At 41.9% G+C, this 72,089-nt stretch overlaps 1 protein-coding gene across 6 annotated transcripts; it reads right to left on the bottom strand.

The window, feature by feature from the left end:
• Positions 1 to 22,638: 22,638 nt before the first annotated feature.
• Positions 22,639 to 55,191, bottom strand: LOC132406764 (palmitoyltransferase ZDHHC1-like). 6 transcript variants are annotated; one of them, XM_059992724.1, is made up of 11 exons: positions 55,057 to 55,191; positions 50,923 to 51,138; positions 47,974 to 48,149; positions 46,533 to 46,634; positions 44,486 to 44,610; positions 40,662 to 40,817; positions 36,126 to 36,238; positions 31,814 to 31,884; positions 30,534 to 30,636; positions 28,501 to 28,555; positions 22,639 to 23,508 (listed from the first exon to the last, which is right to left on the bottom strand). In XM_059992724.1, exons 2-11 carry the CDS (start codon positions 51,136 to 51,138, stop codon positions 23,357 to 23,359), a joined length of 1,269 nt encoding a protein of 422 aa, XP_059848707.1. In that variant the 5' UTR covers positions 55,057 to 55,191; the 3' UTR covers positions 22,639 to 23,356. The 6 variants fall into 6 exon arrangements, 3 of the variants coding, with proteins under 3 accessions (XP_059848707.1, XP_059848706.1, XP_059848708.1); XM_059992723.1 differs by lacking the exon at positions 55,057 to 55,191 and adding an exon at positions 54,650 to 54,965; XR_009516235.1 differs by lacking the exon at positions 55,057 to 55,191 and adding an exon at positions 54,650 to 54,968 and having other exon boundaries at positions 23,414 to 23,508; positions 28,501 to 28,595.
• Positions 55,192 to 72,089: the final 16,898 nt, after the last annotated feature.

Here is a 72,089-nt window from a genome sequence, read left to right on the forward strand (position 1 = left end):
GTGAAAGGTCTCTGTGGCAGCTCCTGCCATGCATGACTACCCATCCTTTCATGCTGTAGATTTTCTATGTTTCTATGATCCATTCAGGTCTAAGATTATTTTTAATACTGTGACACATCTTAATTACAGTCATACAAAATGCTGGAGGAACTCAGCAGGTCAGGCAGCATCTATAGAAAGGAATAAAAAGTCGATGTTTCAGGCCCATGGTCCACTCTCCTCTGCTTCAAATTCTTTCTTCAGCCCTTTACCTTTTCTACCTATCACCTTCCAGCTTCTCACTCTATCCCCCCTCTCCCATCCACACACTTTCCCCTTCACCTGACATCACCTGTCACTTTCTAATTTATACTCCTTCCCCAAACACCTTAACCTTAATCTGGCTTCTTCCCCCTTCCTTTCCAGTCCTAATGAAGAGCCTTGGCCCGAAATGTCAACTGTTAATTTTTTTCTATAGATGCTCTCCAACCTGCTGAGTTCCTCCAGCATTTTGGATTTGTTGCTCTGTTTTTCCAGCATTTGCAGAATCTCTTGTATCAATTATAGTCAATTGCTTTAGCACTGGAAATCACCTTTTACCAAATACAATCTCATTCTTCAGACTTTAATGATTGCTGTACTTGTAAATTTAAAAAAAACAAATCTCGTGATGACCTTTATTTTTATCTTCCTTATTTCTTCCTTTAATTTTGTCTTTATTTTCCTGTTATTTCTGTCCAAAGGTTTTGTATTAAATAATTAAACGTATGCTTCCCATTCAGAATCTGTATGATTCTTCAGGGTCACTGGGCATGTTGTCACTTTGTTTGTCCATAGGTCACACACCTGTCATGATTGTAAAACCAATCTGATATATACACGGAACATGAAGCTCATAAAGTTGCTGCTGCGTTACATTTAACAGGAATATTTATATTTCTACATGTCTTGACAGCAAGATAGGACATAGATTAGTACAGCATAATATGGACCCTTCAGCCGATAATGTTAAGCTGCCCAATATAAACCTACTCTGCGATCGGTCGAATCCTTCCATCCTAGATAGTCTATATACTGCCATTTTTCTTACATCCATGTGCCTACCTACAAATCTCCTAAATGTCCTTAATATATCAGTCTCTGTCAGCACTCACTGCAATCTATCGCTGGCACACACTGCTCTCTATGTAAAAAACTTACCTCTGACATCTCCTTTAATCTTTCATGCACTCACCTTCAGCAAAAGCACTCTGGTATTGGCCATTGTCACCTGAGGAAAATGTAATGGCTAGATGTACAAAATCTATTTAGAGTTAGTACCTCCTTGAATTCTAGCCATTGACCTGATGTAGGTAATGCACATATATTTATTCATTTACTTAGGGCTACAGCACAGAATAAGCCTTTCCAGCTGTTCAAGCCACACTACCCAGTAACACCCGACAACCCCCTGTTTAGCCATAACCTAATCACAGGACTATTTACAACACCCTTAACCTACTAACTGGTACGTATTTGGACTGTGAGAGGGAACCAGAGCGCCCAGAAGAAACCCATGCACTCCATAGTAAAAACACCCTACAGATGCCGCCAGGACTGAACTCCAAACTTTGACGTCCCGAGCTGCAATAGCATCACGTTAACTGCTTGGCTACAGTGCTGCCCTGATAAACATGGAAAACCCCATTATTTTCTACAGATGCCAAAAGGCAGAGGAAGACAGACCAAAAATCCAGCACTGATTATGGAGATAGAACATGTATACAAAGTTTGAATGGTTAATTTGTTTGGGTTTCATTGGAAGGGATGAGCCAGACATTTACAATAAGGAACAAGAATGTGGCACAATAACCAAGACCAGAGGACACAACCTCAGAATAGAAGGACGTCCATTTAGAACACACATAAGGAGGAATTTCTTTATCCGGAGAGTTGTGAATCTGTGGAATTCATTACCACAGACGGCTGTGGAGGCCAAGTGCTTGGGTATGTTTATGGCAGAGGTTGGTAGGTTCTTGATTGGTTAGGGCATGATGGGATATGGGAAAAGGCAGGAAATTGGAGCTCAGGGGGGAAATGGATCAGCTGTGATGAAATGGTGGAGCAGACTTGATGGGCTTAGCCTAATTCTGCTCCCATACCTGATGGCCTCATGGTCACAGTAAGGAGATATATTAATGAATCCAGCATTTCTGACAGTGGAGGAATCACAGAGCCTGAATATGGTACGGTAGGCGGCACGGTAGTGTAGTGGTTAGCACAACGCTTTATAGTACCAGCAACCCGGGTTCAATTCCTGCTGCTGCCTGTAAGGAGTTTGTTTGTTCTCACTGTGACCATGTGGGTTTCCTCTGGATGCTTCTGTTTCCTCCCACGTTCCAAAGCCATGGTGGGTTAATTGGTGATTGTAAATTGTCCTGTGATTAGGCTAGGGTTAAATTGGGAGTTGCTGGGCAGCACAGCCAGAGAGGCTGTGAGGGCCCACTCCACACCGTATCTCAATAAATAATATGTACCCCAAGCTCTCACCAGCAGCAAAGCAGGGTGTGTTATAGTTTCTCACCAATTTTTCAAGCTCCTTAACTACGTATAATGCCATAGAACTGAGATTTGTTGATGTGGTTCTGTTGTTTACAGAGAAAAAGTAATAAACTGAAACTACAAAATCCTCACCCTAGAGCGATCCCAAACTCTACTCTTGGCCAGAAGGAACATGACTGAATGTCCTCCTGTGTTTTACATTCCACATTTTCATAATTCAGCATATAACTTTCACATAGCAGGTTTCAATAAAGAGCATGGTGAATAACGACAATAGACCTGCATTCACATAGTGACAGACTGTTGATGGTGGAGTAAATACTGTCCGGGAAACCAGTGATGCCTGTCCTAGTCTCCTTTGAAAGATCTTTTAGTCCCAGTTGAGGAACATCGGTAACGCAAGCTTCTTTATTATCATACGCCAAGAAACAGTGACAAAGACAACGCATAGAGAATGCTGGAGGAACTCAGCAGGTCAGAAGGAAATAAACAGCCGCTGTTTCATACAAAGACCCTTCATCAGGTCTGGAAAGGAAAGGTGCAGAAGCCAGAATAAAGTGGAAGGAAATTTTCAGTGAAAAAACTTGTTTGTATTCCATCTAGGCACTGTATGCCCACGGAGTGGTGGGAATGGTAATGTAGAGGGTGGTACAGTACTGTAGTAATTCACAAAGTACTTTACAGTGCCATTGATCCAGGTTCAATTCCCACTGCCATCTTTAAGGAGTCTGTATGTTCTACCCATGACTGTTTGGGTTTCCTCCCACCTTCCAACGATGTACTGGTTAGGTTAGTGAGTTGTGGGCATACTAAGTTGGCACTGGAAGCATGGCGACACCCGTGGGCTAATTCCAGCTCATCCTCAGAATATGTTGGTTGTTGATGTGAAATGATGCATTTCAACGTACTGTAAGCATTTTCCATGTTTCAATGTACATGTGACAGACAAAGCTAATCTCTTTGAACTAATCATGCCGTACACAAATACAGAGGCAGTCAAAAGAAAACAGGATGCAGAAGACAGCATACCATGTAGCACCTTTGGAGAAAGCGTTGTGTGGGTAAATAAATAAAGTGCAAGTTCGACTGGGAGATCAAGAGCAGAGAAGGAAGCAAACAGAGACAGAGAGACTCATTAAAGTATAACCCAAAAAATGCACTTCCAACAGTGCAGCATTCCCATTGCAGTTTACTAAGCAACAGCCCGTATTAGGATGCTCAAATCTCTCGACTGACACAGAAAACCGTGATTAAGCATACTTGGTGTATTGGAACATAGAACATCACTGCGCAGTACAGGCCCTTTGGCCCATGAACTCTTAACCTACTCTAAAGATCAATCTCACCCTTTCCTCCAACATAGTTCTACATTTTTCTATCATCCATGTGCCTATCCAACAGTTTCTGAAATGTCCCTAATGTATCTGCCTCTACCACCACCTTGGCAGGGTGATCCGCGGACTCACCACTCTCTCGCATAAAAAACTGACCTCTGACCCCCCACATACTTTCCTACAACCACCTTAAAGCCACGCTGACTATTCCTAATCATATTATGCCTCTCCAAATATTCATAAATCCTGCCTCTCAGGATCTTCTCCATCAACTTACCAACCACTGAAGTAAGACTCACTGGTCTATAATTTCCTGGGCTATCTCTACTCCCTTTCTTGAATAAGGGAGCAACATCCACAACCCTCCAATCCTCCAGAACCTCTCCTGTCCACATTGATGATGCAAAGATCATCGCCAGAGGCTCAGAAATCTCCTCCCTCGTTTCCCACAGTAGCCGGGGGTACATCCCATCTGATCCCAGTGACTTATCCAACTTGATGCTTTCCAAAAGCTCCTGCACATCCTCTTTCTTAATATCTACATGCACAAGCTTTTCAGTCTGCTCCAAGTCATCCTTAGAATTGCCAAAATCCTTTTCCATAGTGAATACTGAAACAAAGTATTCATTAAGCACCTCTGCCATCTCCTCCAGTTCCATACGCACTTTTCCACTTTCTCACTTGATTTGTCCTATTCTCTTTCTCTTGATAGGCAGGGGAGGAGAAGTGGAGGGTAGGATGGAACCAGAATGGAGAATGGGAAAAGAGAGAAGGGGACGGAGGCAGAAATGAAAGGGAACCAGAGGAATGGATGTTTATGCATCAGGCTACCCAGAGGAAATGTGAGATGTTGCACCTCCAACCTGAGAGAGACCTCATTGTGACAGTAGAGGAGGCCGCGGACTGATATGTTGGGTTGGGAATGGGGATTGGAATTAAAGTGGTTGGCCGCTGGGAAATCCTGCTTGTTGTGGATGGAGCCACAGTGTCCCTCTTACAGCAGCTGGTTGATACTTTTGCAAATGTTTAGCACTTGTAAAAGAGTAAACAATGGGTCTTCCTTTCAGCTGTTTTGACTGAACAAGCACAACCTTATCAAATTTAAAAGTAGTATTTCGTATTGCGGAAGCTTATAAAAAGACTCAGCACTGCCATGTGGGCAATACATCATTATTCAATGCAGGGAGTGGTGTGTTTCTGATTTGTACATTTATCAGCCACTTACTTCACTTTCGAAAAGACAATGTCAACGTCTGTTGAGGTGATGTTTTTGCCATCAACGATTTTGCAGTCTTTGCACAGCTTGGCCCAGTTTTTTCCAGTCATTTCATTGCCGGTGGCTTTGGTGTCTCCGTAGGCCGTGAACTTCTTAAATGACTCATGCAGCATTTGCATGTTCACTGCACCTCCCTCAGCCATCCTCCTGATAAATACAGAAAGAAATGAAACAGTCTACTGCCAAGCGTACTGCCAGAAATGCACAAGGACATCCACTCTGTCAGGTACCTCCTGTACCTAGTGAAGTGGCCATTGAGTGTGTATTCAGGGTCTTCTGCTGCTGCACCCATCCACTTCAAGGTTCAGTGTGTTGTGCATTCAGAGATGCTCTTCGACACACCACTGTTGGAACGTGTGGTTATTTGGGTTACAGTCACCTTCCTATCAGCGTGAACCAGTCTGACATCTCTTATTAGCATGTTTTCACCCACAGAACTGACACTCATTGGCTGTTTTTAAACTGTAGAGACTGTTGTACATGAAAATCCCAAGAGTTCAGTAGTTTCCAAGATACTCAAGCTACCCCATCTGGCACGAATGGTCAAAGTCACTTAAATCACATATCTTCCCTATTCTGACGCATGGTCTGTAGAACAACTGAACCTGTTGACCATGTTTGTATACTTTTATGCAATGAGTTGCTGCCATTTGATTATCCAATTAGATATTTACATTAATGAGCAGGTGTAGAGGTGTATCTGATAAAATGGCCACTGAGTGTAAAAACCTTATTTCACCACCTTTCCAGTGAAAAGTTGAATTTATTCAAGATCCGCAGAGAGTGTGAAGAGTTTGCTGTTCATTTGTCAGCAGGGAAGCATAGATCAGCTCAGTAGAAATGGAGAGAGGGTCAGACCCGGAGGACAGCACTGAAGAGAAGATCTCACCAGAACCCCAGCGGGGCAGTGGAGATCAGTCCTCCAGACTAGCAGGACAATAAGGTTCGGATCAGGAGATCACCAAGTCATTGATCGCTGCACTGGAGGTAAACTGTACCTTCATTATTTCTACCTTTCACCAACTGAGCTATTGAGAATAACCTAATAAATGTGTCTTGGGAGGATAAGAACTAAAGCTTTTCTAAACAGAATGGATTGCAAACTGATGCAAGTTCAAACGTCATGGGGAGAGTAGATTTGAGCCTACTCCTCGTTTTACTGAGACTCTGATTTCATTTATTGGATGAAACTCGATGTGATTCATGTTTGAACATATTTATTGCTCTGCTCAACAACAGCCAGTTTTCTAAGTGCAATCGCTTGCTGGAAATTACTCTAAACTGGTAATCTCTTTTTATTGACACAACAGTGTGATGCTGTGCAGTGTCAGTGACCTGGGTTCATCGCTGCCGCTGTCTGCGAGGAGTTTCTACGTTCTCCCCATGACCGTGTGGCTCTCCTTGGCGTGCTCCAGTGAACTCCCACGTACTAAAGAGGTACCGGTTAGTTAGTCACATGATTGTAATTGGACAGCGCAGGGTCACTGGGCAGAAAGGGCCTGGTACCGTGCCCTTCTCTAAATAAACAAAAATATTTAAAAATAAATAAAACTCGAGGGCCCTCAGTCTGGGCTGCAACTCTTCCATCTGTTTCTAACACGTGCACTGCTTCTCTCTACAAATTGTTGCTGGATCTCCAGAGTATTGCCAGCATTCCATGTCCAAATGGTTGAAGTAGCAGAATGGCCGGTATATATTTAACAACAGTACTCCCTAAGCTAACATGAGTAACATAAGGATAGGACGTTCAGAAAGCATTGGCCATTTTATCTGCATTTAGCCTGCAATCATTTTTGTCCCTCCAAGTATCATTTGCTTTCTGATGTACCAAGTATGTCCATCTCCTAAGTGTGTACAGCACCCAGCAAAAACTACATGGTCACTGCTGCCAGTGAAATCACCCACCATCAACTGCATGTCACTGCTGCCAATGTCTGTCCTAGTTTAAGAAGCAATGAATACACAGCACAGGAAACAGCCCCTTGGCCCAGCAAGGCTACACCAAACACCAAGCACCTGCTCTCACCCCTTTTTATTTCTGCTCTCACCCCTTTTTATTTCATCACATTCCCATCAACCTGCTGCAGCTTCCACCACTCACTCACACACCAGGGGCAACTTGCAGTTGCCCATTGACCTGCTAACTTGCATGTGTTTGGGGAGTAGGAGGACATCCAAATGGTCATGGAGTGACTGTGAACTTCACAATTTAAACCACTTCTTTTAATGCTGTTGATAGTGTAAGTACACAGTGTATTTATGCACACTTCACTTCATATCTCTACTTTAACTTCAGTTCTTTATATAATTCTTTATTCTAATCATTGTTGAATGTTGGTTTTTGCTGCTTGTCATGCCAACACACCACAGTGAATCCCTAACAAATGTGAATGTGAAAGAGGAATAAAACTTGGTCCTTGATCTTAGAGGAGGCAGACATGGTAACTGGAAAAAAGTTTCAAAGTGACCTTAAACACCACCCTGGATTGTTGACCCTGAGTGTCTTGTTCCCAGCTAATTCTCTCTGACAAGTTCAGATCCATTTCATTTACCTGCATCTAAAAACTCCAGCAAGTCTAACATTACTTCCTTTGCTACTGGTGATGTGGTTCAAAAATAATTAATGAGAAAAAAATAACCAAAAAAAAAACAAATCGATTTCCCAGGCTGCAGATACCCCTCTCCCCCACTCTTTCGCCCTCCCTCTCCCCCTCTCTCTCGCCCTCCCTCTCCCCCTCGCCCTCCCTCTCCCCCTCTCTCTCTTGCCCTCCCTCTCACCCTCCATCCCTCCCTCTCTCATCGCTCGTTATCTGAGCAACACCAAGAAGGTGCAGAACTTTTCAAAGGCAGAGCAGCAGAGAGCTGGGTCCGGTTATGGGGAGAGAGGAACAGTATCAATGCTTCTGTTTCAAACCTTTGTGTCAGAACTCTCCTGATAAACGATCAATGATCCAAAACATTAACTCAGTGTCTTTCTTCACAGCTGCTGAGTATTTCCAATATTTTTTATTAATTACTCTTTGTGCAATAAAGAATAAGATGGTATCACATGTTTACATATTACCCTTTCAGATATCTCAAAGCTTTTTTTATTCAGTAAAGTACATTTTAAGTCATAGGGTCAGACAGATTAGAAACAGGCATTTTGGCCCCACGAGATATTCCTATCTCTCATAGCCCCATCTGCTACATTTGGCTCTTCCAAAAGTTTCTTAACCTTGTGATGTAACAATACAAGTGCCTTTCAATATGTGGTTATTGATTTAATTGAGGAAACAGAGTATCTAGTTATCTAAAGACAACCTTCCATAAATTTCAACATGACAATGATCAGCCAGTCTGTTTTTGAAAGATAAACATGGGTCCATGCAGCAGTAAAATAGTGCAGGGGTCTCCAAGGCCATGCTTTACATTCACTGCCAAATACGAGGGGTGATTGATAAGTTTGTGGCCTAAGGCAGAAGGAGTCAATTTTAGAAAACCTAGCACATTTATATTTCAACATAGTTCCCTCCTGCATTTACACACTTAGTCCAGCGGTCATGGAGCATACGGATCTCTTCTTTGTAGAAGTCGGCGTCTTGGACCTCCAGAACGTGGTCCGCAGCAGTGATTGATAAGTTCATGGCCTGTGGTGGAAGGAGATGAGTTATTAACTTCAAACTTCCTGCATAATAACTCAAAGAATTGAGCTGCACGTGCATGTAACGAGATCTGTATAACTCATCTCCTTCTACCTTAGGCACAGCTCCTGGACAGTAATCAGTGACTGCCCCCAGACAGTAATCGGTGCTCGGACAGCACAGCCCCCAGACAATAATCTATTTGCCATTTCTTTGTCCATTCTCCTAATCTGTCCATGTCCTCTGTAGTCTCTCTACTTCCACAAAACTACCTGCCCCTCCACCTATCTTCATATTGTCTGCAAATTTTGCAACAGTCATCAATTCCAACATCCAATCAATGACATACAACATAAACAGAATTGTTCCCAACACAGACCCCTGTGGAACACCTCTAGTCAATGGTAGCCAACCTGAAAAGGCTCCCTTTATTTCCACTCTTTACCTCCAGCCAACCAGCCATTGCTTTATCCATGCTAGAATCTTTCCTGTATTACCATGGGCTAGTAGCTTGTTAGGCAGCCTCATGTGTGGCACCCTGTCAAAGGCCTTCTGAAAATCCAAGCACGCAACATCAGCCAGTTCTCCTTTGTCTATCCTGTTTGTTATTTCTTCAAAGAATTTCAACAGATTTGTCAGGCAAGATTTTCCCTTGAGGGAACCGTGACAACTAGAGCCTGTTTTATCATGTGCCTCCCAGTACCCTGAGACCTCATCCTTAACAATCAACTCCAACATCTTCCCAGCCACTAAGGTCAGACTAAGTAGCCTTTCTTCTGCCTTTCCACATTCTTGAAGAGTTAAGTAACATTTATAATTTTCCGGTATTCTGTAACCATTCCAGAATCTAATGATTCTTGAAAGATCATTACTAATGCCTCCACAATCTCTTCAGCCACCTCCATCAGAACCCTGGCCTGCACACCATCTCGTCCAGGTGACGTATCCACCTTCGGACCTTTCAGTTTCCCAAGAACCTTCTCTCTAGTTCTGGTAACTTCACACTCTTCATGACCCCTGACACTTAGAACTTCCACCATACTGTTAGTGTCTTCCACAGTGAAGACTGATGAAAAATACTTATTCAGTTCATCCGCCATTTTAAAAACAAAGAAGACTGCAGATGCTGTGGTCAAATCAAGACAAACAAAAAAGCTGGATGAACTCAGCAGGTCGGGCAGCATCCATTGAAATGAGCAGTCAACGTTTCGGGCCGAGACCCTTCGTCAGGACTAAAGAAGGAGGGGGCAGGGGCCCTATAAAGGTGGGGGGAGGATGGAAAACCAATCAGAGGAAAGATCAAGGGGTGGGGGAGGGGAAGCAGGGAGGGGATAGGCCGGAGAGGTGAAGGAGGAATCAAAGGGGAAAGCACTATGGGTAGTAGAAGGAGGCAGAATCATAAGAGAGGTGAAAGGCAGCTAGAAGAGGAGACAGAGTGAAGGTGGGATGGGGGAAGGGAGAGGGAGGGAATTACCGGAAGTTGGAGAATTCAATGTTCATACCAAGGGGCTGGAGACTACCCAGACGGTATATGAGATGTTGTTCCTCCAATGGAAGTTTGGCCTCATCATGGCAGTAGAGGAGGCCATGTATGGACATATCTGAATGGGAATGTGAAGCAGAGTTGAAGTGGGTGGCAACCGGGAGATCCTGTCTGTTGTGGCGGATGGAGCGGAGGTGCTCGACGAAGCAATCCCCCAATCTGCATCGGGTCTCGCTGATGTAGAGGAGGCCGCACCGGGAGCACCGGATGCAATAGATGACCCCACCAGACTCACAAGTGAAGCGTTGCCTCACCTGGAAGGACCTCTTCTGACCCCAGCCCCAACCCTTGCCATGTCTTCACCATCACCTCTGACCTTCCCCTCTCTGAGGCAGAGCATTTGTGCTCAGCAAGGGCCTCACTTTTGTCCCCCTCCGTCCACACCTCAGTGAGTTCCGAGCCCGGCTTGATGTTGAACTCTTCTTCCGTCGTTTACGTCTCCGAGCCTACTACTTGAACAAGGATTCCCCTCCCCCTAATGATGACCCCTTCTCCCGTCTTCAACCCACCTCTTCCTCCTGGACACCCCCACTGGGCCTTCTGCCTGCACTCGATCTTTTCATCTCCAACTGTCACCGAGACATCAACCGTCTCAACTTCACCACTCTTCTCTCCTATTCCAACCTCACTCCCTGTGAACGCACTGCCCTCCACTCTCTCCGCACTAATCCTAAACTCACCATCAAATCCACAGACAAAGGTGGTGCCGTAGTGGTCTGACGGACAGACTTCTACCTCAGCAAAGCCAAATGGCAGCTCTCTGACACCCCCTCTTACTTACCCCTGGAACAGGACCCAACCAAAAAGCATCAAACCATTGTCCCCCACACCATCTCCACCCTCATCAACTCCGGAGACCTTCCATCGTCATCCGAAAAACTCATAATTCCCACACCCCGCACTGCTCGGTTTTACCTCCTCCCCAAGATCCATAAGCCTGACTGTCCTGGTAGGCCTATAGTTTCAGTCCCTCCCTACCTACATCCGGGATACATCCCATGCCCTCCACCTCTTCAATAACTTCTGGTTCCCCGGTCCCGACCGCTTCATTTTCACCATGGATGTCCAATCCTTATACACTTCAATTCCCCATCAAGAAGGCCTCAAAGCCCTCCACTACTTTCTGCACAATAGACCTCATCAGTTCCCTGACACCACCACACTCCTCCGGTTGGCGGAACTGGTACTCACACTTAATAACTTCTTGTTCAGCTCTTCCCGCTTTCTTCGACCAAGGGTGTAGCTATGGGCACTGGCATGGGCCCCAGCTATGCCTGCATCTTCGTGGGTCATGTGGAACAGTCTATGCTCCAAATCTATACTTTTTCTTCGATACATTGATGACTACATTGGTGCTGCTTCCTGCACAGTCCATTGACATCTACAAACCCACTGACTCCCATAACTACCTTGATTATACCTCTTCCCACCCTGCCCAATGCAAAAATGCCATTCCCTATTCCCAGTTCCTCCGTCTCCGCCGCAACTGCTCCAAGGATGAGGCTTTCCGTTCCAGACATCCCAAATGTCCTCTTTCTTTAAGGATTGTGGTTTCCCTTCTGCCGTCATCAATGATGCCCTCATCCACATCTCCTCCAGTTGCCGCACTTTGGCCCTCAACCCATCCTCCCGTCACCACAACAGGGACTGTGTCCCCCTTGTCCTCACCTATCACCCCATCAGTCTCCGGATCCAGCATATTATCCTCTGCAACTTCCATCACCTTCAACAGGACCCCACCATTGAGGACATCTTTCCCTCACTACCCCTCTCTGCTTTTTGCAGGGATCGTACCCTCCGCGACTGCCTGGTCCACACGTCCCTCCCCACAGATCTCCCACCTGGTACTTATCCCTGCAAGCGTAAGTGCTACACCTGTCCCCACAACTCCCCTCTTACCACCATTCAGGGCACCAAACAGTCCTTCCAGGTGAGGCAACACTTCATTTGTGAGTCTGGTGGGGTCATCTATTGCATCCGGTGCTCCCGGTGCGGCCTCCTCTACATCAGCGAGACCCGACGCAGATTGGGGGACAGACAGGATCTCCCAGTTGCCACTCACTTCAACTCTCCTTCACATTCCCATTCGGATATGTCCATACATGGCCTCCTCTACTGCCATGATGAGGCCAAACTTCGGTTGAAGGAACAACATCTCAAATACCGTCTGGGTAGTCTCCAGCCCCTTGGTATGAACATCAAATTCTCCAACATCCGGTAATTCCCTCCCTCTCCCTTCCGCCATCCCACCTTCACTCCGTCTCCTCTTCTAGCTGCCTATCACCTCTTATGACTCTGCCTTCTTCTACTACCCATAGAGTTTTCCCCTGATACTCCTTCTTCACCTCTCCTGCCTATCCCCTCCCTGCTTCCCCTCCCCCACCCCTTGATCTTTCCTCCGATTGGTTTTCCACCCTCCCCTCACCTTCTTTATAGGGCCCCTGCCCCCTCCTTCTTTAGTCCTGACGAAGGGTCTCGACCCGAAACGTTGACTGCTCATTTCAATGGATGCTGCCCGACCTGCTGAGTTCATCCAGCTTTTTTGTACGTCGTCATCTACCATTTTGTTGTCCCTCATTACTATTTCTCCAGCATCGTTTTCCGGCAGTCTGATATCCAATCTCACCTCTCTTTTACACTTCACCTATCTGAAGAAACTTTTGGTATCCTCTTCGATATTATTGTTAGCTTACTTTCGTATTTCACCTTTACCTTCTTAATGACGTTTTTAGTGCCTTTTGGTTTTTAAAAGCTTCCCATTCCTCTCGCTTCCCATTAATTTTTGCTCTATCAATTGCCCTCACTTTGGCTCTTACGTTGGCTTTGGCTTCTCTTGTTAGCCACGGTTGTGTCATACTTCTTCCTCTTCGGGACGTATATATCCTCTGCCTTCCAAACTGCTTCCAGAAATTCCAGCCGTTGCTGCTCAGTCGTCATCCCTGACAGTGTTCCCTTCCAATCAACTTTGGCCAACTCCTGTCTCATGCCTCTGTAATTCCCTTTACTCCACTGTAATACTGATACATCTGACTTCAGCTTTTCCTCAAATTTCAGGGTGAGTTCGATCATATTACGATCACTTCCCCTCAGGGTTCTTTTACCTTAAGATCTCTAATCAATTCTGGTTCATGGCACAGCACACTACCCAGAATAACTGATTCCCTAGTGGGCTCCCCCATGAGCTGCTCTGAAACACCATCTCATAGGCTTCCTAGAAATTCCCCCTCTCTGAGTCCAGCACCAGCCTGATTTTCCCAATCTACCTGCATATTCAAATCCCTCATGTCTGTTGTGACATTTCCCTTTTAGCATGCATTTTCTATCTCCCGTTGTAAATTGCAGACCACACCTGACCACTGTTTGGGGGTCTGTATACAACTCCCATCAGGATCGTTTTTTACCCTTGCAGTTCTTTAGCTCTATCCACAATGATTCAACACCCTTCCACCCGATGTCACCTCTTTCTAATGATTTGATTTCATGTTTTACAAACAGCAACGCCACCCCCTCTGTCTTCCTGCTTCTCCTTTTGATACAATGTGTATCCTTGGACATTAAGCTCCCAGTTATAATCGTCTTTCAGCCATAATTCAGTGTTGCCTACAACATCACACATGCCGATCTGTTACTGTGCTGCAAATTCAGCTACCTTATTCTGTGTACTGCAGGCATTCAGATATAACACCTTCAGTTCTGTATTCACCATTTTCTATTTTGTCTGCCTTTTACATTGGAACTCGTCCTATTGACTGCAATTTTACCCTGTCAACAGCCTCTCCTAATGATACATTGCCGCTGTTTCTAAGCCCAGATACCTCATCTTCAGCACTATCATCCGCATTTCCTACGATAGTTCTTGCATTGAAATATATGCAGCTCTGGATACCAGTCACACCAGGCTCAACCTTTTGATTCCTAACTTTGTCTGAGGTCTTATCAACATCTGCCTCCACAACCTCTCCACTAACTTCTGGCACTCTGGTTCCCATCCCCCTGCAACTCTAGTTTAAACCCCGTTGTGCAGCATTAACAAACCTTCCCGCTAGGGTATTAGTCCCCCTTCATTTCAAGTCCAAGTTGTCCCTTCTGTACAGGTCCCACCTTCCCTGGAAGAGAGTCCAATGATCCAAAATTGTGATGCCCTCCCTCCTACACCAAATTAAACTATGTAATCTTCCTAGTTCAGGCCTCACTAGCATGGTCAGGTTAATGGGCTGGTAGTTTAGAGGCCTAAATCACCGATCTATAGACATTCAAATCCCACCACAGGAACTTTAATAATTTTATATTTAAACAAAAGATTTCACCAGTCATGAAACCACCAAATAGCTTCTTTATTCGCAATGTTATTCCTAATGTCTTTCGGGGAAAGAAATCTGCTACGTTCATGCAGTCTGACCCACAGCAGTGTGTACTGCCCACTTAGAGAAGCTAGATGTTGATCAATGAGCGTGGGCGTTAGATGTTGGCCTTGCCCGTGATGTCCAATATCCCAGGAATGAATTAACTGAAAGGGAACGATTGCTTGCTTTGGTTTATTGACACTTTATGACCTCTAGTCTTAGTCTCACCCTACCTCAGAGGTAGAAGCCTGCTTGCATTTACTCTATCTATATCCCTCACAATTGTATCTCTTTTTCAAATCTCCTATGCTCCAGGGAATAAAGTCCTAACTATAAAGTCATAAAGAACATGGTAACCTGCCTCAATGACTCTTTCCAGTAGTATGTACACCCACGGTGACGAGGTGCTTTGAGAGGATGGTGATGAAATATATCAACTCCTGCCTGAGGAGCAACTTGGACCCTCTCCAATTTGCCTACGGCTGCAACAGGTCAACAGCTCTTCACTCAATCCTTGGACTCTGGACAGTGAAGATGCATACATCAGGATGCTCTTCATTGACCACAGCTCTGTATTCAAAACCATCATCCCCTTAAAACTAAACTATACGCTTCATCAGAACGGAGGAACTGAAGCCTCAGGTCCCACCCTTCCAGGTTTCTCAATTCCCCTCAAACATCAGGCTCTCGAGCCAGAGAGGACAACCTCACTCACTCCAATACTGAGCTGATTCCATAACCTATGGAATCACTTCCAAGAACTCTGCAATTCAGGTCCTCAGTATTTATCACATTAATTAAAGATCAAAACAGAAAATGAACTGGTGTTCAGTTCACTTTTCCGTGTCAACCATGTTCGGGAGCAGCTGTTGCCCTGCAGCGAGCGATTCCCAAATGTTTTTATGCCATGGACCCCTACCATTAACCGAGGCATCTAGACCCCAGGTTCGGAACCCAGCCTGCAGCCATCGGACACCTCGACCAGCTTCAATCACCTCAACACTTAACTGACTCCACTCTTGACTATACCTCTTTCCACCATGTCTCCTGTAAAAATGCTATTCCCTTTCCTCAGCTCCTTCATCTGCACCACATCTGTTCCTAGGATGAGGCTTTCCTTTCCAGGACATCAGAGATGTCCTCCTCCTTTGTCTGCCTTTGATGCTGCCATCACCTACATCTCCTCCATTTCCAGAACATCTGCCCTAACTCAATCTTCCCTCCACCGTAACAGTGATAGAGTTCCTCCTGTCTTTACTTACCACCCCATGAGCCTCTGCCCCAACACACCATTCTCTGCAACTTCTGCCGTCTCCAAAAGGATCCTACCAGCAACACATCTTTACCTCTCCACCTCTCTCTGCTTTCCACAGGGATAGCCCCCTCCATGATTCCCTTGTCCATTCGTCCCTCCCCACTAATCTCCCTCCCGGCACTTATTCCTGCAAGCAGACAAAACACTACACTTATCGATTCACCTCCTCACTCACCTGCATTCAGGGCTCCAAACAGTCCTTCCAGGTGAGGCAGCACTTCACCTGCGAACCTGCCCAGGTGGTCTGTTGTGTCCTGCGCTCCCGATGCAGCCTCCTCTGCTCTGGTGAGACCCATCATAAATTGGGGGGAACAGATGCGTCAAGCACCTCTGCCCCATCTGCTGAAAGTGGAAATGCCCAGTGGCCAAACATTCTAATTCTCATTCCCATTCCCGTTCTGACGTGTTGGTCCATGGCCTCCTCTTGTGCCACGATGAGGCCACCCTCAGGATGGAAGAGCAACACTTTATCTTCTGTCTGGGTAGCCTCCAACCTGATGGCATGAATATCAGTTTCTCCTTCCAGTAAAAACAATTCCCTCCTCTCCTCCCTCTATTCCCCACTTCGGCCTCTTACCTCTTCCCTTTCTCCTGCGGTCCACTCTCCTCTCCTATCAGATTCCTTTATCTCCAGCCCTTTACCTCCCCTACCCACCTGACTTCACCTACCACCGTCTAGCTAGCCTCCTTCCCCTTTTAATTCTGGTGTCTTCCCTCTTCCTTTCCAGTCCTGAAGAAGGGTCTCAGCTGAACCGTCGACTGTTCTTCATTTCCATGGATGTTGCTTTAGTTGCTGAGTTTCTCCAGTGAGTTGCTCTGTATTTGTTTACTTATTTTCTTTGCATGATTTGTTCTTTTTTTTTGAACAATCGATGTTTGCCAATCTTAGTTTTATATGGTTTTCCATGGATCCTATCGTGTTTCTTTGTATTGTGGGTGTTTGCAACAAGATTAATCTCAAGGTTGTACTATTTATTTTGAACTTTGAAGTATTCCTTTAGGACTGGGTGAATGCTTGATTGACTTTTTTCAATTCAATAAAGATAAGGACAAATGAGCAGAAGGCAGAGTTATGGCTCATGGTTAAAGCTGTGTAAGTTTGTTAGAAAATGGACATCATAATGACAGTTTGTGGTATTTCATGCTTTTTGTAATGATCATAGCAGACCCTAAGGCTACGTCTTTTTTTGGAATGTGAGGTGAAACCAGAGCAGCTGTTGGAAATGCACATGGTCACAGGGAGAATGTACAAATCTCTTACAGGGAGTGGTAAATCCTGTTCGGTAACGTAAAGAGCTGCACTAACCACTACGCTCTGCACCAAGTACAAGACAAAGGTTCACAGTGAGAAAAACAGAGAAAGATGGAGAAGAGAGCTGGTGGAGGGGAACTGGTTGGCTCTGGTGTCCAAAAAGAAATGGAGGGCTTTGATGCCTTCCTGGTGGGGGGTGGAGGTGTATAGGGACTGGACATCCATAGTGAAAATGAGATGACCAGGGCCAGGGGTCTACTTGTTCCTGCCCCACCAAATGTATACCAGCAGACCTTGACTCGGTTTTATTCCCCCGGTTCAGTCCCTTCCTACCTACATACGTGACACTTCACATGCTCTTTATCTCGTCAATGGAAAAACTGCTTTTTGTAATAAGAAACAGATGAGCCCATGGATTAGAAATAACACTGAGAATACAAGGTCTGGTTCCATTCCGTTGTTTTTGTGCATTCATTCTGTGGGACAATATGCTCTTTTTGAATTCATCCAAGGTTTGAGATAAAGATTACAGTGTGAATTCAGAACTCACCACTACAAAGAGAAAATCCTACATCAGCTGAATGACTTGGCATTTGCAGAACTGAATGGAGGCAATGTGAAATCAGTTGATTGCCAAGAATATTAATCATTCAAACATTAAGTTTCATAAAACAACAAATCTGACATCATACAGGACAGTAATAATAAACCCGATTCTGACTGCAATACTGTGATTTCTGTATAAGATGTAACTGAATTTTCAATAGTTTGCTAAGGCATAATTACTGCTTGGAAAACTCTCTGGTCAAAATACTAATTTTACATGTGTGGAATCCTTCATAATTGCTTCAAAATGTTTAAAGAATTTTGAGAATTCATCATAGTTTTCATACATGAACACAGTTTAACATTTACTTTAGTCATTGCAAAATTATTGTCGTTAAAGTGTATTTTTTTTACTTCCTATTTAGTTGCCTGTGAGAATTATTCATCAGTTGCTCAGCCAAATGGTCAGCAGGACTACTGTGAACATCACATTTTTCTTACAACATGGAGAATACCCCATGTTTCCCCTTAAACTATTATTTCTTTAAATGCTGATCAGCTCGATCCTGATTCCACCTAGCTGCGGAAACCAATCAATGTACCAAGTACCATATCACTAGGAAACCTGAGTGACTGGGAAAACTCATGCTATCACAGAGACAGTGCAAACTCCATGTAGAGTGCTCCTTTCAGCAACTGACGACAGGGATGAAATCAAATGAAAAAGCAAAATCCCTATCACAGATTTGGTCAATCCTTGAGAGCAAACTTCTTCCAAGAGCAATAATAGAACACAGAACAGTGCAGCCCACACTGTGTCGAGCTTTTAAACTACCCTAATATCAATCCAACCCTTCCCTCCCACATAGCTCTCAATTTTCCTTCATCCATGGTCCTATCTAAGAGTCTTTTAAATTTCCCTCCATCATCACACCCAGCAGTGGGTTCCATACACCCACCTCTCTCAGTGTAATAATACCTCCCCTACCCTCCTCTGACATCTTCCCCTTCCCCATCTCTACTTTCCTCTAAGCACCTTACAATTATGCCTCCTCACATTGTCCATTTTTGCATTGGGAAAAGTCTCTGGCCGTCCACCGGATCTCTGCCTCTATCATCTCTTACACCTCTATTAAGTCACCTCTCAACCCCCTTCTCTCCAAAAGGAAACACTCTAGCTGACTCAATCTTTCCTCTTAAAACATGCTGTCTAACCCAGGCAACGTCCTGGTAAATCTCCCCTGCACTCTCTCTAAAGTTTCCACATCCTTCCTAAAATCAGGTAGCCAGACTGAACACGATACTCCGACCAGTGTTTTACAGAACTGCAACATGCGTCACTGCCTGCGACAATCAGGTCATCACACTGAAAATTCCACTTACACTAGTTACGTGGAAATCTCATTGATGCACTGGGGCAGAGCTGTACATCAAAATGAAATTCAGTGGCTCTTCAGTTCATTAGCAATTACTTGAAGCTTCAATAAGTATGCTGGAACTTCATGAGTGCTGAATTAGTTTCTAACAAGCCCTAGAACAAATTTCTTCACATAACTGAAGCAGCTTTAGATTCAAATGCTGAAATAGTTTGAATATTACTGTGAAACTGCTCAACACATGTTGCCATACATGGTTAATTATCAAAGTGATGCAGCAAAAAATTCCAAAGGATCTTATTTGTGGAGGTGTCGCCAACAACACATAAATCATGCAAGGCTTAGAGCTTAAATAATGTCTGAATTCAGCCATCTCCACAGGCATTGCATGTGTTGATCACTGTCAATAGAAGGTCAACAGTTATTGTTACTGAGGCAGAAAGATGACCACAGAAATAACAAGGGCATTATAACCCAACTATTCAACTTTGCAATGATCTTTGGAGACAGCCAGGTCAGGTAGCAAGCGCACCATACAGCATAAAGAGCAGCCGAAATAACACCGATATTGTTACAGGTTTGAAGTGTAGCATGTGATATATCTGCACATATTTGTGATGCCGGAATCACAGCTAATGTCTGCTCGATATATGCAGAGCAGACAGATCATGTGTATTATTGACCACACTGCCATATTGGAACTCAATATCCAACTAATATCCTTTTCTCAATCAATCATGTGACAAGTGGGCGAATTGTGTGAAATTTCTTCACTGGAAGCTGCCACCTACTGTAAACACGATTACACCCACTAGATGGCGCAAGGGCCCTGTTGCTGCAGGATGTACAGGTGACCACTGACTCAGACCATAGGGACCATATTGCTAGTGGGTGTCAAGGTAACGTACACGCAGGCTGGATATTCAGAACATTTGCCATTTGCTTTGACCATTATTATATAACTGGGTCATTGAGGCCTGTTTGCAAAGGAATTTAAATAGATTTCATGCTCTCTTGCCAAAGCAGAGTCAGTACTTGTTGGGAGTATCGCTGACTTCCCACACTGAAGGGTGACTCTAATGATACACAAATACTCGAGTCACAAACATTTACTGTACAAGCGTGCAGTTCAGGGGAAGATCTTTTGTCTGATGTCGCCTGCCGCCCTGTTTCAGCAAAACAATTTATTTCACGTCACTTGTCAGTGATAATCGATCTGATTCTGATCTCCCGACGGTTCAGTGCAAACTACCACTTGCATTTTGAGAAATCAAAGAGTAGATAATAATGTTATGTGCAGAATACATGGTCTATTACTCTGGAAACAAGCATCTCTGGGTATCTGATAGTACATATGCAACAAAAGGCCATGCAGCCCCTTGGTGTAACAGAACTCTGGATTGCTAAAATAACGGCTCCACTATCTGAATGGTTCACAGAAATGTCTGGTCATTTATCCCACTGTAAAAGAGATACCCATCCAAAATTCACTTTTCAGTTCGGCAGCTCTGGCCTGTAGGTTACTTATTCTAAGTCTCAGTCTCCTACCCTCAAACTTTTCTTCTAATACCCTTTAATTCTTTTACCAATTAATTTAGTTCTGTTCATACATAGTTTGGCCTCCAACAGTTATTATTTAAGCTGTTATCTGACATCAACATATGCATTTCCAGCAGGAGTTTGAGCGCACATCAGAAACCCTGTCTGATTTCTCCTACCTTCCTGCTCATTTGATCCTACAGAGGCAAATTTCAGAATATCCACCACCACTTGAGAGCTGTTAACGCAGCACAGATTTCAGCAAGGAAGCCAGATCTCTTCTGATCTGCCCGGTTTAATCCCCTGTGGTATAGCAAGCTAAATCTTCCCTAATTCCTCATCAGGCTAGGCACTATCTGTAGATGTTAAGAGCCATAACTGGATCTCATCTTCTAATCGGAAAGTGATAACATAGATCTGGTTTGCCTAATGCTAGTCATGAGATCTGGGAAAGATCTAGGAAGCCACCTTTGATGATAAAGTCAAAAGTTTGACTTTCTTTGCTACAATCACAATAGGACCATTTGCAAAAAATCTCCTGTTGTTACAAAATTGAAATGAAAACGGAGAACGCTGGAAATACAGAAGGCCAGTCAGCATTATTCTGGGAATGAAGCGGTTAAGCTACCAACTATTGAAAGGACTAGATAGCATGGATGTGAAGCAGATGTTTCCAATGGTCGAGGTATCCAGAGCCAGAGGGCACAGCCTCAAATTGAAGGGTGACCTTTTAGAGCAGGAGGAGGATTTGTTTTGAGCCAGAGAGTGGTGAATCTGTGCAATGCTCTGCCACAGAATGTGGTAAAGGCCAAGACCATGGACATACTCAAAGCAGGAGTTGATAGATTCCTGATCAGTCAGGACATTAAGGGATATGGCCAGAGGGCAGGTGTATGGGGCTGAATGGGATTCAGGATCAGCCATGATGGAATGGCGGAGTGGACTCGATGTGCTGGACGGCCTAATTCTGCTCCTGTGTCTTACGGTCTTATCTGTGGAGAAACAGATTCAATACTTCAGGTACTAAGAAACATTTGAGATCAAGCATTGCTTACGTTGTTAGATTTAGATTTTTTTGAAGATTTAGACATAGCACGGTAACAGCACTTCCAACCGATGAGCCTGCACTGCCCAGTTACACCCATGTGACTAATTAACCTCATAAACTGTATGTCTTTGGAATCTGGGAGGAAACCAGAGCCACTGGAGGAAATCTAAACTGTCCTTACACACAGCACCGTGAATTGAACTCGGGTCTGTGGTGATGCAAAACAACACGCTCACCGTTACGCTACCTTGCCGCTCGGTTGTGAAATGAAAACGAGAATGCTCGTAATAGGAAGGAAACCAAGCCACTGTGTATCACAATGGCTTAGTAGGTCTTCTACCGGGATAAATGAGTTACATCCTCTGTGTATGGTTTGTAACAAATTTAGAGCAGTTTATTTTTTATTTATTATGTTGTTCCAGACAGACCTCCAATAAAATGGACACAAGGGTATATTTTCTCTCACCATCATTGTTTTGATTTGGTCTGTTAATCCTCACACGTTCTCCATTCTACAATGAGACAAGAGTATTTGCAGGAATATGATTAATGCAGCAGAAAACAGATACTTCACTTCTAGAATCTATGTTTGCTACTGTTAAGAGACAGTCAGTGGCTGTTGTATGCACTGCTCTGATCTCAGCAACGTGGCCTTGTTTAGTTCCACAAGTGGAGTCTTGGAGTGCTGGCTGCCTTTCTGTTGAGGTGCACCACCATTTGTGATGGAGCAATACCAATCTCTGCAAACTGAGTTGAGAGGAAAAGGTTTCAGTGTACGGTGAGGAGATGAAGGTGTTAAATTGGTCTTCCAGTGTGGAGGCTTAATAGAAATAACCATAATGATGTGTATACGACATGGCATTTTAGTAATGTTGGTATTCCGCAGTAATATTTAAATAAATTTCACAAGAGTTACGTATATTTTAAAACAATTTATTTTAGTACAGAGATAAAGTTGTAGTCTTAAAAAAATAAAATTAAAGTTATATCTATAATACTTTCAGAGATTAACTATTAAATATCATAGAAATAAAATTTCAATAAAACAAGAGCAATGTCACATTGCCATTAAAAGATTGCCAAGGCCACACAAAATAAATGCTGCGGTTTTAGGAAAAGTGTTTAAAAGAAGCAGTTAAATGGTGTTTTCTCCCCCTCAGATTTGTTAATTGGACTGTAAACAGAATATTAAAAAACAACTGAGGTGACACTTCAAAACCGTCACACTGAACCAGTCCCTGAGAAGCAGTTCCATTTAAGAAATGGCCTCATAATGTATATGGATATATGCTAAGTGATAAATAACATCCGTACAAAAATACCAGAATGAAATCGATTCAATCTCTTTAGGAGTGATGACCAACACTGGGACCAGCTTTAACATGAAACTCATCCAGTTGCTGTGTGTACTTTATCATCCAAGTTATTCTTGACATGGGAAAGAATCTGGACAGTCTCCAGTTCACAGATCCAGGTTTAGGCCCTATCTTTATTTGGGAAGAGGCATTTGGCTGATCCGGTCTTTTGTTACGGCACTTTTCGGAAATCACAATCTGCAGAGAATTTGCTGTGCTGTGGAAGGTTGTGCTGGTCTGCATGGCCACTGCTGCACTGCCGAGTCTTGTCTGGACCACCGGGATTTCATCCAGACTCTGCAGAGTCTGAACGGTATTCAGCTGGAGATCCAGCAGCCTGCACGGAGCGGACAGTGCTCGCTGATAAAGCAGACAGATAATCCATCGATGGGAAGGATTGGAGAGAGAGCACTGAACTCCGAATAGCAGCAGCAAGAGCTGTGAAATGGAACAAACAAGTGGAATTAAAGATTGAAAGTATGTATAAATAATACAAACTTGAGAATTGTCTGCTTGCAGGCTGTCACAATGGAAAAGCACACAACTTCAGCGAGGATGAGACTGGACCTTAGAAACTGTAAATCGGCACCCAACTCGAGGCTGCCTGCTTCGCTTGTTCATTGATCTGGTAGAAAATGAGTGACTGACTTGCCATCATCCACCTGATGCTATAGTCAAGACCAAACAATTGCAGCCCCGATAGTCACAGATTACACTGCTGACAGCCTTGATGTTGATTGCCCGGTTTTCCCCATCTCACTTTCAGGTTCTGCTATGAAAATTAGTTTGCAGTGCAAGAACTGATTTATCCCAATCAACTCTGCCCTTCACTGGTGAACCTATAATAGTACCATAACAGCACTTTAGAGTTTTGTCAGTAAACGGGAACAGAAAATGATTGAACTCAGAGCTCTTGTCTGGAGACAGGACAGACTGCAGATGCTGTAATCCAAAGCAAAAGACAAACTGCTGGAGGAACTCAGCAGTTCCAGCAGTAGCAGTGGAAGGAGCACACCTGACAAACTACCTGCCTCATCAGTGGAAAAGTTCATTGGCCACCTCCAAAGACACAGAAGTGGAGAGGAAGAAACTCATCCTCATAAGGACAATCCTAATTCCATCTGTGAGATCCCTGTCCAATCTCCATTCACTACAGCAGTTCTGCAACATCTTAGTACTGCACCTCCCTCCTGTTCAAACTACTTCTCTCACCCTGGCCTGGCACAGCACTCCTCACCTCATATTGAGGATCCTTAACGGATGAGGTGGAAATGTTTAGCCATTTAGCATCTGATCTGGTTAAACTGGATGCAGAATTATTTCACCCACTGTCTGGTTACTAAAACTTGTCACTACTCCAAAAATCATACTGCAGTGTGAGGATAACCTCAACTGTTTTCATCCTGAGCAAGTTGTCTTATAAATACCCCTCTTAACTATCTCCTTCACCCTCAACTGCAAAAAGAGCTTATAGACTCTCCTGTCACAAGGTATCTTACCCAGTCTCCTAGTTCTGCTGCTTCCCTTCCCTCCTTCACCAAACCAGGCACATTCCAATAACCCTGCACGGTCTTTACTCAAACACTTCTCTCGTTTCTCCTCTCTCCCTTCACACTCCACCAAAGTCAAAGTCAACTTATTACCAAAGAATGTATATGTTAACTCTGCCATGGAAAGTCCCAAGCCCAGCTGCAGGAGGAGGGTTGGGGATCGGACTGGCAACCTCATCCCATAAAAACCCAGTGCTATAGAAATACAGAGTTGTCGAGTCCTTGAAAGGGAGTCAGTAGGTCGTGGAATCAGTTCAGAGTTGAGGTGAGTGAAGTATTCCATGCTGGTTTAGGAGCCTGATGGTCGTAATGTAATAACTGTTCCTGAACCTGGTGATGTGGGACCCCAGTGCACCTCCCACTCTGAACCTGGTGATGTGGGAACCCAGTGCACCTCCCACTCTGAACCTGGTGGTGTGTGACCCCAGCACACCTCCCACTCTGAACCTGGTGGTGTGGGACCCCAACGCACCTCCCACTCTGAACCTGGTGGTGTGGGACCCAGTGCATCTCCCACTCTGAACCTGGTGGTGTGGGAGTCCAGCGCACCTCCCACTCTGAACCTGGTGGTGTGGGAGCCCAGGACACCTCCCACTCTGAACCTGGTGGTGTGGGAGCCCAGCGCACCTCCCACTCTGAACCTGTGGTGTGGGACCCCAGCACACCTCCCACTCTGAACCTGGTGGTGTGGGAGCTCAGCACACCTCCCACTCATTTGCCATAAACTAATGAATCCGCAATCACCCTTCCTGCTTCTAGTGCTGGTCTTCTGTGGATAGTTCTGGTCCCTCAGCTACAACGCTCTTTTATTAAAACATGATACTCATAATTCCAAGTCCCTCACTCTTTCTTTGTCAAACACCTCTGCTCCAGCTGCCCTTTCCTTTCCAAAGTTTCCAAAGGATATCTGGGCTTCCTACATCTCCGTCGATCTCACTTAGTTCTTGTTATCCACCAAATCAAATTCCCACCTGTGCCACACTATTGCTAAAGTTCTGATCACTACTATCATCCGATTTGATTGAAACAAGAACTTGTATCCTTCCTTCTCAACTTGTCTGCAACCTTCAATGTCGATCTCACTTTCCTTTTCCTCTATCTATTCAGTGTTTTCTGGATGAATGGAATCACATTCAACTGTTCTCACTATCAGCAGTAGAATTTTGTGCAGCACTTGCATCATTTGCACCGTTACCTCTGGTGATCACATCTCCCCCTTCTCTCTGTATCTGCATCTCCTTGTCAACATTATTTGAAATGACAGCCTCAGCTTATACACAGATGATACCCACTTTTACCACTTGACAACTTCTCTTGATCCTGAATTTTCTCAAAATTAATGCAATAGCCTTGTGCGTGTCATTAGTAAGATCTCCTGTATTCCCCTCTATTTATGGACATCCCCTCATCCCTGTCAAATCTCTACCACTCAAACCTCTTTCTTGTTATCTGTACACTTGATGAAGCCCAAAGAATTCCTGGCCCGTCTTTCTTCTCCATAAATATAATCATTCGGAATTCTGTTGTCTGTATTTCATACATCCTTTACTCTTACTTCTTGATTTATGGTAAAGCAATATCTCAATTTCATAAATGTTTGTTTTTCATATTCCTTTAGTCATTTCTCTCTTGCAATCTCATGAATAATTTACCATATCTGCACTCTTCTAAGTCTAGCCCCCTGAGGATTTCTGTAGTAAATTCTCCATCACTAATATCAATGCTTTGAGCTGTCTAAGTTTTCTCTCTCTCTCCCCCCCCCCCCCCCACCTTCTTGGCTTGTTGTATAATCAGAGATCAGTTGCTTCACAGGAGTGTGTCTTTCAGCACATTGCCCACTGTTGGTACCCAAAGAGCAACTCATTTGGACCCAAGCTATCTTCTTTCCCCAGAGCTCTGAAAATTATTTTCTCCAAGGCACCTATCCATTTCTGTTATTCCTGACTGGTTCTGGTTCTTGGACTCTTTCAGGCACAGAGTTCCAGATCCACTACTCTCTGTGTAATAGTGTTTCTCCTTATATCTCTCCTTTACTGTATTTTCCTTTCACTTCAACGATATCTCTGTGCTCCAACCAACCCCCCAAAAAACAAGATTCTTGATTCATATTTTAGTGAGAGAGATTTTCTTGGTTTTATCCTAAAATTGGTCAGAGTCTTGTACATCTCCATCAAATGTCTAACTGGTCATTGTCTTATACAGGTCCATCAAATCTCTAACTCATCATAGTCTTATACAGGTCTAACAAATGTCCAGTGGTGATTATCTTGTACATCTCCATCAAACGTCCAGTCAATCTTCACACTATTGTGAGGAAAGTGACTCCAGCTTCTCCGATCTAATTTTGAAGCAAAAATCACTCATTCCTGGAAATTTTCCAGTAATTCTTTTCTTTGCCTTTGAAGGCCTTCACATATTTTCCCAGTACAGTCACCAAAACAGGATACTATACTTCAGATGTGATATTTTGCACAAAGGGGTTATGTTGAACTTTCATGCTGTGATGCCCCTATTTATGAAGGTGTTCTCCCACATGTTGATGGAAAACACTAGTGACAGCCTCTTGACTCAGGAAGTCACTCTGTTAAATGAGATAGGGTTTCCCAAACAAAAGGAGAATAAGGGTATGGCCTAATGAATCTTGCGGAGTGCCTGGGGAAAAGGAACACGGCTGGTCACTTGACACCACTGAATGGGCCTGCAACCCGTGGACGTAACAAAGGAAGCTGTCACTACAGGCTTCATTTGCCAGCAGGTTAAAAAGACAGCTCTCCCTGAAAGACCACTACTCCCACCACACTAAAAGGGAAACTGTTTCAGCCCTAATGTGGCAGATGGATTACATCGAAGCCCTGCCACAGCAATAATGATGTAAATACTTGCTCACCATGGCCGAGACATACTCGAGTCTGATCAGGACCACACACTAAAGGGATTGCAGAAGTCGATCCGTTGTTGTGGGGACCCGCAGGAAATACAATCGGATAATGGGTCTCATTTTGTGGGACAAGGGTGCTCTGGTTTCCTCCCACGTCTAAAGAGGTACCAGTTAGCAGGTTAATTGGTCATTGTAAATTGCCCTGTGATTAAGCTGGTGTTAAATCGGTGGGTTGCTGGTTGGTGCGGCTTGCTGAGCCAGGAGGACCAGTTCCGCGCTGTATCTCTAAATAACAAGAGCCTGAAACAAGGGCCACCAGCAACGGTGTATCACATCCTCCATGACGGCCCATGAGGGCTGATTAAAAGGATGGAAAGAAGAAACAAAACTTCCTCTTAAAACTGACCTACACCTGACAAGGGTGGCTGGCTTTACTAACTGAAGTGTGACAGCACCTGAGAAACAGACCCTTGCCTCAAAGATCACCTACAGTTAGAACGATCAGGAATGCCCCAGAACCCCGAGGAGAAAGTGGTCATGATAGAAAAGCTTCCAGCAGTGGGTGGGAGACTATGGCACATGTACAAGGGAAGGGACTATCTGGAATGTGGGGAGCCAGAGTGATTTCTTATGCCCTGCCCCTTACCTACAATGGATGAAGGTCAATAAAACTACAGTGAAAGAAACTGGTTGAGTAATTCAGCAAAAGATGAAAATCAACATGACTCAAATAGCTGAATATATTTCAGAAGACTGAAATAAAGTGCAGTAAATATGATGCTTTAGCTATCTATTAGCTAAAATCAATAGACTTTTACATTAACTTTGTTGCAATATGTTGATACCATTTAAACAAATGTTTTCTTTTGATAAGTAGATTAGTTCATTTCAAATTATGAAAATTTAGAAAATCAGGCTATTAGGACAGTATAAAATCCACAATCCCTTCAATTTTTTTATAAATACAAATTTTACTTTAGGTAATAACTATTTAATCCTTACCTGGTGGTAGTTGAGAAGGTCGAAATGGTCTTTTAGTGGTCCTGATTGCAGCCTTCTGTTTAAATTGTAGAAAACATTTTACATCTTTGTTTCTGCTTCAACAACAGACAGATTATTATCAGTTATTCAGTGAATGTAAAACTCTGCCAGAAGGATATCTACATTCCATTCAGAAACTGACAGAGCTGTTGACATGCAAAGTACTACTTTAATTACATCCAATAGACACTTTATTAGATACATCTGTACACCAGCACGTAAATACAAATATCTAATCAGTCAATCGTGTGGCAACAACTCAATGTATAAAAACATGCAGACACGGTCAAGAGATTCAGTTGTTATTAAGGCCAAACATCAGAATGGGCAAGAAATGTGATTGAAGTGACCTTGATCATGGAACGATTGTTGGTGACAGATAAGGTGGTTTGAGTATCTCTCAGAAACTGCTAATCTCCTGAGATATCCGTACACAACAGTCCTTAGAATTTACAGAGAATAGTGCAAAACACAATAAGCATACAGTGAGCAGCAGGTCTGCAGGTAAAAACACCTTAATGAGAGAGGTCGGAGGAGAATAGGCAAACTGGTTCAGGCTACAAAGGGATGATAATCACACCAATGTTCAAGAAGAGAAGGGTGAGCTGCCTCAATGACTATCACCCATTGGCACTCACATTTACTGTGATGAAATGCTTTGAGAGCTTGGTCATGGCTAGAACCAACTCCTGCCTCAGCAAGGACCTGGATCCAGTACAACTGGCCTATCACCACAATAGGTCTACAGCAGATGCAATTTCCCTGGCTCTTGGTACAAAAGCAATACCTAGCTCAGGCTGCTGTCTATTGATTATGGCTCAGTGCTCAATGTTATCGATAGCACGCTCTGTTCTAATGAACAAACTCCAAAACTCGGGCCTCAGTACCTCCCCCTGCAACTTCCTCACCAGGAGACCACAGTCTGTGCAGATCAGAAATAACATCTCCACCTCGCTGAAAATCAACAATGGTGTGCTTCAAGGATACGTGCTTACTCTCCCTGCACCCACAACTGTGTGTGACTAAGCACAACTCAAATACCATCTATCAATTTGCTGCAGACGCAACTACTGTCGGCAGAATTTCAGATAGTGACGAGGAGGGTGGATGATTGGTGGTGTGTCAACAACCTTGCACTCAACGTCAGTAAGACCAAGGATTAAATGTGGACTTTAGAAAGGGCAAGTTAGCACAACATAACACCAATCCTTATAGACGGATCAGAAGTGGAGAGAGTGAGCAGTTTCAAGTTCCTGCGTGTCAAGATCTCCGAGGTCCCAACATATCGATGCAGTCATAAAGAAGGCAAAACAGCGACTATACTTCATTAGAAGTTTGAAGAGATTTGGTGTGTCAACAAATACACTCAAAAACTTCTATAGATGTACCATGGAGAGGATTCTGACAGGCTGCATCACTGTCTGGTATGGGGGGGGGGGGGGGGGGTGGCGGTGGCTGCTACTGCACAGGACCTAAAGAACCTGCAGAGGGTTGTAAATTTAGTCAGCTCCATCTTGGGTACTAGCCTACAAAGTACCCAGGACACCTTTAAGGAGCCGTGTTTCAGAAAGGTAGCATCCATTATTAAGGACCTCCAGCAGCCAGAGCATGCCCTTTTCTCAGTTACCATCAGGTAGGAGGCACAGAAGCCCAAAGGCACACACTCAGCAATTCAGGAACAGTTTCTTCCCCTCTGCTATCTGAGTCCTAAATGGACATTGAACCTGTGAACACTACCTCACTTTTTTAATATATCTTATTTGTTATGGTATGATTTTTAATCTATTCAATATACATATACAGTAATTGACTTATTATTGTATTATTTTTTCTTCTTCTGTATTAGACTTTGCATTGAACTGCTGATAAGTTAACAAATTTCACAACACATGCCAGTGATAATAAACCTGATTCTGATCAATATCTCTGAATATCTATCCTGAATTCATTAATTATAAATACTTTGAAATGTTCTGTGCATCAGCCTCCTTTACCTGTGAAATCCTTTTTATCCTGGCTTGACTACGATCAGAAGCAACTGTTGGCAAAGTTTCATCCTCTATCATGACAGCATCCTGATGATACCCTGATGTTGACCTATGAAACAGATGACAGGAAACAGTGGTAAGGTGCAAGATTTTTCACACTAGTAAAGAGGGAAATGACAGATAAATTCACCTTGTTGTCTGATAGTTATATATATAAACATGTAACCTGACACATTCAATCCTGTGTCTGGTCTAACTTTACCGATATGCATACTTCAGTCAAGCGTTCTTTTGCTGCTGACTTTGTTCAATGCCATTAGTATTTCTGAATCTTGATCTCACAAGCTTTATTGTAGAGTCCAACTACTGATGTTAGGCTAACAGGTTGGTGTTCCTGAGTTTTCTCTCTTCCAATCTACAAAAGTCTGTCTTGCCATTTCTATCACTTCCCATTTAGGTATCTCACTGTATTGTTCTTCTGATGTACACAAAATCTCAGGCACTTAGGAAACAGAACAAAATCAGTTCTTCTACACCCTACTATGGTTGCCAGTATATTTTTCATAACTGATTTTGGTTGCAGAAAACAGCTAACACCTCCAAATTTAAAAGAATATCTGCTTCTTGGCCCAGTACCCAGTACTAAGGACTATCATGTATACCTAATCAGGCATTCACTATAAACACGTCCTCAAATTTGAATATTCTTGAATTCCAACATGCCTATTTAAAAGAATACTTTATTGTAAAAAATATACACCCAATTTCAATAATACATGTACTGCAGGGTTATACTTAGATAATGTGAGCAAATTAAGATGTTGCATGCTGGTATAAATAAATATTGTACATGAAGACTCAATTTGGTGGTATATGTTCGATATGGAGGGGCCACTACACTGGGTTGAAAAGAGCTGTCGAATGCTGCAAACCCAGCCAGCTCCATCATGTGGCACTCACCTCCCCAGCATCGAGGACATCTTCAACACGTGATGCCTCAAAGAGGAGGCATCCATCATTAAGGATCCCCATCACCCAGGACAAGCCCTCTTCTCATTGCTACTATCCAGGAGGAGGTACAGAAGCCTAAAGACAAACACTCAATGTTTCAGGAACAGTTCCCTCTCCTCCACCATCAAATGAATTTGAATGGATTTGATTTAATGTTGTAAATCAACATAATGCTATTTTATGGACTTATTCTAAAACTTCTTTTAAAATGATTATCAATTTAACTTTGGATGCTGAGAAAAGTTAGAATGAGTAATTATTCATTTGTTACTGACCCATTTGTTGAGGTGCTCTCAAAGTGAACGTGAGTGTTACCGTTCTGATGAGTTGCCACGTTTTCTGCATTCTGGAAAACAGAAGGGTTACCATACCATTTGAGCTTCTGTGTTTTAAAAAATACAGTCTTCACTGAAGACATGCTTCCTTCAAAGTGGCCCACGTAGAAACACACATTTTTGCCAATAAGCTTTTCATTACAAAGGTTGGTGGTGTTGTAGATAGTGTAGAGGATTGTCGAATAGGATGCAGAAGTGGGCTGAAAAGTGGCAGATGGAGTTCAACCCAGAGAAGTGTGAGGTGGTACACTTTGGAAGGACAAACTGCAAGGCAGAGTACAAAATAAATGGCAGGATACTTGGAAGTGTGGAGGAGCAAAGGGATCTGGGGGTACATGTCCACAGTTTCCTGAAAGTTGCCTCACAGGTAGATAGAGTAGTTAAGAAAGCTTATGGGGTGTTAGCTTTCCTAAGTCGAGGGATAGAGTTTAAGAGACGCGATGTAATGATGCAGCTCTATGAAACTCTAGTTAGGCCACACTCGGAGTACTGTGTCCAGTTCTGGTCGCCTCACTATAGGAAGGATGTGGAAGCATTGGAAAGGGTACAGAGGAGATTTACCAAGATGCTGCCTGGTTTAGAGATTATGGATTATGATCAGAGATTAAGGGAGCTAGGGCTTTACTCTTTGGAGAGGAGGATGAGAGGAGACATGATAGAGGTGTACAAGATATTAAGAGGAATAGACAGACTGGACAGCCAGTGCCTCTTCCCCAGGGCACCACTGCTCAGTACAGGAGGACATGGCTTTAAGGTAAGGGGAAGGAAGTTCAAGGGGGATATTAGAGGAAGGTTTTTCACTCAGAGAGTGGTTGGTGCGTGGAATGCCTGAGTCAGTGGTGGAGGCAGATACACTGGTGAAGTTGAAAAGACTACTAGACAGGTATATGGAGGAATTTAAGGTGGGGGTTATATGGGAGGCAGGGTTTGAGGGTCAACATAACATTGTGGGCTGAAGGGCCTGTAATGTGCTGTACTATTCTATGTTCTATATTACTGGTCCTGGGATGGAAGCAAAACGTTTCATCAGTACAACCAAAGGTTAATGATTATACAATTAAAGGTAAAAATGGCAGAATTTCAGTTTTGTTTGATATTTAATGATAAATATACGCTGGGATTGGTATGAATTTGTAAAGTCATAAACCAAGCCTGCTAACTTCAAAGCTAAACTTTCAATCGTAAGAAGCCCTGCTGGAAGATGCACGTGTGGAGGGCTGACATTGGGTGCAACCTGTCCAGATTAAAGAATATTTTCCCTTGAAACTGAATTCTCACTGTCATTATCTTTAGAAATGGCATAAAGGAGATAAAAGTAATTTGTCCAATTCAAATTGTTATACTGGAACTTAACTCTCAATATTTGAAAATTAAAGATCAAGTTCAGAATCAGTAACTGCTTTATCAATAGCCAAAAACTGAAAATAAAAGTACATCATACAATTTCAGCCAATGATAGTGCTTCCTCAGATAGAGAAAATTACTTTTATTCTGTTTAATTCCCTTTGGCCACTTCCTCCAAGAAGCTTATCCAATTTACTTTTAAACTGAGTTTAAAACTGAGTACAAGAGAAACTTTTTATCTTGCCTTTAAATGCTTGATTTCCAATATTAAAACCTTTTATTCGTGAATTCATAACCGTGAATTCATAACCATTTTTACCTTCATATTCGTGAATTCATTGCTTCTACTTTATTTTCAACTGACGTCTCAAGCAGATTGCCTATTATATTGTATTCAAGAAATACAAGTAAATAGTGATTACAAGAAATTCTGCAGCTGCTGGAAATCCAAAGCAAATGCACACAAAATGCTGTAGGAACTCAGCACATCAGGCAGCATCTACAGAAACGAACAAACAGTTGATATTTCAAGCTGAGGCCCTTCTTCAGGACAAAAAGGAAGTGGGAAGATGCCAGAATGAAAATGTAGGGAAGGGAAAGGTAAAAGGTTAAGACAGGTGGAATTCGAGGTCCTGGGTTTATAGGAACTCAAGTTGGCAATGGAGTTCGAGGTCCAGTGCTGCCTGGGTTCATTGGAGCTGGAGTTGGCAGTGGAGTTTGAGGTTTGGTGCTGCCTGGGTACATTGGAACCGGAGTTGGTGGTGGAATCTGAGGTCTAGTGCCACCTAGGTTTGTTGGAGCTGGAGCTGGCGGTGGTGGACTCCGAGGTCCAGTGCCATCTAGGTTTGTTGGAACCTGAGTTGGGAGTGGTGGAGTCTGAGATCTGGTGCCCCCCGAGTTCGTTAGAACTGGAGTTGGTGGTGGAGTCTGAGGGCTGGTGCTGCCCGGGTTCATTGGAGCTGGAGTTGGCGAGGACTGTATCCCCAGAATGGTTGTGTCCAGGAGTCCACGGGATCTTTGATCTGGAGTACGGAGATCTGATCCTTCCTGGAAGTGAGGAAGGCAAAGGAATGGCAGTTGAAGGCATGGATATGGTGGAGGATGAAATGTTGGACAGGTCCATGGTAGGTGAAGGAGAAAGAGGCCTGCAGCTTTGGCAGAGACTGAGACAGGACCTGCAGGTACCTCTGCAGAGTGGAGAGGGTTTATGTGACAAATCTGAAACAGGTCTATTTTATCTTTTTGTACAATCACCTTTAAATATGTTTGCCAATCTCATCCCCTTAAAACTATATCACTTAGGACATACTCTAATATCTTTTCTTAACATGGCCCTTATATGGCCATTAACAAACTTATATCATCTTCACTTGCACCAATGCTCATATTTTAAAAAGTCTCAGCAATGATACTGTGGGTCACTAATACACATACTAAGCAAATCTAAAAAGCAACAAATTTACCCAGCTATTTTCCCAAAATCAACTACGACTACATCAACTCAGGCCTGGGGGGGGTTCAGCATCTGGCAAAATCAACACTTATCTCTTACATAGCAACTTATCAACTCCCTTTGAATCCTGATAACGACTCCCTGAAGTAAAAAGAGAATTCCTCTAATTGTTCCTCAGTCAACAGCACTTAAATTTATTATTCAACTGCAATCTCAGTGCTGATCTCACCACTGTTCAAGAAACTTGCCATGTAAACTCTTTTGAACTCTCCTCCCCCCACCCCCACTATCACTTAAAGCTACCCCTCTTAGCATTTAACATTTCCCCTCTGAAACAAAGACTGTTGAAGGGTCTTAGCCTGAAACGTTAACTGTTTAATTCCTTCTATAGCTGCCACCTAACCTACAGAGCTCCTCCAGAACTTTGTATTGTTCAGGATTTCCAGCAACTGTAGACTCCCTTATGCTTCTGACTATCTAGATTTCCTATGCGTCACAATTTTACATTGGAAATTGGTTTATTATTGTCCCATGTACTGAGATACAATGCAACACTTTTGCTTCAGTGCCATACCAACACATCATTCCATTCAGACCATATACTTCAGTCAGGTCTTCCCTTCAGCCTCTGACAGTACAAAAAAAGTCCAAGCTTGTTCATCCTCTCCATATAGCTGATCTCTTTAATCCAGACAACATCCTGTGAACTCTTCTGTACCCTGTTCAAAGCCTCCACATCATTCTTGAAATGAGGCAAGCACAACTGCACACAATTCTCCAAATTGTAGCACATCATCTGCAAAATGACTTCACCACTTTTACACTGAACACCACTGCTGATGAAGGCAAATACGTCCTGCCTGCTTTATCACCTTCTTACAATAGGTGCCACTTTCAGGGAGCTATGCACATACTCCAAAATGCCTCTGTATATCAAGGCTGTTAAGAATCCTCCTAAAAACTCTATACCTTCATCTTACATGCAAACTCCCAAAGTGTAGCACCTCACACAGGTCCAGATGAAGGTCCACCCATCATTTCTCTGACAATATTCCTGACTGGTCAAGCTGCTGCTGAATCATTTGTCAACCTTCCTCATTGTTCATAACTGAAGCACAGATGTACTGTACATGTTTTCATGTTTCTTAGCATGATGTCTCAATGTTTAGTGGACCTCCACGTTACTATTTTTTACTTTTACTCAAATCTTCCTAGACTATTTATATCCTAAATTCCAACCCGTGTCATTTTATTAGTTAGAATCTATTAACTTCTATTCATTTCTCTACATACAAAATACTTCCTGTTTCTGCCACTCTCTCATGATTCACAATCCACTGTCAGTATCTTAATCAGCTTAATCCAAGAACATAAAGCAGAGTTTTCTGAACAGGCACAGGACAGGGTAAATTATAAAATGTACATATCATTTATAGAAAACTGACACCCTGCTACCTGATTAGATTTCAATCGTAAAGCTTCTATATCATCACTTTGTGGTGAGACTTTCGACACTCGCCGTTCACGGCTGAAAAGTATATATTCGTAAGTGCTTATTTGTTTCCACACTGTCAGAAAAAGAAAATATCCAAGTTATGTGCCACCTGCAAATTCTACACTGAATCTCTATCAACGTCTTGCAAAATGAGTAATACGATTAAATGCATTTTGCATGTTAATTGTGGGCTTTGGACATAAATGAGAATCAAATTTAGAAGTAAAACTTATTAAGATAACAAACTGAAAAGCATGTGAAATGTTTTAAAAGCATTTGATATTTTAGAAAGAAAATCAAAATGTATTTTTTAATACTGAACACCATCAGAACCGACTTATCGAGAAAACATTGAGAAGTTTATCTGATAAATGCTAAAATGTTCATTTTTGCTACTATGCGATATATCAGTAGTTTTGGATGCATGTACCATTTTTGCAATTATTCTTAAAGCCTGCTTTCTAAATTGCCAAGCATATTGCTTTCATATAAAAATGCAATTAGGTGGAATATTTGCAAGATATTTTCCTGTTATATGCTTATGGATGGAGAATTGGCACACATACATGCGGTATATCTTGATAAACAAAAAGGCAACTCTGGCCATAATTTAATGGACAGAAGAAACACAGACAAAACATGTGAGCCTTCAGTAAAACAGAAACCCAGAAGAGATTGTGCAGGTGCTGAAAATCTACAAACCCCATTTCCAGAAAAGTTGGGATATTTTCCAAAATGCAATAAAAACTAAAGTCTAATATATTAATACACGTGAACCTTTATTTAATTGGACAGAGTTGGGACAGAGTTAAAATAAGATTGAAAAGTGCACAGAATATTCAAGTAACACCGTTTTGGAAGACTCCACATTAAGCAGGCTAATTGGTAGCAGGTGAGGTATCATGACTGGGTATGAAAGTAGCGTCCATCAAAGGCTCAGTCTTTGCAAACAAGGATGGGTCTTGGCTCACTCCTTTGTGCCAAAATTCATGAGATAATTGTTAGTCAGTTCAAAAGGAACATTTCCCATTGCAAGATTGCAGAGAATTTAGGTCTTTCAACATCTACAGTACATAATATTGTGAAAAGATTCAGAGAATTCAGAGACATCTCAGTGCGTAAAGGGCAAGGTGGGAAACCACTGTTGAATGTGCGTGATCTTCCAGCCCTCAGGTGGCACTGCCTAAGAAACCGTCATGCTACTGTGACAATTATAGCCACCTGGGCTCGGGAGTACTTTGGAAAACCATTGTCACTTAACACAGTCCATCGCTGCATCCAGAAATGCAACTTGAAACTGTATTACACAAGGAGGAAGCCATGCATCAACTCTATGCAGAAACGCTGGAGAGTTCTCTGGGCCCCAAGATCATCTCAGATGGACCGACAGACTGTGGAACCGTGTGCTGTGGTCAGATGAATCCACATTTCAGCTAGTTTTCAGAAAAAACGGGTGTCGAGTTCTTCGTGCCAAAGATGAAAATGACCATCCTGATTGTTATCAGCGAAAGGTGCAAAAGCCAGCATCTGTGATGGTATGGGGGTGCATCAGTGCCCATGGCAGGGGTGAGTTGCATGTATGTGAAGGTACCATTGACTCTGAGGCGTGTATTAGGATTTTAGAGAGACATATAGACAGACAGTTGATGTTACCATCAAGGCGATGTGTCTTCCTGGGATGTCCATGCTTATTTCAGCTGGACAATGCCAGACCGCATTCTGCACAGGCTACAACAGCGTGGCTTTGTAGACACAGAGTGCGTGTGCTTGACTGGCCTGCTGCCAGTCCAGATCTATCTCCTATTGAAAATGTATGGCGCATCATGAAGAGGAGAATCAGACAACGGAAACCATGGACTGTTGAGCAGCTGAAGTCTTATATCAAGCAAGAATGGACAAAATTTCCAATTGCAGATCTACTTTAATTAGTATCCTCAGTTCCAAAACGATTAAAAAGTGTTATTAAAGGGAAAGGTGATGTAACACAATGGTAAACATGCCTCTGTCCCAACTTTTGTTAAATGTGTTACAGCCATCAAATTCTAAATCTGTGTATATTTACAAAATACTGTTAAGTTGGCCAGTAAGACTATTGAAAATCTTTTCTTTGTACTTTTGTCAGTTAAATAAAGGTTCACATGAATTAACATATCACAGATTTTTGTTTTTATTGCATTTTGGAAAATATCCCAACTTTTCTGGAAATGGGGTTTGTAGAACAACGAAGACAAATGCTGGAGGAAGTCAGCTGGCCAGGCAGCATCTTGGAATGGAATAGACAGTTGATGTTTCAGGCTGAGACCCTTCATCAGGATTAGATGTGGGGGGGTGGGAAGAAGCCAGAATAAGGTAGCACATGAGGAGAAAAGAAGGGGCAACGGGGAGCCAGATTGCGGAATGGAAGAGGGATGGGAGAGCAGGAGAAATTACCACAGGCTAGAGACATTAATACCCATGTCATCAGGTTGGATCCAACAAACTTTCTGAAATAAAACTTGTATTTCTATAATTACCCCAACTACTGCATTCTAGAATTATTCAATTGTCTTCAAGTTATAACCCAAGGCTGTGAAAGATGGTACAAAAGATCTGCTTTTCCATATCTCCCTAACTTCTGCCCTCTTCAACACGATCTGAGCACTAGGCACATCTTTACCTCTCCCAATTCTCCATTTTCCGCAGGGATCTCTCTCCACATGACTCCCTGGGGCACTTACTCCTCCCTACTCATCTTGCTCCTGGCACTTATCCCTGCAAGTATGACCAGTTCTACACTTGCCCCTACACCTCCTCCCTCACCTCCATTTAGGGTCCCAAACAGTCCTTCCAAGTGAGGCGACATTTCACCTGCAAATCTGTCAGGGTCATCTACTGTATCTGGTGCTCCTGGTGAGAGTCGATGTAGACTGAGTGGCCACTCGATGAGCACTTTTGCTCCGTCTGCCACAAAAAGATGGGATTTCCCCTTGGGCATGCATTTCAATTTCATTTCCCATTCCCATTCCGACATGTCAGACCATGGCCTCACATACTGTCATGAGGCCACTCTCAGACTGGAGAAGCAACAACTCCTATTCCTTCTGGGTAGCCTCTCCAGATGGCTACAGAGGCTAAGGTGATGGACATATTTATAGTGTAGTATGATAGTTCTCGATTAGTCGGGGCATCAAAAGTTATGGGGAAAAAGCAAGAAAATGGAGTTGAGATGGAAAATAAATCAGTGATGATACAAAGGCAAGCAGACTCATTAGCTGAATGGCCTAATTCTGCTTCTCTGTCTTATTGTCTTCAATTACTATATTTTGATTTCTATATTACATCAATTACTTCATTTGAAAAAATTCAATCTCAGAATGTCCACTTTGCTAATAATGAATTGGCTTTGCAATCTGAATACAACCAAGACCTACAGAACTATGAAACGTAAATGATCTGATGGTCAATTGAATGTGTATGAGGACAGCAAAGGCCATTTCTATTTACCTTCATTTCTACATTCTTTGAAACTGTTCCAAAATTTGAACCTGTTCTGTCAGAATCAGGAATGATTAACTGTGTTTGTTCAGGCATCAGACTTTTAGATTAGTTTTGTTTGTTCGCTCCTTTATTCTGTACTGTGTCAAATGACCTGTGGGATCATAATCTTTCTATGACCACAATTGTTCTTGGTAGATTTCTCCACAGATGTGGTTTGCTATTGCCGCCTTCTGGGCAGTTTCTTTACAAGACAGATGACCGTTATCAATATTCTTCAGAAGTTGCCTGGTGTCAGTGGTCGCACAACCAGGACTTATGATATGCACCAGCTGCTCATATGACCTTCCATCACCTGCGCCCATGGCTTCGTGTCACCCTGATCTTGGGGTGGGGGGGCGCTCAAAGCAGTTGCTACACCTTGCCCAAGGATGACCTGTAGACTAGTGGAGGCAAGGATTGCATTACATCTACTTTGGTAGAGGCAATTCTCCACCCTGCCATTCATCTAGATTAGTAATCCAGTTAGATATTACATTTATGATGCCCTCTGGGTGAGATTAACAGAGTATCCATCTTCCTTTCAATTATTTCATGAAAACAAATGTAAAGAAATGCAAGGTTTGAGGTCTGCACCCTTGAAGCAGAACAGAAGTGGTAAAACTAAAACTATGGAGCAGTACCCTGTTGCTGATAGTTACAAAGAACAGTCCAGGACAACCAACTTTCTATTTAAAAAATGGAGTTCTCTGTTGGAAAAGTAGGATTAGTCTGCTCGACTGCGGTAAATACCATATGCTAAGCCTATTTTATTGTCTGTCATATTTTCTATTATCTGTCAAAGTAGATACTTTCCATATTAGAGAACTGATCAAGTTCAACTTTTAAACAATCATTTGCTTGTAATACAATCTTTAAGACATAATTTACAGAGGTCTTAATTTCTTTTTTAAAAAAACAGTATACTAGCGATGAATCTTACTGACTTTAAAACTGGAGCAGACATTTTGTACATTACTTACTAAGGTAGAAGTGGAAGAACAGAAGATCGCACAAAACTATCAGTGCAGTCAGACTTAGTCCAACAGTGACCACAGCGAGAACAAGAATAGTACTGAAGTTTGTACGAACCGAAAAATATGGCAGAAATACATGCCAGGTATCTGCATCATTTATCACTGTTGGAATAAAGAGTACAAGTTTAAACTTGATTGAAGTTCTACCAGTTCTTTCCTAGTCTATACGTTTTTTAAAAAAGGTTTGAAGTATAATTCTGAAGATTCAGAGCAGCAAAACCTCTGTTGACAATCAGACCGCACAATTCCATAAAAGGACTTATAAAGAACTGGGTAAAAGCCCTTATTCTTTTGTGAAATGCACTTGGTGTATAAAACTATCAAACTTAATCTACAATGCACATCCTTTTATCCACATTTCTACAAACATAACTAAAGATTTCAAACTTTTTGAAAGCTCAATGACTTTCTAATTTTTATAAAGTATCTGAAGTGATAAAATAATTCCATCAGAGCAATAAAATCAGTGGGACAAATGTTCAAAGGAAGTAAATACACTAACTTGATATAAGTTTTTTAGTCACTCTGGGGGGGTGTACACTGTAGACACTAATATGTAATAATATTTCAGTCACTGTGGGGGTGTGTACACTGTATACACTGAAATGCAATAATATTTCAGTCACTGTGGGGAGGGTAGACTGTATACACTATGAAATAATATTTCAATTTTCTGTTGAGAGTCAAGGAATTACTATAACTATGAGAAATAACTATAAATAACTCAGTTATTGATAATTGATCATGTTGTGTTCTTGCACACAATTGCATGAAAGCCAGATACCCCTTTACCTTAGATAATACAGATCACCAAGGCACACTTAGATCAAGATCCTAGTGTATTGCTTACCATTAATATTTCAAAATACTTTTGTACAAAACATTAACATAATTAAGAATTTCAATTCAGGATTTTAAATATTTCTTTACAGTATGTATTCAAATTATAAAGTCATTTCAATTAAGTGATAAAAAACCTTCAAGTGGTATTGATTTTTGAATGTTTAATCCTAAGGCAAAGTAGAACTGTTGCATCTAGCAAATACAAGCAAACTGGAGTTTATCAAGATGAGAGCCTGTTCAAAACCTCATTTATTGTGGGATAAAGTCGGAAAATTATAAATATGCATTAGAATCGACAATAAAATTATCTTTTTTCTAAATCTGTAGCTGGTGAATACAGGCAAACCTATGTTATTTGGTGGGGACGTGGTGGAGTTAGGGTTTTGCTCCTAGAAAACAGTCTATCCTACATAATAAACATATGTCTATCCTACATAATACAAAGCCACATTATCTAAACATGCATAAAGAACTGAGAGACGAATATAATTGCTTATGTTTGCCATCCCTGCCATACATGAATTTCTTAAGAGCAAATTCTTAGCCCACATTGGATTTTAGGGTGATGCTTATGAATTCTGCAAGGGAGAGTTTCCATTACCCAAACCGACCTAACAAGTGTTGCCTACGTGGGACTGCAATACACTCATTCCCTTTGTCAACATAATGGTCTGAATTTAAAGTCACCAACCACAGAACTCACTGCTCCTCTCCAAGAAATATTTCCATAAGAATCAAAATCAGGTTTAATATCACTGGAGTACATTGCAATACATCATTATACAATTATAATTGACATGAGATATATATATACAGGACTGCACAAAAGGCTTTGTATTTAGAACTATGTAAATAGGGTGTCTAACACTGTTGGACAGGGCTGTACCTGTCAACGTGGAGTGCTGAGCAAACTTGTAAATCTGCAGAGCAAAGGATGCTGGAAATGGTGAGCGGGGAGCACTGCAGGCGGGGTGTGGGACAGGTGGCAATGCAGGAGTGCTAGGGCAGGGGCTGACATGGCTGCAGACATACCCAGCCCTGAGACACCAGACAAGGTCACTTGATTCCAAACAATTGGTTTATTGATCATTACAGATTCTCTCCCTCATGCTTCCTGCACTCTTTTCTCTCCCCTCCCCTTTTCCCAAACATGATTCCCATCATCCTGTCCCCTTCCCACTCTCAGTCCACAATAGGGACTCATGTCACAATCAGGTTTATCACCACTTACATGTGTCATGAAATTTGTTATTTTTGTGGCAGCAGTACAGTGCAATAGATAAGCTTACTACAGTACAGACACCCCAGCTATACACATGTGCCTAAGACTTTTGCACTGTACTGTAGTAAGTATATCTCTCTGTCTCGTTACCTATATAATTAAATTACATAAGTAGTGTAAAAAGTGAGGGAGGGCTCTTGGATTCATTGTTCATTCAGAAATATTATAACGAAGGGGAAAAAGCTGAAACGTTGGGTTTGTATCTTCAGGATCCTGTACCTCCTTCTTGATGGTAAAAATGAGAAGAGGGCATGTCCTGGGTGATGGCAGGCCTTATGATGGATGCTGCCTTCTTGAAGAATCTATAAAGATCCCACAGCTTGAACCTCTTTTCATTTGACATGTACAGGTGACCTTGCATTTGGGTTTCAAACCACTTAGGTTACAGAAATTCACTTACAGATTTCACAAATCAGTATCCAAAATTTTTGAGATACAGAATAAGTTTAGCTCATACACACATTATGTCAGGAAAAAAAATAAATGTTTAAAAGAAGCAAAAGAATATTGTCAGTTTTTATTCACACAAAAGGGTGAGGGAATAAGATTTGGTATAATGTCAATTGCATTTAAAATTATTTGCAAGTTCCTCCAGTCAGCTGACACAGGAACACACAGGTCAGAGTGCAGCACTGACAAGCTCAGCACCTGCAGAGCATTGTGGGAAGATGCAGTACCATGGCTATCTCAGTAAAGTACAATATTCCCAAAGCCTTTACTGCACTTCCACTAAGACACAATGTTTGAACCCATTATCCCCCCAATCTGCTTCTATTTCTTCCATGATCCCCATCCTTGAATTTCATCCATTTCCCTGATAGCCCCATTTGTTGAACTCTTTCCTAATCCCTCAGCCTTGTGCGCCAGGGAAAATGTACCTCACAGAGGAACACAGCACCATGAAACACCTCTTGTCATCTTCGCGTCCTTGGACTAGAGAGAGTGTGGCAAAGGAGAGACTGGCCTGTTACTGTTAACCCACTCAAAGCAGTGACTCGTGTCCAAATCTTATGGATCCACAGTAGTGACCAGAAGTGAAACCTGACAATTTGTGTTGTTTCTTCCGGAGTAGTCTTGTCCAACCTGAGTCTAATGTTAGTCTCAACTAATAAACAATGGCAGTGCGTTATTTTGTCCTCACTGATTAAATGGCTCAATGCATGAGAAAATATTGTGTAAGTATAGATGCCCACTTGTAACATGGGATTCAGAGAAACTACAGCATAGTAGAGGCTCTTCAGAGCCAACTATTTAGCCACAATCTAACCCTTCCCTCCTTCAATCACCCATGTGCCTTTCTAAATGTTGTTTAAATGCCCCTATTGTAGCGGCATCTACCACTACCCCTTGACAGGGAAACTGAAATCATCTCTGGAAAATTGGCTAAAATTAGCCAATGGAACTGGACCATGTCTTTATACATGGTCTTGGGCTCCTACCAAAAGGAGGCAAAAACATCAGACATCTCTATTCATAAACATAATTGTGTGAGCACACAGGAAAAAGATTCAAAATAGAAGCGACTCCTGAAAGAATTCTTGAATCATTCAGACACACTAAATTAAAACAGGTAGCAAAATAACTTGCGTTGTACAAAGCATCCGAGACATAACATCACAAATTAAAATTTAGCAAATAAACTTACATCCAAATTCTGGGCTGCTTTGAAGCAGTTTTGGATTTATAAAGAATCCAACAAAGACAAAGCCTGAAATGGTGACGACTATCAGACAACAAAGGACAGCAGAGATAACACAGCCCAGAAAGTACCTACATGAGAAAGCAAATTAAAAACATCAAGTTAATGAGTTTTAAAGCATGTGGACTGTAAAGTCTTCAGTGACATGAACTATTAAAATTCTACTATTTTCTGTTATTAAAGCCTATTGAACAGATGTGGTGCAGAAGGGTTGGCTGAGCAATTTTTGCAAAGATTAAAAAAAGATGAACTTTTTCTTTAATATCTCTGAATAAACAGTCAAACGAGTCCCAATGAAGGGTCTCAAGCTGAAACGTTTACTGTTTATTTTTCACCATGATGCTGCCTGATCTGATGAGTTCCTCCAGCATTCTGCATGTGTTACACCTTGATGCAACAAATGTACACCAGCTCTCCATTTACACCAGTCCTGCAGTACTCTCACTTCTTATTCTCCTCATATTCTCACCAGCCCCCTGGATTACACCTCTTACCTGCACATTAGGGGCAATTTACAGCAGCTCATTAACCCACCTTTGGGATTTGGGAGGAAGTGGGATCACCCTCCTTTGCTTTTGGTCATTGGCAAGAATCTACAGTGGTGAGGTCCACCTGACACAATCAGCATGGCAGACAATCTGATAACCTTCCAGTAGCTGGTTATTGCCTGTGAATATTCTCCTGAACCCTCTGTCACTGTACAGGAGAGCCGCCAGATCATCTGAATGCATCCCGGCTTGGCTTTGATTGCAGAAACTGCAGAGAGTTGTGTTCACGGCTTAGCACATCATGGGAATCAGCCTCATCTCTATGAACTCTGTCTATACTTCTTGCTGCCTCTGTAAAGCAGCCAGCATAATCAAAAACCCCACCCACCCCAGGCATTCTTTCTTCTCCCCTCTCCCACTGGGCAAAAGATGCACAGGTCTGAAAGCAACTACAACAGGCTCAAGGGGACTTCTATCCTGCTGTTATAAGACTGCTCCTTCGTAAAATAAAATGGTCTCTTGGCTTTGCAATCTTCATTATGATGCTGCACTATACAGCTTACCTGCACTGCACTTTCTCTGTAACTTTTTATTCTGTATCATCATATTGTATAACCTTGCTCTATTTCAAAGGATTTGACTGTATGAACAGTCTGCAAGACAAGCTTTCCTCTGTATCTCCGTACATAAACCAATAACCAAAATCTGGAAACTGGAGCAAATGCTTAATCAGAGAAAGCAAAATAATATTGAACTGAAAATGAAATGTTGTGCTTGTTCCACAATCAAACAGGAGGTTAAATATCCGCATCTAGTGGTACCTGCAAAACTGATCTCAAAAGCAAAGAGGCATTCGTTTTCCAGCTGATTCCCAATACAGTATTCAAAACATTCAGTGCATAGTGAACAGTACATTCTGTAAATATCCTACTACATTACATTTCTGTGCACCCTCACAACAAACATGGCTTTTAAATGTCAAGATGCAAAGTACAGTTACACGATCTTTGAACATACTTTGGAGATATATTTGGTACCCAGCACTCCCAAACATGAGTGAAACAAACAGCAGTGAGTCCAGTAACACTTGTTTAAATCATCTGCACTTTACTGAATGAAAACCTTAACAGATATACTGAAATAAAGCTCTGTGTAAGTTAGCACTCGGAATTAGGCAAAACCTTTGATACAACACTATTTAATATATCAGGACCATTATATCATACCTCCAATCAATAGCACATACGAAACTTACATTCACAGTGATGGTCAGGGTCTGGCCCAAAATTTAAGAACTTTAGCTTGCTTTGTGTTTGAACTGGTTCTGATTGGGCCAAGTTTCTACTTAATGATGTTAAAACCAGACCCAACCGCAGCCTCTAGTCAGGACCATGTGATTATCCATGGTCATAACAGTTTAATTCAATTTTTGTTCCACTCAAAAATATTACGAAATAGCTATGTGTATTTTTTCTTATTGACAAGCATACAAAAACCTGCCTTACCGGTAATTTCTGCCTCCTACACAATTGTTGAGCCACTTACAGTGATGATCAAAATTACCTACACACTTCTTGCATTGATTGCAGTGATGGGAATTTTGACACCTTTGAATCAGAAATACAAGAAAATATAATGATCTATCATCCCAAAATTATAATAAATATGAAAAAATAGGAACTTCTATACTTTTCCCACAGAGGAATAACTGTAGAGTCCTAATGTGCTTCTGATTTGGTCAAAATACAAATAAGTTACACTAACACTGCAGTGCGAATAGCCTACACATCGGGCTGTATTCTAAAACAACATCTGTAGGGAAACTACATGGTGGGAAGTTGTAACAGATGAACAGTCAAAGTCTGAAGGAGAGCACAGATCAGAATATTCATTGTGGAGGGTCCAGAGGAGGTTCACGAGATTGACCCTGGGAGTGGAAGGGTTAATGAACCAGAGGGGACAACTTCACTCGTACCATCACTGAATTGTTCCCACAACCTGTGGGCTCACTTTCATACACTCTTTCATCTCATGTTCTTGATATTTATTACTTATTTACTATATTTCTTTTCTCTTTTCTATTTGCACAGTTTGTTGCCTTTTGCATGAAAGTTGATTGACCATCCTATAGGATGCAATCTTTCATTGATTCTATTGTTTCTTGCATTTACTGTGTAAGACAATGAGTCTCAGGGTGACATATATCCACTTTGATAATAAACTTACTTTGAACTTTGAAACAGTAGTGCAGTGAACTTAAAGAAATAATCTCTTTGTTGCAAGCATTTTCAATCAATTTTACAATTCTAAGTCAATAATTTGCAGTTACTATAAAGGCATCAAATAACTACTGGTTGGAATCCAAAACTGTTAATATGATATAGACATAGACAACGATATAAACATAAAGATATCAGTTTAGACAATCTTAATTCTGCATTGAATAATATACATGATTTTGAATTATTCACATGGTTTACGACATCAAAGGTCTACAAAGACATAAGGTCAGAGGTTAGGTACAAAGTTCTTCAAACCTGATCTGATCAGCTTTATTTGTCACATGTACATTGAAACATCAAAACTTACAGTAAAATGCACTGTTTTGTCTCAGCAGCCAATACAGTCAGAACAACTCCATCACATGTGCTGGGGGCAGCCCACAAGTACCACCATGCTTCTGGCACAAACGTAGCAAACTCACAATTCAATAACCCTAGCCCATACAGTTTGGAATATGCACCTGGAGGGAAGCCATTCAGTCAGAGAGAGAGCATACAAACACCTTATAGACAGCGTTTGGAATTGAACCTCATCTCACAGCTAGTGCTATAAAGTGTTACTCCGACTGCCACACTACCATTGATCAACTGAACCTCGCCGACACTCTACTTTGTATAGTTTTCAGCCCTAAGCAACTGAAGCATTACTCTGTCCGGTACTTACACCTGAAGTTCACAAAGTGGGCAGTAACGCTCACGGAGACCAGATTTAAGTGGTTTGCCTTTGTACACCGGGGGTAATCTTTTATATCCCTTGGCCCGAACGCTATCCTCAGCTGGGTCGATGGTGACTGCAATCACCTGAAAAGCTACGTTCCAAATAAAAGCACCACCAAACCACTAAAACGGGTTAAGGTTAAAATATTCTGAATATTGTGGATGAAATTTTGTAACTCTTTGCTTATCAGTTTTAAAACACTGAAAATAATACAGTACTTTCATACACACATTAATACACACAAATCAACTACTTCAGCTTTGATCCAAGTTAAATGTCTTGCATTATTGGTGTTAAGCTGGTCAAACCATCACCCAAGTAAAATAATTTAATCAATTTGATCCATGCTAAAATTTCTTAGGATTGTAATAGTGAATAGTTGCAAAATATACGAATGAATATTGAAAAAAATTGTAATTTCTTCTAAGGTGGTAAAATCATTAGGCTGCTTGTATTAAACCCTGTTCTACTAGAGTCGACAATTCAGTCCTAATGAAGGGCCTTGGCCCAAAGCATCAACTCTTTATTCTTTTCTATAGATGCTTTATGAGTGAGTGTGAATGTGTTACTCATTGTTTGTTTACTGTTATGTTCTTTAATGTAGTTCCCCCAACTTATGTCGCATGTTTTGTAGTGTATTCAGGTTTATAGCTTAGATTTAATATCAAATCAAATCACTGATAATACTTTTTTTAACTGATAATACTGACCATCTTCCTTAACTATTCTATCATTAGTCCATGCTTTTCCCATTAAACAAGAATATTTAACACAAAACTAGGCTATGCGAGACAACACAAGGCTACACTAGACTACTTAAGACAACACAAAAACTACACTAGACTTCAGACCTACACAGGACTACATAAAGTGCACAAAACAGTGCAGGGCAGTACAATAATTAATAAACAAGACAACAGGCACAGTAGAGGACAAATTACAATAATGATGTAGATGTCAGTCTGCTCTCTGGGTATTAAGGAGTCTGATGGCTTGGAGGAAAAAAACTGTTGCACAGTCTGGTCATGAGAGCCCGAATGCTATGTTACTTTTTGCCAGATGGCAGGAGGGAGAAGAGATTGTATGAGGGGAGCGTGGGGTCCTTCACAATGCTTTACGGGTGCAGCGTGTACTGTAAATGTCTGTAATGGCGGGAATAACTGCTGCTGCATATAAGGAGGGGTAGGATTTAGATCAGCCTGAAGGGGTGAAAGATAAGTATGGCTGTGGTTCAGAAATTGCTGATGCTGCTGATATGTTTCACAACACTCACACCAGCGGGAAAAATAACAAGAAAACCCCTTCTTACAGACAGATACTTCAATAGAGGAGGGGGGAGGAGAGGGAGTTTTAGAATTGGAATGCCACATTTTAGGTGGACTAAAGGTGTATAACAAACAGTGAGCAACAAAGTTCAAAGTTTCACCAGAATGAATTTGGGGAGTAAAGCCATGGAGGATATGAAAGTTACACTGGACTTTATCTTTTATTAAAAGAAACAGAAATCATGCTGAACCTTTATAAACATACGTATCACATTCAGTACTGGTCATCCCATGTCAGCAAAGATGAGAAGGTTTTACAGAGTGCAATAAAATACTTTATGAGAGTGATTCCTGGAATGTGATACATCAATTAGAGATATTACAAAACTTTGCACCACTTTTCTTAAAGAAGAGAAATCTGAGTGTAGATTTGATAGTGATGAGGGGTCTGGACAGAGGGGATAGTGGGAGGCTGTCCCCTATGGTGAAGGGGTAAAGAACTAAAAGTCACAGGTATGGAAGAAAGGGAAAATCAATTAAGTGACTTAAGATAAATCTTATTTTCATCGTGCAACATATACATTCACTTTATTAGGCACATCGGCTTGTTAACGCAAATATCTGATCAGCCAATCATGTGGCAGCGGCTCAATGCATATAAACATGCAGACATGGCCAAGAGGTGAAGCTGACATTCAGATTAAACATCAGAATGGGGAAGAAAGTGATTTTGCCAGACTGGGTGGTTTGAGTATCGCAGAAACTATTGATCTCCCGGGATTTTCATAGAAAACAGTCTCTAGAGTTTCCAGAGAATGGTGCCAAAAAGCAAAAATAAAAATACAGTCGGCAGCAGCTCTGTGAGCAAAAATGGCTCATTAATGAGAGGTCAGAGAATGGCCAGACTGGTTCAAGCTGACAGGAACGTGGCAGTAACTCAGGTAACCATGCATTGCAACAGTGGTGTACAGAAGAGCCTCTCTGAATGCACAACATGTTTGAACCTTGAAGTGGATGGGCTCCAGCAACAGACGGCCACACTGAGTTCCACTCCCGTATGCAATAAAGTGGCCAATGAGAATCTGGAATGATAGTAATCTGCATATGTGATGCAGGCAGGTTCCATTCCGTCCTTGCATAAATAAATGGTGAGGAAAATCTTGAAAGGCTGCAGAGAAGTGGCCAATGGGTAGAACTGACAAGCTACTCAGATGGACAACGAGCATGGACACAATTCTCCAAATGATCTCCTTCTATGCTGTAACCATTCTATGATAGGGTTCCCTTCTGTTTGCCTGCAGAGACAGGCAGTCCTTGCTAGCCATTTGCAATAAGATTTCCTGGTCTTGTAGTCACTTTAATACTTTAGACTCTAGTTTATTACAGGAAATGTGCTAAAATCAGAAGAATTATAAAATTTATGCAGTATATTTTTACACAATGATTAATACCCACTTCTACTGCAGTTCTTTATCAGTTCAAAATGCTTTTAAATTTCCACGCTCACCAAAACTGAAACCAGCACTGTTGCAAGATGAAACTTGCAAATAAAATCACTGCAAGGAAACAGGTCAGGCTGTTTCCTTAAACGTGTACTAGTAAGGTCTTGCAGTCCTGTTAAAAAGGATACAACGTAGCCAGCAGGTACGCATCCTGATGGAAGAAGAGGGATAAGTATACCCACTACAACGATAAGGAAGTACAAGTCGGCGATCCAAGATAGAATCTGAAAGGGATGGGGTGGCCAGCTCCAACCATTGACCTTTGGACGACTGGGGGTGTAGCGTCTTTGACTACGACGGTTTTCCTCTGGTTCAGTTTTATGACGGTTACGGAAGCAATCCATCTGCAATGTAATATCAAAAAGTCATATGTAAGCTAACGTTGAAATAGCAACGAAGGTTATGTAGTTCCACTGTAGAGGCAATTCAGTTTACACTGCGTTAACTTTAAGCCCCAGTCATGAGTGCAAAATGAATTCTCACAGTAGTTCTTATGTAGTTTCAATTCACTTTCCCTTTGTATACACCTTGATTTTATTTATTCTGTGAGATGGTTTTGCTTACACAAACACTTTCACATCTGCCACAACCTCACGTTTTAGTTATTTTTCTTCTCCTCCGGCTATATGGCAGCTTGCAAACAGCTTTGAGGTGCATTACCACCACCTTCTGAAGTGGAGTGTGGGTCAGGATATCAAAATCCTGTATACTTATATATATCTCAAATTCTGTAAAAAGGCCTGTATTCTAAGGAACTGCACTGTGTATTTAAATCAATAATCCTGTGATCCTTTCTGTAAAATACTCTAATGTTGTTGTATTTTCTGTTATATTGCTGTATTTGTAGTATAATCTCACCATGTTCTTTTAGTAATCTGAAAATGAAAGGCGTGAGGGAGTGAGATTTATCAGCTGGCTGAGAAGTGTCAGACAGCAACCTCGTGCTCAATGTCAGCAACACCAGGGAATTAACTGTGCACTTCAGGAAGGGGAAGCTGGGAGAACACACACCAGTCCTCATTGAGGGTCTGCAGTGGAAAAGGGTCGCAGTTTCAAGCTTCTGTGTGTCAGAGAATCTATCCTGGGCCCAAAATATTGAAATAAAGCACCTTCATGCTGTGCTGCATTAGGAGTTTGAAGAGATTTGGCATGTCACAAATGTCTAGAGTTGAGTGGTGGAGAGCATTCTGACTGGATCGACAGAGGACGCAGAGGGACGTACACTCAGCCAGTCCATCGTGGGCAGAGACCATCCCGACATTAAGGATTTCTTCGAGAGGTGGAGTCCCAAGAAGGCAGCAGCATCCATCATTAAGGCCTCTCACCACTCAAGCATGCCCGCTTCTGTTAATTACCACTGGAGAGGAGGTACAGGAGCCTCCTGCCTCTGCCAGCAGATTTTTGAATAGTCCACAAAGACTACTTCATTCATTCTGTTTTTGCAATATTTATTTTGTAATTTATAGTAGTCTGTATCTTTGTGTTGCACTGTTGCCACGAAACAACAAACTTCATGACCGATCAGTGATAATAAACCTGATTCTGATTTTGATCTTTCAGTCAGCCACACTCCTGTTTTACTAAAACCTCCCAAATTCAAACAACATACGTAGATTTCATTTAACATTCTCTTTGTGAAAACAAGTTATTTTTGTCTTAATATATAAAGTCTTTCATTCCGACAAATCATTCTTTTCTGTGCTTTCTCCTTAGCTTTAACCTCTTTCCAATAGCATCCAACACTGTCCTGTTCCCGGAGATAAGGAAATTGTTCCATATATCCAAACAGGCCCATCCCATTCAGCTTAAAGGAGCGAGCCGTGACCACACTGAAACATTTTTGCAATAGGTTTTAACAATCTATGAGCCTTGATGTATATTCTGAACAGACAGACCTAAATCCAAGGAGGTGACAATCACTTAGGATCGAGTGACGAAGACATTTTCACTGAGAAGGTAGTTAAATGTTTGAAATTACCCAGCCCAGTCAGTTTGTAGGCACTCAGTGCGACTGATAGCTTTTTGAAATGGAAGGTAACCACAAGATATTATCATGAAGGTAGCAACAGGAAACTGTTTTAAATATATAAAGTAATTGAAAATTCTTTCTGAAGACTGCACTTTAATATTATTGCTAAGATTGAACAGTTTATATAAAGACCGAAGAACTGTAACATGTAATCATTCTGCCAAAAGCTGTCTCAGCTAAGAAGATAGTTGATCAGCTCCAATCCATTGGGACAACGGAGATTCTCAAAGATTTACAAGCACTGCAGTGAAAAAGCTAAATCCTGACCCAGTCCAAAATGTGAGAGGAGAACTGCAAGAGTTCCACTACGGGGCACATATTCCCCTCCCCTCTCCACTTTCTGCAGCAATCACTCACCACAACTCCCTTGGCTGCTCCTCCCTCGCTAACTCCCTCCAGGCTCTTATCCCAGCAACCTGCCCCCACTCATCATTCTCACCACCATTCAGGGCCTCAAACAATCTTTCCAGGAGAGGCAGTTTTTCACATGCAACTCCATCAGCGCCATGTATTGTATTCCGTGCCCCCAGCGTGACCTGCTCTACATTGCAGAGACCAGAAGCAGACTGAGGGACCACTGCGTTGAGCACCTCCACTCCAGCTGCTAACGGTCAGGATATCCTCGTGAGCAGCCATTCAATTCCGCTTCCAATTCTCACACTGACGTAACTGTCCAGGGCCTCCTCGACTACCACGTTAGAGTGTTAGGCTTGCTCGAAGCAATACCATCCTGATCGTCTCCAACCTGCATCAACATCACAGTCCACCACCCTCAGATTCCTCACCTGCTTCCCTTTATTCCAGTCAACTGCCCTCTCCTATCAGATTCCATCTTGTTCAACATTTTGCCTCTTCTATCACCTGACAGGAATCCCACTTGCCTACCTTCCACCTGGATTTACCCATCACCCACCAACACCTCCTCCCCTCTCGCCCTTTCCTTCTGGCTCATGTCCCCCTTCCTTCCAGCCCTTATGAAGGGATTGTCCATTTCCCTCCGAGCTGCTGCCTGACCCCCAAACTCCTCCAGCATCCAGCACGTGTGTTGCTCCAGATTTCCAGCACCCCTAATCTGTCTCTACTGTCCCTTTGATCAAAGGTTAAAGTATATTTATATCAAAGATTGCATGCAGTAGTCAACCGAGACTTAAATTCTCCACAGACAGCCACAAAACCAATTCAAAATAAAACATTCCCCAGCAAAAAAAAATCCCCTGACAACAACAAGACAATCACCCTCCCTCCCCGGCACAACAAACAAATCCTGCAAACAGCAACAAGAACATCGACCTGAGCAACACACACAGCATGCTGGAGGAACTCAGCAGGTCAGGCAGTATCTATGGAAAAGAGTACAGTGGGCCCAATATGTCAACTGCACTCACTGCCTGGCCTGCTGAGCCCCTGCAGCGTTTTGTGTGTGTCGCTTGGACTTCCAGCATCTGCAGATTTTCTCCAGTTTGTGACTGGACATCAACCTGAGGTGGCGATGTTCACTGGCACTACCTGGGCCAGAACAGTGACGCCAGCAGGCTTCAAATTTGCCAGGACTCCTTGATACCACAAGCCATCGCACACCCTGAAGTGCCTCAATGTTGGTCACTCTCACCTCACTACTGGAAAATTGCTGTCTCATCTACATTTGCACCTCTGCTGTGTGATCCAGGCAAAACCAGAATTGGGCACCCAAGCCCAGGTTACAGCAGGTTAAGTCCCATTTGACGGCACTAACACTTGGGCTGATACGGCAAACAATGATGATGAAGAGGAATACTTGTGCCGACAATTGAAAGAAAACTGACTGGAGTGGTTTTACACTGTCATACCTGGTCACTGCTTCGCATGTTCGGGACAGTATTGTAAATGTAGTGGACGAGGGTGGCGACAAGGCCGGCTCTGGAGGACATCGCAATGTAGGTTTACGATGCGCCATGCTCCTACCTTGGGCCGTGACATTGGCTCTGGGTCTGAGATCCTTACAAAGCGCGAAGCGGATCATTATCGTTAAACCCGAACCCGTGAAAAGTAACTCGGTTCAGCGAGACACAACCATCCCCTTCCCCTCGGCAGCCCGACCCGGGGCTCGGCCCCGGAGCGCTGCCCACACCATGGCGCAGGGCGAGTGAGCGACCGGCTGTGATTTCACCCGGCGCCACGGCGGGTACCGACCGACCGGCCGGGCGGGCAGCGACGCCGCCACTCCCCGAGCAGAAAACACGTCCGCCCGCCATACCTTTCAAACACGTTCTGAGCCATTGCGACCGCCAGCACCATGGTTACCACTGTCCACGTCACCAACCGCCCTTCGTGACGCGACACACTGCGCCTGCGCGTTCCGACGCCCGCGCGGCGCGGGAGAATGCGGACAGCTGGGGGAGGGGCTGTTCCTTCCCCCCTCCGATCGTCTCCCCGCTCCTCCCTTCCCAAAAAGTCCCAGTGTTTCCCGACCCTTCCTACTTGCCAACACTCCTCTTCGGCACAATGTACTTCCCGGCGCCCCCATCGTGTAAAAACAAGTCCACCATATGCTAAAATGAGAAAATGATTCTGCTTTAAACTTTTATCTGTCTTTAAACCTATCTTACACACCACGTTGTTCAGCATCTTCGATATCATTGTGATCTTTGAGCTTGGTCATTTTTAGCAAGAGTTGAAATATCGGGTTCAAGTTGTGACAGCAAAAGGCTTAAATCCCCACGCGTAACAATGGCCAAGCGGTTTCTTTTTTCTTTGTATAGTTCGCTGCACTGAAGCCTCTTTCAACAAGGTAGGAGGATGGAAATGCAATGAAGAGCAGTTTGGCTCTTCGCCAAAGACTAGGAAACTTGTATGACAGTGTAACCACCTCCATAAAAGCCAACAGTTTTGAAAAAAAATTGCTTCGTCATTCCAAATTTTGATCATTTCTTCGTGCAAGCGCTCTCCCTGTTCTTCCACCTTGCAAAGAAATGGGTTATTTACCCAGTCCAGAATTTCCAAATCATTCAAATCCTTGAATCCATACTGAAAATCTTTCCACAGTGACTGCAGGTGTAAGCAGTACTCTTGTAAATCAACATCTGTGAAAGAGGGTGCCAGACTTTCCACACAGAGAAACTGTGAGAACATTCTTCTCCCAGTGTTTTGCTTATTTATTTCCAAATTTCCAACTCCTTACCCACAGTGGACACTGTGCTTTTTGCCTGGATTAAGTTGAAAATTTCACCCTGCAGTTTCGTATTTAGAATGTTCATTTTGTCACACAGGTTGGCTTGGTATGCTACAGCTCCATGTAGAAGTTCAATCTTTCTTCCAAAGCTCTTGTTGAATTGGAGCAAAGACTGAACCACTGTGTCAAAAAGATCATAGAAATGTGTTAAGCAGCAGCCTTTTGACAGCCAACACACTTCAGTGTGAAGAAGCAAGTGTTCAAACACGTTATCTTAGGGTAACTGGTGAAATATTTTGCTGTTTAATGGATGAGCTTTAATTTTGTGATAACGGATAATGGTTTAAAAAAAGTTGGCTGAGGTTTTTGGTTAGGAGATAATGACAATGAATTACACAATGGATTGCAAATTACATGGAATGTCTTTTTTCATAAATGCCACTAAACCAGCATGGTGCCCTGTTATATATGGTGCTCCATCTATTGCACAAAAAAATCATGTTCATAATTGGAATATTTTTATCCTCAATATACATTTTGACTCATTCTTGATTGATTCTCCGTTGATATTTGTTTTCAACTTTTTACAAAGGACAATCTCTTCATAAACGTTTCCAATTTTGATAAACCTTGCATATTCCATTAGCAATGCCTCATTGCCTTGCACTGTTTATTCATCAAATTCTATCAGAAGTTCTGTTTTTGTAGCTCTGTGCACAGATTATTCTCAATGGTGTCACTCATTTTGTCAATACGACAATCTACAGAGTAATTACTTAGGAATTGATTTTAAAATGCTAGTATCCATTTTGAAAACAGTGGTGAGCATTTCTGATACACTGGCATTATTAACCTTTCACCAATTGCATGAGATTTTCCACATTTTTCTATAATTTTGGAAATGTTATAAGAAGCAATGAGACCACTATCAAGGTCATTTTTAACTTTCTTGGGAAATGACTTAAGTGTTCAAAGCTTTTCAAATGCTTCTTTCATCTTCTGGAAACACCATAAGCGGGCCTTTTCAGGGTGTCTTTTACAGAAGTGTTCCTGCAATCTTGATGGTTTCATTCCTTCATTAGGCAATACAGAGAAGACACATGGAGCATTGCTGATCTGATGGGAACGGAATAAAACCATACTCCAAGTATGTAACTTTGTATTGACGCATCTTCTGTTTCTCAGCAGGATATTTATCCATCGTTATCAGGAATAAGCTAAAATTTTAAAAATGAACACAAACTGGAAATGCTATTGGATGTTGATGATCGCAGTGAGTTGGCATGGGCGAAATGATAGTAGCAGCATGCAAAGGAACAGCGAGGTGAAGTTGAAGACGATCACAACAGTGAAAATTACATTGACTAGGATTCAGATGGGAATCTGTTAGTCGGGCCAGAGCTGGGGTTTGGCAAGCTACCTTTCTACCACTCCAATCAGCACGTCAGATCAATCATGTAAGGTCTCATCAAATCATGAGATAGTCGTTGACTGCACATATGAAGCCAAGGTCGCTTTAAACACCTCAAGAGGCTGGCAGGTTCCCTGATTGGTTCTATTTCACCTGTTTCCAGTAGATCTGTAGAGAAAGTTGAGAGGGCGTACATAACTTACCAAATGTTAAATTGCATGAACTAGTTCCGTGCCGCGAGTCAAGTAGAACTGTTGGGCATAGCGGTTGCTAACTTATGCATCACCAATAACGTCTGTTTGGTCGGTAAAGTCGGATGAGATTACCGAGTTTCAGAAGACGCGTTGTGACGCCGAGTGCTCACCGCCTGCAGAGATATGGTTCTTCCCGTGTTCTTGTGCCTCATCCTTTTTTTTGGAAGTGCCTGCTCTATTAATGATCGGTCAGGTCGCATACCTCAAGTTAGGGCGCCGCTTACCGACCCCCCCCCCCCCCCCGCCCAAGAATCTTCAACATGCCCTGACGCACCCTTAGGGCAAGTAGTCACCTCCATGTGGGGCAGTCGGGAATCACTGGTCTCTTTCAATATTTTTATTAATATTATATAAATTGCATGGATATAAATACAAAGTTCATAAGGATACAAGTAATATGAATTACATTACATTTAAATCACAGTAATATGATCACAGTATCCCATTTTCCAAATCAATCATGTATAAAAAAAGATTGAATTATGAAATGAAATAAAGTGGAATGATTGTATTTTATTAAAATATTTACCCCCCACTACCAAAATGAGTTGGTTGGTAAAAAAGAAAAGAGAAAAGAATACCTTACCATATAATATTATAATAATGATGGCTCAGAACCATACTTCAATAACAGTTCAAAGATTATGAAAATAACTCAGAAACATTAGAAAATCATGTTTAGAATCAGAAATCAAACAACAAATCTTCTCTAGATCAAGGCACAACATAACCTCAAGTAGCCATTGAACAAGAGTGGGCGGGGCAGCCTCCTTCCACTTGAGCAAGATTGCCCTCCTGGCCATAAGAGACATAAAGGCCAATACCTGCAAATTAGATGGCTTCAGTTTTGTAATACTATCCTCAGCAATACCAAACATGGCAGTCAAGGGACTGGGCCTAAAACTAATGTTGAAGAGTACAGAAAAAGTTTGAAATACATATTTTCAAAATTTTTCAAGGCTCTGACATGTCCAAAACATATTAATTAGTGTGGCCACTCCATTAGTACATTTATTACAGTGGGGAAAATATCTGCGTAGAAATGAGAGAGTTTGTCTTTAGACATGTGAACTCTATGTACCACTTTGAATTGTAATAAAGAATGACGAGCACATAATGATGAAGAATTAATCAGTTTTAAAACAGTCTTCCTGTTCTCTTCAGATATGAGAACCTGTAAATCCTTTTCCCAGTCTCCTTTAATTTTTTCTGAAGAGGCCTTTTTCAGTCCCAACAGCAGACCATAAATGTAAGATATTGAACTGTTTTCCAAAGGATTTCAGATTAAAAATTGTATCTATTATATTCTTATCTGGGCTTATAGAAAATGTATGTAGTTACGATCTTAAAAAAATCTCTAATCTGTAAATATTGAAGAAAGTGAGTATTGGAAAGGTTAAATTTCATTGAAAGTTGCTACTTCGTCACAATAGTTCTCTCAAGTGATGCTATGTCTTAGTTTGGAGAAAATTAGAAGACGAAACTTTGAACCTTTATTTGATTTTGAGAAAAGATGGGGCTCATTTGCTCTCTATTATCATTTGAGCTAATTGATAGATCTTCTCCATGATCTGATTGTAAATTTTTTTGATATATTTTTCTTTCTTGCTAGCGGTTTGATGTTTATTTTTAGAAGCTTTTTATATGACGCATGGCTCCGGGGTTATACACCTAATGGGTTTTTTTCCTCACTTTTTTGCTTAGTAGGGTTTTTTATTCACAAAATTTTCAATCTTTAAGATTTTTTTCTCGAGGCATTGTAAGTGTTGTTACTTCAATGTACTTGTGTTATTTTTGAATAATATAATAAAAAGATTTGAAAAGTAAGTTGCACAAAAGAAGAAAAATTCCCTCCATCAAAGAAATCCTGAAATTGTTTAATACCCAATCTATCTCATTCTTTAAAAGATAGGTCCATTAAAGATGGTTTAAAAAAGCAATTAGAAAAGATGGGACTCAAGAGGGAAAACCTCAATAAACCAAAATGTTTTCTAAACTGTAACCAAATCCTCAAAGTATGTTTGACCACCACATTGTCAGTTAGTTTATTTAAAGATAGGGGAAGTGAGTATCCAAGTAAAGAAGTCATGGAAAATTTCATAACAGAATTGACTTCCGAAGAAACCCATATGGGGCGATTCTTATGGTTAATGTAATATATCCAGAACATAATATTTCATATATTAACTGCCCAATAATATAATCTAAAATTGGGTGAGGCAAAGCCTCCATTCTGTTTGTTTTTTTGGAGGTGAACTTTATTTATTTGAGGTGTTTTATTCTTCCATATGTAGGAAGAGAGAATTGAATCCAAAGAGTCAAAGAATACTGAGGAATAAAAACAGGCACAGCTTGAAAAGGGTATATAAATTTAGGTAAGATATTCATTTCAATAGAATTAATTCAGCCAATCAGTGAAAAAGAGTGAGGTGACCAATTAGAAAGTGTTTCTAAACATAATTCAATAAATTTTAAAAAATTTCCTTAAATGAATCTTTATAATTCTTAGTGATGGTTACTCCTAAATACGTAAATTGTTTTTTAAAAGTTTTAAAAGGAAGGTTAATATTGGATGGTATTAAATTGTTTAAAGGAAACAGTTCCCTCTTATGTAAATATAATTCAATGAGAACTGACTAAAATTAGTCAGTAAATTGAACACAAATGGTAAAGAGGTTGTAACATTAGATATAAAAAGCAATGTCATCAGCATAGAGTGACACTTTATGAATAGAACATCTCCTTAAGATACCAGTAATCTCTTTAAACTCTAAAAAAAATTGCTGAGGGTTCTAATGCCAAAACAAAAAGCAGAGTGCTGAAAGGACAACTTTGTCTAGTTCCACATTGGAGTTTAAAAGCCTTAGAATTCTGAAGATTAGTAAGAACCCGAGCAAAGGGAGATAAATAAAGTAATTTAATCCAATGAATAAAATTAGGTCCAAAATTAAATTTTTCAAAGGATGTAGAAAGATAATTACATTCAACTCTGTCAAAGGCCTTCTCCACATCCATAGATATCACACATTCCGATATTTCCTTAGATGGAGAATGCATAACATTTAACAAATGCCGTATATTAAAATGGGAATATCGATTTTTAATCATCTGAAACTATAGAAGATATATTTTCAAGTCTGTGAGCCAACACTTTGGATAAAATTTTAGTATCAAAATTGAGTAAAGAGATAGGTCTATATGAAAAACATTCAGTAGGATTCTTATTCTTTTTGAGAATAAGGGAAATGGAGGATTCGTGAAAAGACTGCGGTAATCTTCCTACCTTGAAGGAATTTGTAAGGGTAGAACATTAGTGTGGTATGTAAGGAGGAAAAAGGCTTATAAAACTCTCCAGTGAATCCATCGGGTCCTGGGGATTTCCCAGAATGCAATTCTCAAATAACCAGAGCAATTTCCTGCTGGGAAATGAGTTGATCTAATTGCCTACAGTCATCTATCGAAAGATTAGGAATATTTAATTGATCTAAAAATTATTCATTGCAGTATTATCATTAAAAGAGTCAGAGCTATACAATTTGGAATAAAAGTCCCTAAAAGTGTCATTAATTTCAAAGTGGTCAGTTGTCACATCCCCATTAATTTTATCTATTTCTTTAATTTGCCACTTAGCTATAAATGGTTTCAATTGATTAGCCAATAGCTTACCAGTTGTATCTCTGTGAATATAAAATTGACTTCTATCTTTTAAAAGCTGACTTAAGGAGATCACATTTAGTTTTGGTTTCAATACGTTTCTTATGTGTTTCAGGATCAGGTACTGAAGCATATTTATGATCCAGTTGTTTTAACTGATTAGCTAGTTCGTTCCTCTCTTTGTTAGCTTTTTTAATGATGTTTGCAGTATAAGAAATAATTTGACCCTGGATATATGCTTTAAAAGTATCCCATATAATAAGACTAGATGTCTCTTCTGACATATTTTCTTCCAAAAAAGAGAATAATTTGATACTTCATAAATTTTAAAAAGTCCTCATCGGATAACAGAGTTAAATTAAATCACCAAAATCTACTCATAGGGATGGTTTTATGATCCCTTCTGGCAGTCGCCCACCTGGCTATTTACCTCAGGAACTGGGCCTCAAACATCTCGTTTAGTTTCCAATCATTCTCAGGTACCACTAACTCACACACCTGCTTTCCATCAGCAAATGCAGTATAAAAACCCTGTGATCTCAGCGCGGAGTTGCCAGTTTGTTGGTCAACTCTGGTGTGAGTAACCTTGTTTCATGGTTCTTAAGACTGTCAGTTCTAAGTCTAGCATTGCTCCTGGATACTGATTCTATGCTTGCTATGTCAAGAATGGCTCCTGACTCTGCCTCTGCGCCTGTGTTCTGCACTTGGGTTCATCCTCAGCCTCGTCCTTGCAACAGAACGAACTGGCCATAATGAACCGAACAGATGTGGATCCCATACAACAGGCCCTGGCCAGTCAGGGCAACCTACTGGGCGCCCACGACCAACTACTTAGGGAGGTCATGGAAAGCCTTCCGATGTTGTCCATGGATGTACAGAAAGTCAGTGAGCAGGCAGATTCAGCTTCTCTTTCTCTGTCCCCTCGATGAATCCCAATGACTCAAACCACACCACTCGGGATGGCAACACCCCTCGGGAGCAGCATCACAGTGCCCTTGAGAGCCATACATCCCCGAGCCTGAACCCTATGCTGGGGACCTAGGGAGGTGCCGGGCCTTCCTGTTACAATGCTCTCTGGTCTTTGAGCTACAGCCACGTACCTACACTTAAGATAAATTGAAGATTGTGTACATCATGGGGCTCTTAAGAGGGGATGCCTTGGCTTGGGCAACCGCGATATGGGATAACAGACCAGAGGTTTGTTCCTCCTTTGTTGCTGAAATGAGGAAGGTCTTCAAACAACTCATTTGCAGTAAGGACGCTGCCAAACGCTTGCTGACTCTTTGTCAGGGTTTGCAAAGCGTAGCAAGTTCTTCCATCGAGTTCCGAACCTTAGCCGCAGACTCAGGGTGGAATGAGGAGGCCCTACGGGAAGTGTTTCGACAGGGTCTCTTGGACAAGATAAAGAATGAACTGGCAGCGAGGGATGACATGGACTGTCTGGACTCTCTGATCTCGCTCGCCACAAGATTAGATAATCAACTTCAAGAGCGGCTGAGAGAAAGAACATGTCGCCCCGTTCCTTGGGGAAGCCCACGGTCCACTTTATCAGTCCCAGCCAGCCTCCCTTCCCCAGCTGCTCCAAGTGTAGCTCCTGCTCCGACCGTCCCCATCAGCCAGGGGGAGGAACCGATGCAGCTGGGACGGAACCGGCTCTATAAAGTAGAAATATAAAGTAGCTTATATAAAGTAGAAATAATGTATGTACAGTGTAGTTTCACTTAACAGAATTAGGAAGATTAAGCCAGAACTGATTTGTAGTGAAAAAAAATCGGCAGGTACACGTATGCACACGTCATGCATGCGAACACAGGTGCTCACACAAGGCTTCATGGTCATGGTAGTCTTTCTCGGGGTAAACACAAGTGTCCCGTATTTGACTGCTACTTTTGTCCCTTATTTGGGAGTGAGAAAGGTGGCAACCCTACGTTAATACCCCCACCCCTTTGTTGGCTAGTCCGCAAGAAATTGGCAATATTAAACCAGTCCGCGGTTCAAAAAAGGTTGGGGACACCTGATCTAGACCTTTCAATATTTGAATGAGATTCCTCCTCACTCTTCTAAACTCAAGTGAGTACAGGCCCAGAGCCATCAAACTCCACTTCATTAACCCTTCCACTCCCAGGATCAATCTCGTGAACCTCCTCTGGACCCTCCCCAATGAATATTCTGATCTGTGCTCTCCTTCAGACTTTGACTGTTTATCTGTTACAACTTCCTGCCATGTTGTTTCACTACAGATGCTGTTTTAGAATGCTGGCCAATGTGTAGGCTATTCGCACTCCAGAGTTAGTGTAATTTATTTGTATTTTGACCAAATCAGAAGCACACTAGGACGCTACAGTTATCCCTCTGTGAGAAAAGTATAGAAGTTCCTGTTTTTTCATATTTATTATAATTTTGGGATGATAGATCATTATATTTTCTTGTAGTTCTGATTCACAGGTGTCAAAATTCCCATCACTGCAACAGATGCAAGAAGTGTGTAGGTAATTTTGATCATCACTGTAAGTGGCTCAACAACTGTGTAGGAGGCAGAAATTACCGGTAAGGCAGGTTTTTGTATGCTTGTCAATAAGAAAAAATACACATAGCTATTTCGTAATATTTTTGAGTGGAACAAAAATTGAATTAAACTGTCATGACCATGGATAATCACATGGTCCTGACTAGAGGCTGCCGTCGGGTCTGGTTTTAACATCATTAAGTTGAAACTTGGCCCAATCAGAACCAGTTCAAACACAAACCAAACTAAAGTACTTAAATTTTGTGCCAGACCCTGACCATCACTGTGAATATAAGTTTCGTATGTGCTATTGATTGGAGGTATGATATAATGGTCCTGATATATTAAATAGTGTTGTATCAAAGGTTTTGCCTAATTCCGAGTGCTAACTTACGTAGAGCTTTATTTCAATATATCTGTTAACGTTTTCATTCAGTAAAGTGCAAGTGATTTAAACAAGTGTTACTGAACTCACTGCTGTCCGTTTCACTCACGTTTGGGAGTGCTGGATACCAAATATATCTCCATATGTCCAAAGATCGTGTAACTGTACTTTGCATCTTGACATTTAAAAGCCATGTTTGTTGTAAGGGTGCACAGAAATGTAATGTAGTAGGAAATTTACAGAATGTACTTTTCACTATGCACTGAATGCTTTGAATACTGTATTGGGAATCAGAGCTGGAAAACAAATGCCTCTTTGCTTTTGAGATCAGTTTTGCAAGTACCACTAGATGCGGATATTTAACCTCCTGTTTGATTGTGGAACAAGCACAACATTTCATTTTCAGTTCAATATTATTTTGCTTTCCCTGATTAAGCTCAACCCATCTCAGCATTTGCTCCAGTTTCCAGATTTTGCTTATTGGTTTATGTACGGAGATACAGAGGAAAGCTTGTCTTCATACAGTCAAATCCTTTGAAATAGAGCAAGGTTATACAATTGATGCACCATCAATAACTCACACTGAGACGTAGGCGAGATATCGGCTTTTATTGACTGGAAGAAGGAACCAGCAGTGAGTGTCTATCATACAAGGTCTTGGAGACTGAGGCCGAGCGTCAGGCCGCAGATCTCCTTTATACAGGGGCCTGTGGGAGGAGCCACAGGAGCAGTCAGCAGGGGGCGTGTCCCGACAGGCACATAGTTCACCACAACAATATGATGATACAGAATAAAAAGTTACAGAGCAAGTGCAGTGCTGATAAGCTGTATAGTGCAGCATCATAATGAAGATTGCAAAGCCAAGAGTCCATTTTATTTTACAAAGGAGCAGTCTTGTAACAGCAGGATAGAAGCCCCCTTGAGCCTGTTGTAGTTGCTTTCAGACCTGTGCATCTTCTGCCCGGTGGGAGAGGGGAGAAGAAAGAATGCCTGGGGTGGGTGGGGTTTTTGATTATGCTGGCTGCTTTACAGAGGCAGCAAGAAGTATAGACAGAGTTCATAGAGATGAGGCCGATTCCCGTGATGTGCTGAGCCGTGAACACAATTCTCTGCAGTTTCTGCAATCAAAGCCAAGCTGGGATGCATTCAGATGATCTGGCGGCTCTCCTGTACAGTGACAGAGGGTTCAGGAGAATATTCACAGGCAATAACCAGCTACTGGAAGGTTATCAGATTGGCTGCCATGCTGATTGTGTCAGGTGGACCTCACCACTGTAGATTCTTGCCAATGACCAAAATCAAAGGAGGGTGATCCCACTTCCTCCCAAATCCCAAAGGTGGGTTAATGAGCTGCTGTAAATTGCCCCTAATGTGCAGGTAAGAGATGTAATCCACGGAGCTGATGAGAATGAGGAGAATAAAAAGTGAGAGTACTGCAGGACTGGTGTAAATGGAGAGCTGGTGTACATTTGTTGCATCAAGGTGTAACACACGCAGAATGCTGGAGGAACTTATCAGATCAGGCAGCATCATGGTGAAAAATAAACAGTAAACGTTTCAGTTTGAGACCCTTCATCAGGATTGTTTGACTGTTTATTCAGAGATATTGAAGAAAAAAATACGTATTTTCTTAATCTTTGCAAAAATTGCTCAGCCAACCCTTCTGCACCACATCTGTTCAATAGGCTTTGACAACAGAAAATAGTAGAATTTTAACAGTTCAGGTCACTGAAGTTTTTACAGTCCACATGCTTTAAAACTCATTAACTTGATGTTTTTAATTTGCTTTCTCATGTAGGTACTTCCTGGGCTGTGTTATCTCTGCTGTCCTTTGTTGTCTGATAGTCGTCACCATTTCAGGCTTTGTCTTTGATGGATTCTTTATAAATCCAAAACTGCTTCGAAGCAGCTCAGAATTTGGATGTAAGTTTATTTGCTAAATTTTAATTTCATTGATGTTATGTCTCGGATGCTTTGTACAACGCAAGTTATTTTGCTACCTGTTTTAATTGAGTGTGTCTGAATGATTCAAGAATTCTTTCAGGAGTTGCTTCTACTTTGAATCTTTTTCTTGTGTGCTCACACAATTATGTTTATGAATAGAGATGTCTGATGTTTTTGCCTCCTTTTGGTAGGAGCCCAAGACCATGTATAAAGACATGGTCCAGTTCCATTGGCTAATTTTAGCCAATTTTCCAGAGATGATTTCAGTTTCCCTGTCTAGGGGTAGTGGTAGATGCAGCTACAATAGGGGCATTTAAACAACATTTAGAAAGGCACATGGGTGATTGAAGGAGGGAAGGGTTAGATTGTGGTTAAATAGTTGGCTCTGAAGAGCCTCTACTATGCTGTAGTTTCTCTGAATCCCATGTTACAAGTGGGGATCTATACTTACACAATACTTTCTCTTGCATTGAGCCATTTTATAAGTGAGGACAAAATAACACACTGCCATTGTTTATTAGTTGAGACTAACATTAGACTCTGGTTGGACAAGACTACTGCGGAAGAAACAACACAAATTGTCAGGTTTGACTTCTGGTCACTGTACTGTCGATCCATAAGATTTGGACACGAGTCACTGCTTTGAGTGGGTTAACAGTCACAGGCCAGTCTCTCCTTTGCCACACTCTCTCCAGTCCAAGGATGCGAAGATGACAAGAGGAGTTTCATGGTGCTGTGTTCCTCTGTGAGGCACATTTTCCCTGGCGCATAAGGCTGAGGGATTAGGAAAGGGTTCAGCAAATGGGGCTATCAAGGAAATGGATGAAATTCAAGTATTGGGGATCGTGGAAGAAATAGAAGCAGATTGGGGGGGGATAATGGGTTCAAACATTGTGACTTAGTGGAAGTGCAGTAAAGGCTTTGGGAATATTGTACTTTAATGAGCTAGCCATGGTACTGCATCTTCCCACAATGCTTTGCAGGTGCTGAGCTTGGCAGCGCTGCACTCTGACCTGTGTGTTCCTGTGTCAGCTGACTGGAGGAACCCGGCAATAATTTTAAACGCAATTGACATTATACCAAATCTTATTCCCTCACCCTTTTGTGTGAATAAAAACTGACACTATTCTTTTGTTCCTTTTAAACATTTATGTTTTTCCTGACATAACTTCTGTATGAATGAAATTTATTCTGTATCTCAAAATATTTGGATACCGATTTGTGAAATCTGTAAAGTGAATTTCTGTAACCTCAGTGGCTTATAACCCAAATGCAAGGTCACCTGTACATGTCTAAAGAGAAGAGGTTCAAGCTGTGGGATCTTTATAGATTCTTCAAGAAGGCAGCATCCATCATGAGGCCTGCCATCACCCAGGACATGCCCTCTTCTCATTTTTACCATCAAGAAGGAGGTACAGGATACAAACTCAACATTTCAGCTTTATTCCCTTCGTTATAATATTTCTGAATGAACAATGAATCCAAGAGCCCTCCCTCACTTTTTACACTACTTACATAATTTAATTATATAGGTAGTGAGACAGAGAGATATACTTACTACAGTACAGTGCAAAAGTCTTAAGCACATGTGTATAGCTGGGGTGTCTGTACTGTAGTAAGTTTATATATTGCACTGTACTGCTGCCACAAAAATAACAAATTTCATGACATATGTAAGTGGTGATAAGCCTGATTCTGACATGAGTTCCTATTATGGACTGAGAGTGGGAAGGGGACAGGAAGATGGGAATCATGTTTGGGAAAAGGGGAGGAGCGAGAGAAGAGTGCAGGAAGTATGAGGGAGAGATTCTGTAATGATCAATAAACCAATTGTTTGGAATCAAGTGACCTTGTCTGGTGTCTCAGGGCTGTGTACGTCTGCAGCCATGTCAGCCCCTGCCCTCGCACTCCTGCATTGCCACCTGTCCCACACCCCGCCTGCAGTGCTTCCCCCCTCACCATTTCCAGCATCCTTTGCCCTGCAGATTTACAAGTTTGCTCACCATTCCACGTTGACAGGTACAGACAGCCCTGTTCAACAGTGTTAGACACCCTATTTACATGGTTCTAAATACAAAGCCTTTTGCGCAGTACTGTATATATATATCTCATGTCAATTATAATTGTATAATGATGTATTGCAATGTACTCCAGTGATATTAAACCTGATTCTGATTCTTATGGAAATATTTCTTGGAGAGGAGCAGTGAGTTCTGTGGTTGGTGACTTTAAATTCAGACCATTATGTTGACAAAGGGAATGAGTGTATTGCAGCCCCATGTAGGCACCACTTGTTAGGTCAGTTTGGGTAATGGAAACTCTCCCTTGCAGAATTCATAAGCATCACCCTAAAATCCAATGTGGGCTAAGAATTTGCTCTTAAGAAATTCATGTATGGTGGGGATGGCAAACATAAGCAATTATATTCGTCTCTCAGTTCTTTATGCATGTTTAGATAATGTGGCTTTGTATTATATAGGATAGACATATGGACTGTTTTCTAGGAGCAAAACCCTAACTCCACCACATCCCCACCAAATAACATAGGTTTGCCAGCTACAGATTTGGAAAAGAAATAATTTTATTGTCGATTCTAATGCATATTTATAATTTTCCAACTTTATCCCACAATAAATGAGGTTTTGAACAGGCTCTCATCTTGATAAACTCAAGTTTGCTTGTATTTGCTAGATGCAACAGTTCTACGTTGCCATAGGATTAAACATAGGAATAAAACCAACAAGGTATAAATTTAATATTTAAATGGATTACTAATCTAGATGAATGGCAGGGTGGAGAATCGTCTCAACCAAAGGAGCTGTGTGCTGTCTTTACGACAGTTATTTAGTTTATAATATTTTCACCTAGTAATTCATTCGATAGTATTTTCTAGTTAGAATTAGAAGTGTTTAAAGTATATTCATTGCATGTAAAATATATCGGCATGTGATGACGTCACATCCGGTTTCGCCGCGTCTTGTGGGAAAGTACCGGTTTGAAATTAGCGCGAGGGTGGGGGCTCACCACGAGGCACACCTGAGCAGAAGTTGTTTTGCAGGCATGAGAAATCACAGTGAGAGCAACGCTGTAAGTTAATAGATAATCGATATATTGAACTAAGATGTTAATGCCAATCCTGTTAGAAGTAACGACGGTCGATAATGTTTATGCTTTCGTTAGTTAAAGAGTTGCGGATAGTTTGCATGGAAGTGTATTTAAAGTAGTCAATGGAGCAGATAAACTCTGCCTGTATACTGCACCTTAGTGTAATGTTGTTATAGTCACCTTTACAGGTATTTACAATTGAAATGTGATATTAAGGAAGGAACAAATACTGTATCAATCTTGTATTGTTTTATCAACAGTTTTCACCATATGTTAATGTGAAGAGTGAACAGTAAATGGTTAATCTTACTGCGATCTGGTTCTTATTGACTGTGGTTTATCTCGACGTTTAATTCGGCGTTTCGTTACACGCGAAGGAGAACGTTACAGTGAAAAAGCGGCATTATCAGGTGTTTCAAGTGCTGCAATGTCAGCTCGATCCAGCATCAAGTTGATGGCGCCCAGCGACAAGGGCGGTAAACCGACATCAAGTAAGTCCACCCAGGCAAGAGCCAAGGCAGAAGCCGCCAAGGTGCAACTGCGTTACGCCAGACAAGAAGCAGTTTTGAAAATGAAACAGGCCACCAGAGAAGCCGAAAGGGCCGCCAGAGAAGCCGAAATCCAGAAAGAAAGGGCCGCCAGAGAAGCCGAAACCCAGTTGGAAATGGCAAAAATATTGACAGAGTTGCAAATGCTACAGTTAGAAAGAGAAGAAGAAGCTGCCATGGCGGAAGCAGAGTACATAGAAGAACCTGAAGGGTCGCGTGATCCGACCGCAGTAAGATCTACTTTAGAAAGGACCAGACTGGAACGCACAAGCAACTATGTACAATATCAAATAGACAGGCAGGCTCGTCTCCCCTCTCCATACGTATTCGATAACTTCCCCAGCTACGAGGAACCTCAGAGAGTCACGTTTGCATCACATCCATACGAGGAAGAAAATTTACCCTCACGGCTCCGTGATGAAGTCAAGAATGAAAGAACCAACAACGCTCCTTCACCCCCACAACAGGACGGCGGGGAGGGAGAGGTTCACTCCAGGACAACAATTGTCAGCTCGAACTGTACAGAAGTTTGCGGTCAAACTCAGTCAAGCCGTTCTTGTTCCAAGATCTGCCTCACTAAGGTGTACCCTAAAGAAGCACAACAAGACATTACCAAGCGTAAAGTAACCGATGAGACGCTAGGTCAGTCAGTTTTCGTTCGAACCGAGCACGGAAACAAACTTGCACAATCAGCTCAAGATACCATTTCTTTAAAAACCAAAGACACCAAGGTCTTCAGAGATGAAGCAAATAATGGGGTTGCCCCATTGCCTTTCAGAGAACCACGCCAGCGCTCACCAGATAACAAAGAGCAGGCAGTCAAACGGTTCACGTCCTTACGGAAAACCCGGAAAAGGAAACCTGAGATGCAGCAACGCACCCGATTGGCCCACGAGGTACTGTGCACCGTAATGGCAGAGGTCACAGCCATTATAAATGCACAATCATTCCTACCTGTGTCTTCTGACCCAGAAAACCCCTTTATACTTTCGCCATCAACGCTCCTTACGCAGAAGGCAGGAACACCTCCTCCACCAGGAGACTTCTCAGACAAGGATTTGTACACAAAGCAATGGAGACAAGTCCAGGCTCTGGCAAATCAGTTCTGGCCTGGCTGGAGACAAAAATATCTACCTTTGTTGCAACAGAGACAAAAGTGGACAGAACCCCACAGGAATCTTCAAGTTGGAGACTTAGTCCTGCTCAGGGACAAGTAAATCACCCGCAACAGCTGGCCAACGGCCAGAATCACTGCTACATTCCCTAGTGGGGATGGACATGTCAGGAAGATCGAATTGAAGACTACCCACCAAGGCGATGTGAAAATTTACCAAAGGCCAGTTACAGAAGTTATTCTACTTCTACCCAATGACTGATTAAGAGACTAAGTTTTGTACTCTGCTCATTGTGACCTTACGAAGGTCAAGCGGGGAGTGTGCTGTCTTTACGACAGTTATTTAGTTTATAATATTTTCACCTAGTAATTCATTCGATAGTATTTTCTAGTTAGAATTAGAAGTGTTTAAAGTATATTCATTGCATGTAAAATATATCGGCATGCGATGACGTCACATCCGGTTTCGCCGCGTCTTGTGGGAAAGTACCGGTTTGAAATTAGCGCGAGGGTGGGGGCTCACCACGAGGCTCACCTGAGCAGAAGTTGTTTTGCAGGCATGAGAAATCACAGTGAGAGCAACGCTGTAAGTTAATAGAAAATCAATATATTGAACTAAGATGTTAATGCTGATCCTGTTAGAAGTAACGACGGTCGATAATGTTTATGCTTTCGTTAGTTAAAGAGTTGCGGATAGTTTGCATGGAAGTGTATTTAAAGTAGTCAATGGAGCAGGTAAACTCTGCCTGTATACTGCACCTTAGTGTAATGTTGTTATAGTCACCTTTACAGGTATTTACAATTGAAATGTGATATTAAGGAAGGAACAAATACTGTATCAATCTTGTATTGTTTTATCAACAGTTTTCACCATATGTTAATGTGAAGAGTGAACAGTAAATGGTTAATCTTACTGCGATCTGGTTCTTATTGACTGTGGTTTATCTCGACGTTTAATTCGGTGTTTCGTTACACGCGAAGGAGAACGTTACAAGCTGTAATGTGTTCTTACCTCCGCTAGTCTCTGCCTTGGCCTCTGTAGCCATCTGGAGAGGCTATCCAGAAGGAATATGAGTTGTTGCTTCTCCAGTCTGAGAGTGGCCTCATGACAGTATGTGAGGCCATGGTCTGACATGTCGGAATGGGAATGGGAAATGAAATTGAAATGTGTGCCCAAGGGGAAATCCCATCTTTTTG

The sequence above is a fragment of the Hypanus sabinus genome, chromosome 17 (assembly GCF_030144855.1).
Source record: "Hypanus sabinus isolate sHypSab1 chromosome 17, sHypSab1.hap1, whole genome shotgun sequence".
NCBI lineage: Eukaryota > Metazoa > Chordata > Chondrichthyes > Myliobatiformes > Dasyatidae > Hypanus > Hypanus sabinus.

Coding starts and splice junctions, on each gene's coding strand:
- LOC132406764 (XM_059992723.1), bottom strand. CDS start 54,730: ATGTCCTCCAGAGCCGGCCTTGTCGCCACCCTCGTCCACTACATTTAC. Junction 48,150..50,922: donor GCGTACCTGCTGGCTACGTT/GTATCCTTTTTA, acceptor AACCCGTTTTAG/TGGTTTGGTGGTGCTTTTAT. Junction 40,818..44,485: donor AAGCAGCCCAGAATTTGGAT/GTAAGTTTATTT, acceptor TTATTCCAACAG/TGATAAATGATGCAGATACC.